Raw genomic sequence first — 72,089 nt, 5'->3', positions numbered from 1 at the left:
TGGGGGGTTTTATATTTCTTGACATTGGAGGTGATCGTCTCTTACTAGGTTGCTAGCTACCGCTGCAACCCGGATTATTATAAAAGAAAAAAATATCCCGTTTGGGGAGAATAACGTGGTTAAAGTCAATTTTCTTGATTTTCAAGCCAATATATTTCCCTTGCTGTTCAAGCCAAGGGACAGAAAGTTTCCTATACAGGGGTTTCGGACAAGGCGGTTCTAATGGTGTACTTTTTGTTTTGATCTGACTCCTTTGTTAGGAACTATGGGTTTTTATATTTCTTAACATTGGACGTGATTGTCTCTTACTAGGTTGCTAGCTACCGCTGCAACCCGGATACATTACTATATCATTAACTATAATTAAGTTGAGTATCTAATCTAGTATAGGCAAGAGTTCATTCTTTATTATAAATAGTTACTATGTGCCGTGGTTTGTTCTTTACTAGGTTTCAGCTATATCCGATGAAATTTATGCTATAAGAGATCATAAAACAATTAATTAGCTTTCTATATACATCTCATATGGTCTAGTGGTTTGGGATAGTTGGCTTTCAATTAATTGGCTTGGGTTCGAATCGCTGTGTGGGAATTATTTTTAAAACAAAATTAGATGAAATTAATTAGCTAATTTGACAACCAGGATGACGTCAGTTACAACTTGGAATTCGTTTTATGCTATATTATTACAAACAGGAAAAAGCCTACGGCTTTTTCTTCTTTGAAATAGTAAGAGACAAACCACAAGTAACTACCCCTGGAACCACCATATATCAGTTACTATGGATGAGCGATCGTTCTTTACTGTAAATTTTGCCAAATATTCAGTAGAACTAAAAGAACTGTTTAAAACACAGTTAGAAATGCTTTTTTCTTGAGTCGGTGTTCCAGGATTTTGTTCTAAATCATTAGTCTTACAAACACATTTACTAATAACCCTAACAGGCTCGTTTTCGCCATAATTGAAAAACATTGCTTTTCCTTCGCTGTTGATAGGTATGCTTGTATATATGTTTTTATTGCTGCTACATAAACTGCAATTGCTCCTTCCAAAATTAATATACGAATTTTCAAAGAAGTACGCCTCCGTATATTCACTGTGTTGTCGAACATTTTCCATTGCATCTGTAAACTGTTCCGCAGTTGCCAATCCATACCTTGGAAGCTTTTCATTAAACTGACAACATTTCTTTTGGATATTACTATGAAGCTTTGCCAAGGAATTTCTAGCCGACTTTTCAACAGCATCCGCTCTTTCAAAGAGAATTTTAATCTGTAATTTTGAATACTTTTCGTGATCCTGGTAAAACATGCGTAAAATGTTTCTCAATTTACGAAGATCAGCCTGCATTTTTGCCATCTTCTTGTATTTCTGAATGTAATTTTTCCCTTTGTCCTTATGCGTTCTTCGGTACAACCTCGCAGAGAATTTAATTTTTTCATTATAGCTTTTGTCACCCCAGTATCTACCCATTATTCTGGCAGCAACTTTTTTCTTATGTTTGTTTCGGTAATCTTTATTATCATACCGTTCCCTGCTCTTTTGTCTAGCCTGCTCAATTCTTGCTTCTCTGTAATGTTCATCATTACCATACCGTTCCTTGATCTTTTGTTTGGCTGTCTCAATTTTTGCATGTCTATAATCTTCATCATTGTGATAACTAAACATGCTCTTATCTATAGCAAGCTCAATTTTTGCTTCTCTATAAAGATTATCATTGTGATAACGCTCCTTGATCTTTTGTTTAGCCTGCTCAATTCTTGCTTCTCTGTAATGTTCATCATTACCATACCGTTCCTTGATCTTTTGTTTGGCTGTCTCAATTTTTGCATGTCTATAATCTTCATCATTGTGATAACACATCTTGCTGTTTTCTTTGCTCTCTCAATTATTACTTCTCGATACGCCTGGTCGGTTGAATACCTTTGTTTTGCTCTCTCAATTATTACTTCTCGATACACCTGGTCGGTTGAATACCTTTGCTTTTTTCTTTTCAAGTTACTATCTCTGTTGTTTGTGTAGTACTCTTTCTTCAACTTGCGTATAGCCTGCTTTGATCTAACCATTATTCTAATCAAGAATGAAAGAATTTTCAGTTTTGACTTTCCTTATATACTAATTATGACGTCACTCTATTCACGTCATAGCTCTAATATAAAACTATGATGACGTTCATTATTTATCTAGTAGGGTTTCAGACAAGGTATTTCTAATGATGTACTTTTGTTTTGATCTGACTCTATTTTTAGGAGTTTTGGGTTTTTATATTTCTTAGCATTGGACTGATCGTCTATTACTAGGTTGCTAGCTACTGCTGCAACCCAAATTCACATATATATTTATTTATGAGAGGCAGCCTGGCCGAGTGGTCCAAGGCACTGGTGTTAGCCACCAGTCTCTTCAGAGGCGTGGGTTCAATTCTTACCGCTGGTATACGATTATGTTTGAAAGACTGCAGTGTGAAAAGACATCAAAATGCAGTTTTTGGTGGAAAAATTTATTCTCTTTTAGAAATAATTTATTTTAGTTACTATAGATTTTTAACCCAATTAATTTCCTTTAAAATGAGCTATTGAACAACCCTCTACGATGTTCCAGTGCCAAGCTATCTCTGGATACAAAAAAGAAAAAAAAAGAAAAAAAGAAAAAAATATCCCGTTTAGGCAGAATATTGTAGTAGCTGCCACTTTTCTTGATTTTCAAGCCAATATATTTCCCTTGCTGTTCAAGCCAAGGGACAGAAATTTTACTATGCAGGGGTTTCGGACAAGGCGGTTCTAATGGTGTACTTTTTGTTTTGATCTGACTCTTTTTTTAAGAACTATGGGTTTTTATATTTCTTAACATTGGACGTGATCGTCTCTTACTAGGTTGCTAGCTACCGCTGCAACCCAGATTATCTAGTAGGGTTTCAGACAAGGTAGTTCTAATGATGTACTTTCGTTTTGATCTTACTCTATTTTTAGGAGTTTTGTTATATTTCTTAGCATGGGACTGATCGTCTCTTACTAGGTTGCTAGCTACTGCTGCAACCCAAATTCACATATATATTTATTTATGAGAGGCAACCTGGCCGAGTGGTCCAAGACACTGGTGTTAGCCACCAGTCTCTTCGGAGGCGTGGGTTCAAATCTTACCGCTGGTATACGATTATGTTTGAAAGACTGCAGTGTGAAAAGACATCAAAAATGCAGTTTTTGGTGGAAAAATTTATTCTCTTTTAGAAATAATTTATTTTAGTTACTATAGATTTTTAACCCAATTAATTTCCTTTAAAATGAGCTATTGAACAACCCTCTACGATGTTCCAGTGCCAAGCTATCTGTGGAAAAGAAAAAAAAAAGAAAAGAGAAATAAATATCCCGTTTGGGGAGAATAACGTGGTTAAAGTCAATTTTCTTGATTTTCACGCCAATATATTTCCCTTGCTGTTCAAGCCAAGGGACAGAAAGTTTCCTATACAGAGGTTTCGGACAAGGCGGTTCTAATGGTGTACTTTTTGTTTTGATCTGACTCCTTTGTTAGGAACTATGGGTTTTTATATTTCTTAACATTGGACGTGATCGTCTCTTACTAGGTTGCTAGCTACTGCTGCAACCTGGATTACCACGAACTGTTTGATCTTTATTATAATTTTTAATATATTGACTTTAAATATAACTGTACTAGCCTATACTATAGTTAACTGGCCTGTAAAATTTAGCATAGGCAAGAGGTCATTCTTTATTATATTTTCATAAAGTGACATTGTTACTCAAACATTTTAAATATTTTTGCAGTTTACAGAGTTTTGCACTTTTTTCTCATACCTTTTCACTGTCATAATATAAATACTGTAATTTTAACTATAGTGAAGTTGCCTATGCAAGTTAGTATAGGGAAGAGTTCGATCTTTATTATACTATTGAACAACCCTCTACGATGTTCCAATGCCAAGCTATCTGTGGAAAAGAAAAAAAAAAGAAAAGAGAAAAAAATATCCCGTTTGGGGAGAATAACGTGGTTAAAGTCAATTTTCTTGATTTTCAAGCCAATATATTTCCCTTGCTGTTCAAGCCAAGGGACAGAAAGTTTTCTATACAGGGGTTTCGGACAAGGCGGTTCTAATGGTGTACTTTTTGTTTTGATCTGACTCCTTTGTTAGGAACAATGGGTTTTTATATTTCTTAACATTGGACGTGATCGTCTCTTACTAGGTTGCTAGCTATCGCTGCAACCTGGAAAATATTTTTGATCAAGATTTTCCTCTTTCTAGGTTGTATTCCTTCTTTTTCTATTATGCGAACTTTCTTTTGTACCAATAGTTTATTATGTTTAGCTTCAAACTGGAAAAAATAGATAGCCTATTTGGAATCTCGATCAGAAGCTGACAATTTTAACTTAATGTTAATAAAACTTAGGTTCTTAAGCTTTCATTATTGATAAGGATCGCTCTTTGATTATAATCGGGTAGTTAGAACCTAGCCAAAAATAAAACTAATTTTAACATTTTAAGGTATTTTTCTGGCTTGAATGGAAATATTCGAACTATTGCTCGGATACCATGGATATTTTTGCAGTTTACACAAGCTGCAAAGAACGCACAGGCTGATCTTTGTAAATTGAGAAAACTTTTACGAATGTTTTACCGGTATTACAAAAAATATTCAAAATTAAAGATTAAAATTATCTCTGAAAGAATAGATTTTGTTGAAAAGTCATCTAGAGATGCTTTCGCAAAACTTCATAGTAATATCCAAAAGAAATGTTGCATGTTTAGTGAAAAGCTTCCATGGTATGGACCGGCAACTGTTGAACAGTTTACAGATGTAATGGGAAATCTTATACATCACTGTGAATATATTGAGGCATAATTGTCCTTTACTTAGTTTCAGCTTAAATTCGATGATCGAGCCTTTATGTAATTATACATAAATCTTATGCATTTACTGTGAATATATGGAGGCATAATTGTCCTTTACTTAGTTTCAGCTTAAATTCGATGATCGAGCCTTTATTTAATTACTGATTAAGCATTGTTTTCTAACACCCCCTTTATATAACCGTTTATTAAACCATAGGCATCTTATCATTCTTTACTATATGATTACAAACAGGAAAAAGCCTACGGCTTTTTCTTCTTTGGAATAGTAAGAGACGACCTGGCTACAAACTATGATTATGGCATCAATGATCAATCTTTAACATGAAATAGGCGGTAAGTTTAGAGCTGCCTTTGTTAACAGAGATGATTTGTTAACAGAGATGATTTATGATGATTTCTTAAGGAATATAATTAAAATTTCTTAATGTAATAAAAATAATTTGTTTAAATTCCAAAAGGTTTTTAACCCCATTAATTTTCTTTAAAATGAACCATTGAACAGCTCTCTACGATGTTCCAGTCCCAAGCTATCTGTTAAATTACTAACCTATACTATAATTAAGTGGTGTATAAAATTTAGTATAGGCAAAAGGTCGTTCTTTATTATATTTTAAGCCTGATGAAGATTTAACTAATGTGTCAAAAGTAAGGTTGCAAGTCGACGATTTTGTTTCGGCCTTATTATAATTGGTATGGTGAAATAATAATACGCATATGGCTCTTAAATCATACATACTTCTTTATGGTTCAATATGGTCTAGTGGCTAGGATAGTTAACTTTCACTTAACAGGCTCGGGTTCGATTCCCGGGGTGGGAAAATTTTTAACTCTATAATCTTCGAACATTTGAACCTTTTATAATTTTTAATGATGCATAATATAAATACTGTAATCTTAACTATAGTGAAGTTGCGTATGCAAGTTAGTATAGGGAAGAGTTCGATCTTTATTATAATAACTGGTATACGATTATGTTTGAAAGACTGCAGTGTGAAAAGACATCAAAAATGCAGTTTTTGGTGTAAAAATTTATTCTCTTTTATAAATAATTTATTTTAGTTACTATAGATTTTTAACCAAATTAATTTCCTTTAAAATGAGCTTTTGAACAACCCTCTACGATTTTCCAGTGCCAAGCTATCTGTGGAAAAAAAAAAAAAAGAAAAAAAATATCCCGTTTGGGGAGAATAACGTGGTTAAAGTCAATTTTCTTGATTTTCAAGCCAATATATTTCCCTTGCTGTTCAAGCCAAGAGACAGAAAGTTTCCTATACAGGGGTTTTGGTCAAGGCGGTTCTAATGGTGTACTTTTTGTTTTGATCTGACTCCTTTGTTAGGAACTATAGGTTTTTATATTTCTTAACATTGGACGTGATTGTCTCTTACTAGGTTGCTAGCTACCGCTGCAACCTGGATTTAGGAGTTAGGGGTTTTTATATTTCTTAGCATTGGACGAGAGCGTCTCTTACTAGGTTGCTAGCTACCGCTGCAACCCAGATAACTCTAATATAAAACTATGATGACTGATATTCATTATTGATCTAGTAGGGTTTCAGACAAGGTAGTTCTAATGATGTACTTTTGTTACTATATACTATATATTACCTATACTATAGTTAAGTGGCCTATAAAATTTAGTATAGGCAAAAGGTCGTTCTTTATTATATAAGGGCAAGAGTTCGTTCTTTACTATATTCCAATGATCGTCTTTTAATGTAACATATCAGTTATTATGGGAGAGAGAACGTTCTTTACTGTAATTATTATATAATTATGACGTCACTCTATTCACGTCATAGCTCTAATATAAAACTATGATGACGTTCATTATTTATCTAGTAGGGTTTCAGACAAGGTATTTCTAATGATGTACTTTTGTTTTGATCTGGCTCTATTTTTAGGAGTTCTGGGTTATGATATTTCTTAGCATTGGACTGATCGTCTATTACTAGGTTGCTAGCTACTGCTGCAACCCAAATTCACATATATATTTATTTATGAGAGGCAGCCTGGCCGAGTGGTCCAAGGCACTGGTGTTAGCCACCAGTCTCTTCAGAGGCGTGGGTTCAATTCTTACCGCTGGTATACGATTATGTTTGAAAGACTGCAGTGTGAAAAGACATCAAAAATGCAGTTTTTGGTGGAAAAATTTATTCTCTTTTAGAAATAATTTATTTTAGTTACTATAGATTTTTAACCCAATTAATTTCCTTGAAAATGCGCTATTGAACAACCCTTTACGATGTTCCAGTGCCAAGCTATCTGTGGAAAAGAAAAAAGAAAAAAAAGAAAAAAAAAAGAAAAAAATATCCCGTTTAGGCAGAATGTTGTAGTAGCTGCCACTTTTCTTGATTTTCAAGCCAATATATTTCCCTTGCTGTTCAAGCCAAGGGACAGAAATTTTACTATGCAGGGGTTTCGGACAAGGCGGTTCTAATGGTGTACTTTTTGTTTTGATCCGACTCTTTTTTTAGCAACTATGGGTTTTTATATTTCTTAACATTGGACGTGATCGTCTCTTACTAAGTTCCTAGCTACCGCTGCAACCCGGATAATATCGTGTTTTTCTATTCACGTCATAGCTCTAATATAAAACTATGACGACATTCATTATTTATCTAGTAAGGTTTCAGACAAGGTAGTTCTATTGATGTACTTTTGTTTTGATCTTACTCTATTTTTAGGAGTTTTGGGTTTTTATATTTCTTAGCATTGGACTGATCGTCTCTTGCTAGGTTGCTAGCTACTGCTGCAACCCAGATTCACATATATATTATTTATGAGAGGCAGCCTGGCCGAGTGGTCCAAGGCACTGATGTTAGCCACCAGTCTCTTCGGAGGCGTGGGTTCAAATCTTACCGCTGGTATAATGTTTGAAATACTGCAGTGTGAAAAGACATCAAAAATGCAGTTTTTGGTGGAAAAATTTATTCTCTTTTAAAAATAATTTATTTTAGTTACTATAGATTTTTAACCCAATTAATTTCCTTTAAAATGAGCCATTGAACAACTCTCTACGATGTTGCAGTGCCAAGCTATCTGTGGAAAAGAAAGAAAAAAGAAAAAAAAATATCCCGTTTAGGCAGAATGTTGTAGTAGCTGCCACTTTTCTTGATTTTCAAGCCAATATATTTCCCTTGCTGTTCAAGCCAAGGGACTGAAAGTTTCCTATACAGGGGTTTCCGACAAGGCGGTTCTAATGGTGTACTTTTTGTTTTGATCTGACTCCTTTTTTAGGAACTATGGTTTTTTATATTTCTTAACATTGGACGTGATCGTCTCTTACTAGGTTGCTAGCTACCGCTGCAACCCGTTTTTATTCCAATGACCGTCTTTTAGTGAAAATTTTAATATATGGACCTTCAATATAACTGAACTAGCCTATACTATAGTTAAAAGGCCTATAAAATTTAGTATAGGCAAGAGGTCGTTCTTTATTATAATTTTGTTTTGATCTGAATCCTTTTTCAGGAGTTATGGGTTACTTTAGTTTTTACTATGGGGAGTGATCGTCTCTTACTAGGTTGCTAGCTACCGCTGCAACCCAGTTCTAGTAAATTTATCATTTACTATAGGCAACAAATTTAATAACCTTGGAAATTATGTACATTACTTTATCATTAACTATATTTAAGTTGAGTATCTAATCTAGTATAGGCAAGAGTTCATTCTTTATTCTTAAAGTTTTAGTTACTATTTGCCGTGGTTTGTTCTTTACTAGGTTTCAGTTATATCCGATGAGATTTATGCTATAAGATATCATAAGACAATTAATTAGCTTTTTACACATATCTCATATGGCCTAGTGATTTAGAATAGTTGGCTTTCAACCAATTGGCTTGGGTTCGAATCCCGGTGTGGAAATTATTTTTAAAACAAAATCAGGTGAAATTAATTAGCTAATTTGACAAGACATAGGTAACTAAGGTCTAGAGGTTGTTCTTTACTATACATTTTTGCCATCTTTCTGTATTTCTGAATGTAATTTTTCCCTTTGTCCTTATGCGTGCTTCGGTACAACCTCGCAGAGAATTTAATTTTTTCATTATAGCTTTTGTCACCCCAGTATCTACCCATTATTCTGGTAGCAACTTTTTTCTTATGTTTGTTTCGGTAATCTTCATCATTATCATACCGTTCCCTGCTCTTTTGTCTAGCCTGCTCAATTGTTGCTTCTCTATAAAGTTTATCATTGTGATAACGCTCCTTGATCTTTTGTCTAGCCTGCTCAATTCTTGCTTCTCTGTAATGTTCATCATTACCATACCGTTCCTTGATCTTTTGTTTGGCTGTCTCAATTTTTGCATGTCTATAATCTTCATCATTGTGATAACGTTCCCTGCTCTTTTGTCTAGCCTGCTCAATTGTTGCTTCTCTATAAAGTTTATCATTGTGATAACGCTCCTTGATCTTTTGTTTGGCCTGCTCAATTCTTGCTTCTCTGTAATGTTCATCATTACCATACCGTTCCTTGATCTTTTGTTTGGCTGTCTCAATTTTTGCATGTCTATAATCTTCATCATTGTGATAACAAATCTTGCTGTTTTCTTTTGCTCTCTCAATTATTACTTCTCTATACACCTGGTCGGTTGAATACCTTTGTTTTGCTCTCTCAATTTTTACTGCTCGATACGCCTGGTCGGTTGAATACCTTTGCTTTTCTCTTTTCAAGATACTAGCTCTGTTGTTTGTGTAGTACTCTTTCTTCAAATTGCGTATAGCTTGCTTCGATCTAACCATTATTCTAATCAAGAATGAGAGAATTTTCAGTTTTGACTTTCCTTATATACTAATTATGACGTCACTCTATTCACGTCATAGCTCTAATATAAAACTATGATGACGTTCATTATTTATCTAGTAGGGTTTCAGACAAGGTATTTCTAATGATGTACTTTTGTTTTGATCTGACTCTATTTTTAGGAGTTTTGGGTTTTTATATTTCTTAGCATTGGACTGATCGTCTATTACTAGGTTGCTAGCTACTGCTGCAACCCAAATTCACATATATATTTATTTATGAGAGGCAGCCTGGCCGAGTGGTCCAAGGCACTGGTGTTAGCCACCAGTCTCTTCAGAGGCGTGGGTTCAATTCTTACCGCTGGTATACGATTATGTTTGAAAGACTGCAGTGTGAAAAGACATCAAAAATGCAGTTTTTGGTGGAAAAATTTATTCTCTTTTAGAAATAATTTACTTTAGTTACTATAGATTTTTAACCCAATTAATTTCCTTGAAAATGCGCTATTGAACAACCCTTTACGATGTTCCAGTGCCAAGCTATCTGTGGAAAAGAAAAAAGAAAAAAAAGAAAAAAAAAGAAAAAAATATCCCGTTTAGGCAGAATGTTGTAGTAGCTGCCACTTTTCTTGATTTTCAAGCCAATATATTTCCCTTGCTGTTCAAGCCAAGGGACAGAAATTTTACTATGCAGGGGTTTCGGACAAGGCGGTTCTAATGGTGTACTTTTTGTTTTGATCTGACTCTTTTTTTAAGAACTATGGGTTTTTATATTTCTTAACATTGGACGTGATCGTCTCTTACTAGGTTGCTAGCTACCGCTGCAACCCGGATTTTAGTACTGATTTTTTAACTTGCGTGTAGCTTGCTTTGATCTAACCATTATGTATTCATGAATGAGACCATTTACAGTTTTGACGTTTCTTATATAGTAATTATGACGTCACTGCATCTAAAATACAGTTTTTATTGGAAAAATTTATTCTCTTTTAGAAATAATTTATTTTAGTTACTATAGATTTTTAACCCAATTAATTTCCTTTAGGATGAGCTATTGAACAACCCTCTACGATGTTCCAGTGCCAAGATATCTCTGGATACAAAAAAAGAAAAGAGAAAAAAATATCCCGTTTGGGGAGAATAACGTGGTAAAAGTCAATTTTCTTGATTTTCAAGCCAATATGTTTCCCTTGCTGTTCAAGCCAAGGGACAGAAAGTTTCCTATAAAGGGGTTTCGGACAAGGCGGTTCTAATGGTGTACTTTTTGTTTTGATCTGACTCCTTTTTTAGGAGCTATGGGTTTTTATATTTCTTAACATTGGACGTGATCGTCTCTTACTAGGTTGCTAGCTACCGCTGCAACCCGGAACTTCAACCCAAGCTATCTGTGGAAAAGAAGAAAAAAAAATATGCCGCTTAGGCAGTCCCTTGCTGTTCAAGCCAAGGGACAGAAAGTTTCTTATACAGGGATCTCGGACCAGGCAGTTCTAATGGTGCTCTTTTTACTTTGATCTGACTATTTTTTAGGAGTTAGTGGTTTTATACATTAGTTTGTACTATGGGGCGTGATCGTCTCTTAAAAGTGTGATAGCGACATCTGCAACCATGATTAAAATGAGAAAATGAACAAATCTCTAAGATTTTCCAGTGCCAAATTATCTGTGGACTTACTAATCTATACTCTAATTAAGCGGGGTATAGAATTTAGAAGAGGCAAGAGGTCGTTCTTTATTATAACCCGGATCAAGCCAAAAAACGGTAAGTTTGCTATATAGAAGTTTTGAACAAGGGAGTTCTAATAGTATACTTTTTGTTTTGATCTGAATCTTTTTTCAGGAGTAATGGGTTACTTTAGTATTTACTATAGGGCGTGATCGTCTCTTACTAGGTTGCTAGCGACCGCTCTAACCCGGATTATTACAAACAGAAAAAGCCTACGGCCTTTTCTTCTTTGAAATAGTAAGAGACTAGCCTCAAATAATCAAGTAGCGAACTAAATCCAATGTATGTAATTGTTTTTTATTCTAATGATCGTCTTTTAATGGAAAATCTTCATATATTGACCTTAAATATAACTGTACTAGACTATACTATACGTAAGTGGCCTATAAAAATTTAGTATAGGCAAGAGGTCGTTTTTTACTGTATCTCTTACTAGGTTGCTAGCTACCGCTGCAACCTGGATTTTAATGAAAATGTCTTGACTTTAAATATAAACGTACAAGCCTATGCTGTAGTTAAGCTGTCTATGCAAGACAGTAAAGGCAAGAGTTCGTTCCTTATTTTAATACTTTTGTTTTGATCTGACTCTATTTTTAGGAGTTATGGGTTTTTATATTTCTTAGCATTGGACTGATCGTCTCTTGCTAGGTTGCTAGCTACTGCTGCAACCCAGATTCACGTATATATTATTTATGAGAGGCAGCCTGGCCGAGTGGTCCAAGGCACTGGTGTTAGCCACCATTTTCTTCGGAGGCGTGGGTTCAAATCTTACCGCTGGTATACGATTATGTTTGAAAGACTGCAGTGTGAAAAGACATAAAAAATGCAGTTTTTGGTGGAAAAATTTATTCTCTTTTAGAAATAATTTATTTTAGTTGCTATAGATTTTTAACCCAATTAATTTCCTTTAAAATGAGCCATCGAACAACTCTCTACGATGTTCCAGTGCCAAGCTATCTCTGGAAACAAAGAAAAAAAGAAAAAAAAAATCTCGTTTAGGCAGAATGTTGTAGTAGCTGCCACTTTTCTTGATTTTCAAGCCAATATATTTACCTTGCTGTTCAAGCCAAGGGACAGAAAGTTTACTATACAGGGATTTCGGACAAGGCGGTTCTAATGGTGTACTTTTGAATTTGATCTGACTCCTTTTTTAGGAACTATGGGTTTTTATATTTCTTAACATTGGACGTGATCGTCTCTTACTAGGTTGCTAGCTACCGCTGCAACCCGGATTGCTAGCTACCGCTGCAACCCGGATCTTCGGTACAACCTCGCAGAGAATTTAATTTTTTCATTATAGCTTTTTGTCACCCCAGTATCTACCCATTATTCTGGTAGCAACTTTTTTCTTATGTTTGTTTCGGTAATCTATATCGTTATCATACCGTTCCTTGCTCTTTTGTTTGGCTGTCTCAATTTTTGCATGTCTATAAACTACATCATTATAATAACGCTGTTTGTCATAATCAATTATTACTTCCCGATACGCCTGGTCGCTTGAATACCTTTGCTTTTTTCTTTTCAAGATGCTATCTCTGTTTTTTTGGTAGTACTGTTTTTTTAACTTGCGTGTAGCTTGCTTGATTGAAGCCATTATGTAACCATTAGTTGAATCTTTAAGTCACGTATAAAGTATCAAGAACCTAACAAAAATTTAAACTAATTTTTAAATTTTCAGGTATTTTTCTAGTCTAAATTAAAAGATTAAAACTATTGTTCAGACACCATAAATATTTTTGCAGTTTATAACTTTAGCGATTCTAAACTAAAAACGAAAATAAAATAAAAATTAATTTTTTCAATTTTTACGTCACGTCGCTCATTAAATTATATATGGTTATTAGTACACAATAGGTTTTAGATATTACGTCATGTCATTTATTCCGTCATATATGGTTATTAGTAGATAATCGGTAAAATATTCGTTCTTTATTATAATTTAAAATGATCCATTGAACAACTCTCTACGATGTTCCAGTGCTAAGTTATCTATGGAATATAAAGTTTAAAATACAACCTTACCACGAACTGTTTGATTGCTTCAAAAATCAAATGTCTTTGAAAAGACAGCAGTATGGAAAGACAAAAATACAGTTTTTAGTGGAAAAATTTATCGTGTATTAAAGTAATTTAGTTACAAAAGGTTTTTAACCCAATTAATTTCCTTTAAAATGACCCATTGAACAACTTTCTACGATGTTCCAGTGCAAAGCTATCTCTGGATAACAATAAAGAAAAAAAAAATCCCGTTTAGGCAGAATGTTGTAGTATCTGCCACTTTTCTTGATTTTCAAGCCAATATATTTCCCTTGCTGTTCAAGCCAAATGACAGAAGGTTTCCTATACAGGGGTTTCGAACAAGGCGGTTCTAATGGTGTACTTTTTGTTTTGATCTGACTTCTTTTTTTAGGAACTATGGGTTTTTACATTTCTTAACATTGGACGTGATCGTCTCTTACTAGGTTGCTAGCTACCGCTGCAACCTGGAAAATCTTACCACTGGTATACGATTATGATTTATATGTAGAAAAATAAAATATCTTAGAAAAAACTGCAGTAAGAAAAGACATCAAAAATGTAGTTTTTGGTGGAAAAATTTATTCTCTCTTGGAAATAATTTATTTTAGTTACTAAAGATTTTTAATCCAATTAATTTCCTTTAAAATGAGCTATTGAACAACTCTCTACGAGGTTCCTGTGCCAAGCTATCTGTGGAAAAGAAAGAAAAGAAAAAAAAATATGCCGTTTAGGCAGAATGTTGTAGTAGCTGCCACTTTTCTTGATTTTTAAGCCAATAGATTTCCCTTGCTGTACAAGCCAATGGACAGAAAGTTTCAATGGACAGAAGTAGGTTTCGGACAAGACGGTTCTAATGGTGGACTTTTTGTTTTGATCTGACTCCTTTTTTAGGAAGTATGGGTTTTTATATTTCTTAACATTGAACATGATCGTCTTATACTAGGTTGCTAGCTAGGTGGATAACACCCCCCAGCCCTAAGATTCAAAGTGACCAAAGGGCATCTAATCCCCCCCCCCAACAAGCGTTGTATCTTCCTTAACGCATGTGATAGAAATTTTGAGATAGCCGTTTGTTTAAAATATAACCAGAAGATCACTTGACGAGACCTGAGGGGTTTGCAAAACCTCCCAGAGTCTTTGGGCAAGGGTAGTAAGTTATGCCCCGGGGGCATATAAAATTATTATGGAAGGTGTGGTCATGTCAACTTTAGAATAGGCTTATTTAATTGGAAATACATTGTTCAGTTCACTTTTAAAAGTCAAAAGTGAGTGAAGTCCACTAGCCCACCCACCCCTCAGTGACAACCTCTTTTCACCTAGCATATTCGATCGAAATTATGAGATAACCATTTTGTTTAAAATAGTCCATAGACCATATAACATTGTCTACAGGGTTACGCACAGCCCAGGGGCAAGGGTAGTAAGTTTTACTCCGGAATATATAAAGATTTTTCGGAACGGGTGGTCATATAAACTTCGGATCTGAGAGAGCTTATTTGATTGGAAGTCAAAAGTTCTAGGAACTACATTCTAGTGCTCTTTTTAAAAGTCAGGGGTAAATAAAAGGCAACCACCCCTCCTCCAAGCTTATCAATCCCCTGAAAACTTCTGATAAAAATTTTAAGACAACTGTTTTGTTCAGAATTGAGAATTGTTGAAAGATCCAGTCATTATGTATTGTGGCAGTGTGGCAATTTTTAACACAGCAACCAATAAAAGAACCCAACTCCTAGAATTGGTCTCAATCAGGAGCCCTTATCGCTGTCTTAAACCTATGACACACGTGTGACTACAGACTGACCCTGTTTCAACTGGACTGCCTGACAATGGTTACAATTCTTTCTGTAATTTTTGATATCTGTAAATAACCCAGGCAAAATGTATTCCGACAAAATACGATCAGCCACCTCCTTGTCGGACCTGTGAAAACCATCTTGTCTGATGTGCCATTAGGCATTCACAGAAAAATCTCAGGGGCACGACGATTTGGGGAAGTTTATCGTTGATAAACCTTCTTAAGATTCCTTGCTCCTCCCATGCGTATTTTGCGTAACTTGGATCCGTCATTTCAAACGCCGCCAATTCTACGTAATACTTTAGTGTGGGATCTGCCACTTGCAACCGGCTTACCTCGCCGTAAGTGAATCCATATAGGTGCTCCGGCAGATCTATTATTCTCCGCGACGATGATTCGTTTTAAATCTTGCAACGAAAAATTTATGTACAGTATTCACAAAACGAGGAGGGTCGCCTATTCCTGATATCTTGACAGGGCGGCAGCATTAGCGTTCGAAACCCCTGGACGGCTACTATTGGGGAAATCGTATGCTTGTAGGGTGAGAATCCACCGAGCTAAGTTCTTGTTCTGATTGGACATCACATGAAGCCACAACGGTTCATGGTCAGTTTCGACGAAGAAATACCGACCTGCCAGGAAGTGGTGGAACTTGGATATTGCCCATTTTATTGCTAGCGCCTCCTTCTCGATCGTGGCGTATTGAATCTCAGCGGGTGTCAGTTTCCTGCTAGTGAAGCCAATAGGATATTCCTCCCCGTCAGTCCACTGGGTCAAGACAGCCCCCAGTCATTTGCCGCTCCAGTCTGTTTGTAGTATAAAGGACTCCTTATAGTTCGGATTTCTCAAAACCAGAGCTGAACACAACACCTCCTTCAGAGACTCAAATGCCAGTTTTGCACTCGACTACTTCAGGGGCCTTTTTGGTGGTCATCTGGCCAAAGCTGCAAAATTCTGGATAAAGCGACCATAGTATCCGACTAGTTCCATAAATGCTCGAACATTCTTTTTCGAAAGGGGCCTTGGATAATTGTCAATCCCCTGGACCTTGTTCGTTGATGGCTTAAGGACTCCACCTCCTACTGTATGCCCCAAAAACTCAGCTTCTGTATCCCCAAACCAGCAATTCCTTGGATTGACTTTAGCCCTGCTGACTGCAATCTCTGTAGCACCACTTTGATATGTCTTAGGTGGTCCTGGAAAGTGTCACTGAAGATCACAATATTGCCGATGTAGCAGCGACAGAATTTCAAATCTCTGACAACACGATCCATGAGCTTTTGGAATCTTCCACTTGCTCCTTGAATCCTGAATGGCGTTACGAGAAACTCATATAGACCATTTGGCGTCACAAATGCTGTCTTGTGTATGCTATTAGGGTGCATTTTTATCTGTCAATGGCCTCGAGTTAAATCTAGATTACTGATGAATTTATCCGTTCCCATTCCCTCAAGGATCTCATCCGTGCGAGGTATTGGGTAAAAATTCTGCCTTGAAATTTTATTTATTTCCCGATAGTCGGCACAAATCTTCACCGTCCCATCTGCCTTTGGTACTAGTATTATCAGTGACGCATAATCACTCTCTGACGGTCTTACAATTCCTTCTTGCAGCATCTTAGCCACTTCGGTTTCTACCAGGTGCCGTCTCGCTGCTGGAACTCGATAGGACTACCTCCGCACCGGTGGGCTACTGCCTGTACTGATCTCGTGCATAACGAGATCGGTTTTCCTAGGTCTGTCCGAAAGTGACGTTCTATACCTTCTCAAGATTTTAGCCAAATCCCTTCTTCGACCATGACTCAAAATTCAATCTATGGATGTCTGGAGGGCTTCTTCGAAGTCTCCGTCGTTTCCTGCACCCTTGTAGTCTGTCATCTCTTCCAGACTTGTGTCCGCATAGTTGTTTGCTTGAATAAGAAGATTTCATTTGGATTTGCAATGTGGTAATTTCTAAGAAGGTTTACGTGGAGAAGCTTTGACTTCTTTTTTCCCTCGGGAAATTCCACTAGGTAATACACACTTCCGTATTTCTTCAGGGTCTTTTATGGGCCTTGCCACTGTACCTCAAGTTTGCTATTTCCACACGGTAAAAGGACCAGCACTTCCTCTCCCGCTTCAAACTCTCAGGGTTTCCGGTTGTGATCATACCAGGTCTTCGTTCTTGACTTTACAATAAGTTTTGATATGCGGTCTTGGTCCATTTGCTAAGTCGTTCCCGCATATTAACCAGGTAACTGACAACCGATTCCGATGCGCCTTTCTTTTTCTCCTCCCACTCCTCTCGTAACACATCTAGGGGTCCTCTGACGTGATGCTAATAGATCAGCTCGAATGGCGAGAAACCTGTCGAAGCCTGTTTAGTTTCCCTGTAGACAAATAAAAGATATAGAAGATACTGATCCCACTTCTTCGGCTCATCTCTGACAAATTTTCTTAGCATCTGCACTGTGGTCCCATTTAACCTCTCAACCAATCCCTCTGTCTCCGGATGGTAAACACTAGTACGAAGGGGTTTAATAGAAAGGGCTAAGTTTCTGCATCGCTTGGGAGATAAGGTTACTTCCATTGTCGGTTAGAATCTCTGAAGGTATCTCCACGCGAGAGAAAAACTTGATCAATTCGTCAGCTATCTTTTGTCAGTGAGTCGAGCGACGCGGTATAGCCTCTGGATATCTGGTTGCATAGTCGCTTATCACTAGGATCTACTCGAAACCAGTTTTACTGCGCTCTAAAGGTCCCACCAGGTCCATTCCTATGTTGTGGAAAGGAGTTTCAATGATCGGGAGGGGTTTTAATATCATTTTCTCCATCTGGCGTTTTCTGGCTGTCATCTGACAATCATGACACTGTTGGCAATGTTTTGCTACGTCCAGATAAACATTCGCGCAAAAGAATCTTTCTAGAATCCTATCGGTAGTTTGTTGCCTGCCCATATGCCCTCCAAGGGGTGAATTATGGGCAAGTTTTAGCATGCAACTGAAGGAACCTGAGCCTCTGTAGGTTCGGCCTTAGCCTGAACCGGCCTTCTTTTCTCTAAGCTTCTGCCTCCGAATCTTCCGTGCTTTTCCGCCTCCAGAAAACATTGAGTCGTCAAATCACCCAGCTTGCTTGCTCGGGCCCTTGTTGTCACAAACACATCAACTTCCGAATCTACCAGCCTCGAGAATTCTGGAAAATTTCTCCCTACCAGGAACTTCTTTTGGGATTCATTCCGGGACTGCAACCTTCGCTGGAAGTTCAACAAGCAAACCATCTGCTTGTTTCACCCGTATATCCACTACCACCGTAGGGTATTTGTGTGTGTCGCCATGTACACATCTCAAGCTTCTAGGCTCCTCCTAGCACCATAACTCTTCCGGTACCAGCTCCGAGTGCAGAAATGCTATGTCCGCTCCACTTTCCACCAGCATATCCAACGTCATTCCATTTTCTTTGCCAGGAAGCACAACTGCTGTCCCTGCCAACTACCGGTGATTGGGCCTTTCCGAGCTATTAGTTAGGAAACCCTGCCGCACATTTTCTGGCCGCTGCTTTTTCCTCGGACATTTCTTTGCAAAATGTGACGTGTCGTCGTACACAAAGCAGGCTCTCCTGTTTCCTGCTCAGCGACTCTCACGTGAGCTTCTTTCCTTGGACTCAACTCCCGCTAGATGACTGCTCACCCCTCCTTTATGGTTGCTGTCAAAACTCCTCTGTTTCCTTCCCTCCTTGCTTGAACGCTGGTCTCTGTTATCGCCACCTGTCTTCAAACAATCTTTCGTTGTTTTATGAGATAGGGCGTTAGCTTCCGCAAAAAAAACACCTTCCTTAAGAGTTCTAAACTGCCTCTCCCTAAGGGCTACCTGCAGTTGGTACGGTACTGACTCCGTCAACTGTTCCACCTGTAAAAGCTTAAAAAATTCTTCTGCATCTTTCAATGGCACAACGACTCTAGCTGACCGGGTGCTTGTTGCCGCCAGGTTTTCTGCCGGTGCTTTCAGCAATGTTAGACTGAGCCATCTATTGAAGTTGGTTGCCAGCTTCCTTCCGAGTTCTCCGTAGGACTTGTTTTCTTCTTTTCTCCCACTTCGGAGGCGTTTGCAATACGTTTCATTTATGACAGAAGAATTCTCAATCATTACTGCCTTAACTGCTTCATTAATCAGCAAATGTATCTGCCGATAAACCTGACATTGTCTCCAGTGCGGGACCGGATAGAACTGAATACAGCTGTGTAGCCCACTGTTCTCTAGGCTAGCCACTTTCCGTCACCATGCTCTCAAACATGCTTAAAAACGAGTCTGTCGTCACTATCAGTCAGCTTCTTTAGCTTGGGCATAATTGTGGCTTTTGCTGCTGTAGGTTGCTGCTGATTTGCCGCAGGTTGATCCGCCAAGCTAGTTGTTAGGGCGTTTAGTGCTGTCAAAAGCGGTTTAAATTGTGGTGCATCCATTGGAATTAGGTTTTTATTACCAAAGATCTGAATACTTGCTGAAACCTCTGGCGATACTTCTACCTCTACCTTTCCTTCCGCTTTCTCTGTCCTTGCCTTACTATCTTCTGTTTCAGAAATAGCCTCAGGCAAAAACTTCACCTCTGTTATTCTCCCTTCTTGTAAAGACAACTGATCCCCTCTGCCGGGCTCTCAGCCCCACCTACAACCTCTGTTATATTTGACTGAAATACCTGTTTCGTCTTAGAGTTAAACTCTTTAAGAGGGTCTACTTTAGTCCTCCTCTTAGGAATCGCTGATGCTCCATCGTTTAGAGTGTCGGGTAATTTAACGTGAAATCGACCCAGTGAATTGGACCTAGTCTGTCTCACAGACTTGGTAGGATTCTTGGGCATACGACTTAACCCACCTTAGGTTACATTTTTTTTTTATTCTAAAATAAAATTTCTAAAATCTCTCTAAGTTTTACGAAAATATTGTCTTTCTTTACCGCCTCAATTACCAGCAAAATGTCACTCCCATTTGTCGACAAAATAGTCGTAACGTGAATTACTTGATCAAGTTTTAAGACTTTTCTTAAAACTTTAAGACTTTAAAGACTAGACTTTTCTTAAAACCCTAGACAGAGAATTGCAGTACTGAAAAACAGCAAAATATCGGTAACGTGAATTAATTAATTAGTTAGGTTTAGACTTTTCTTAAAAGACTAAACAGAAAACTGAAATTGTAAAACAGCAAGATGTCGTTAATGTGAATTAATTTATTAGGTCTTAGAATTTTCCCAAAAGCCGAAACGGAAAACTGAAATTATACAAAACGACAAAATGTCACTAGCGTGATTAAATTAGTTACCATTAACTCAGGAGATCTTCAAACGGGATCACTTGCGTGAATAGTAGACACTTTGTCCCAATTCCAGATCCACCGGTTCAACTTCTCACAAAATTGAAGGATATTATCCCGCCGCCACACACCAAATGTGGTAACTTTCACAAGAGCAACCAATAATTAGAACCCAAGTCCTAGAATTTATCTCAATCAGGAGCGCTTATCGCTGTCCAAATTCACAAAATGTAAAGATTTTCAAACAGAGGTCTTATATTCTACAAAGTTCAGGAAAGGTCTGACCATTTCATACGAACACAAAAATTATTCAAAACGAAACTAGCTTATTAGCTTTTTTCAATTCACACACACTGACGAACTACAATCTCAGAAAATAAATATCACGATGTGAACATAAGAACAGAAAAATGATAAAACATCACAGTCAGCCTCCCCGCAATCCTCTGGGCAATTTGTTCATTGTTCGCATATAGCATATGTTATTGAGAAAGGTATGCATTTTGACCGTTACTTTTCCAAAAGATGGAAAGATTTGAAAAAGATTCAATAGATGGCTCAGTCTAACATCGCTGAGAGCACAGGCAGAGAACCTGGCTCGTAAAACAACGAAAGATTGTTTGAAGACAGGTGGCGATAACAGAGACCAGCGTCCAAGCAAGGAGGGAAGGAAACAGAGGAGTTTTGGCGGCAACCGTAAAGGAGGGGTGAGCAGTCATCAAGCGCGAGCTGAGTCCAAGGAAGGAAGCTCGCGCGAGAGTCGCCGAGAAGGAAACAGGAGAGCCTGCTTTGTGTACGACGACACGTCACACTTTGCGAAGAACTGTCCGAGGAAAAAGCAGCAGCCAGAAAATACGCGACACGATTTCCTGGCTGAGAGCCCGGAAAGGCCCGATCACCAGGAGTCGGCAGGGGCAGCGGTAGTGCTTCATGGCCAGATGACAGCCAGAAAACGCCAAATAGAGAAAATGATTCTAAAACCCATCCCGATCATTGAAACTCCTTTCCACAAAATAGGAATAGACCTTGTGGGACCTTTAGAGCGTAGTAAAACTTGTTTCAAGTGGATCCTAGTGATAAGTGGATCCGCTTCACTCGACTCACTGACAAAAGATAGCTGAAGAATTGATCAAGTTTTTCTCTCGCGTGGAGATACCTTCAGAGATTCTAACCGACAATGGAAGTAACTTTATCTCTCAAACGATGCAGAGACTTCGCCCTTGGTATTAAACCCCTTCGTACCAGTTTTTACCATCAGGAGACGGATGGATTGGTTGAGAGGTTAAATGGGACCACAGTGCAGATGCTAAGAAAATTTGTCAGAGATGAGCCGAAGAAGTGGGATCAGTATCTATGGGCATCACGTCAGAGGACCCCTAGATGTGTCACGAGAGGAGTGGGAGGAGAAAAAGAAAGGTGCGTCAGAATTAGTAGTCAGTTACCTCATCAAAACTTATTGGAAAGTCAAGAACAACAGATGACCTGGTATGATCACAACCGAATACCAGAGAGTTTGAAGCGGGTGAGGAAGTGCTGGTCCTCTTACCGTGTGGAAATAGCAAACTTGAGGTATGGTGGCAAGGCCCATACAAGATCCTGAAGAAATACAGAAGTGTGGATTACCCGGTGGAACCTTTTAAATGAGCCATTATACAGCTCTCTATAATTTTTCAGTTCCCAGATAGCTGGGGAGAAAAAAAATGGAAAAACATACCTGCAGTCAATTTGGAATATCTTGGTTGCAGCCACTTTTCTTGATTTTTGAACGGATATATTTTCCTTGTTTTTCAAGCCATTGGGCAGTTAGTTTTCTATAGAGCGATATTGGAGATTGCGGTTCTAATAGTGTGTACTTCCTTTTTTGATCTGATTGTATTTTTAGGATCTATGGGCTATTTAATTTTTTACTATGGAGCGTAATCATCTCTTATTAGGTTGCTAGCTAAGATATTTTGAAAAAACTGAAAAGCGTGAAAAAAATGTCATTCCTTGCTGATTAAGGAATGGTAACCAATATCTTAGTCAGTCTTAATCCACTCTCTAAGCAAAGTTAAAAATAAGATGATGATGATCACATCTTTCAACGGAATTTCTTTAACAAAAATAACATTTTGTGGCATGTGTACAATTGAGCATAACCAAGTTAAAAGCATTTTCTGTGAACAATGGATGGTCCAAACTCATCGTATTCTTGCTTAGAAATCCACTTGTGTTGGAATTTCGGGAGTGAAGCTAAGATAGATCCACCTCTCCATACGGCGTATTTACGCTCAGGCGTTGCAATAACATTGATCTTCATGGTGGATGGTGCAAGTGCAGTAATTTCCTTTTGTATTCTTTCAGCGATGCTAGGAAACATGGTAGAACCACCAGACAAAACGATGTTGCCATACAAGAGTTTTCTTATTTCGTCATCGCATTCCACGATACTTTTGTGCACTAATTCGTGAATCCCGTAAGATTCTATGCCGAGAATAGATGGATGGAATAAGACTTCTGGGCATCTGAATCTCTCATTACCTATAGTAATGAATTGACCATCAGGCAGCTCATAGTTCTGTTCAAGAGATGCTGAGCTGGCAGCAGTTGCTATCTCCTGTTTGAAGTCTAAAGCAACATAGCAAAGTTTTTCTTTGATATCACGAACGATTTCTCTTTCATCAGTGGGTGGAAAGGAATATCCTCGCTCAGTTAAAATTTTTATCAAATAATCGGTCAAATCTCGACCAGCAAGATCAAATCTCGAAATTGCATGTGGAAGAGCATAACCACATAAGATGGGTACAATTTGTGTAACACCCTCGCCAGAGTCAAGAACAAGACCATTGGTTCTTCCAGATGCGTAGAGAGAAAGGACGGCTTGGAGGGCAACATACATTTTAGGGGTTTGAAAAGTTTCAAACATGACCTGAGTCATTTTTTCTCTGTTGGCTTTCGGGTCAAGAGGAGGCTCTGTGAGTAACACTGGATGCTCTTCTGGGGCAACGTGAAGCTCATTGTAGAAGGTATGATGCCAGATCTTTTCCATATCGTCCCAATCTGAGACAATCTCATGCTCTATAGGATACTTCAGTTCCAAAATTTCCCTTTTTGCTTGAGCGTCATCACCTACATAAGCATCCTGGCTACCTGAATTAATCATCACTCCCGTATGTTTTGGACGTCCAATCACAGCAGGAAACACAGTTTTTGGGGTATCATCTCCTGAAAATCCTGCTTTACAAACACCTGATCCATTATCAATAACAATTGCACGTAAATCTTCTGTCATTTTTTCAAATCTGCTAGTAATTCTTACTATAAAATGTCGTGAAAAACTGAAGGGACGTATCAAGTAGCTAAATCCTAACAAAAAATAAAAATATTTTTAAATTTTTCAGGTCTTTTTATAGTTTGAAATAAAAGACGAAAAAAATTACTCAGACACCATAAATATTTTCTTTGTTTACAAAATAAACTTAGCGACTCTGAACCGAAAATTAAAATAAAAATTGAATTTCCTTTTTACAGAAATATAGCACAAAAGATACGCACTTTAGAAATTGAGCCAAATAAAGTTTGATTTCAGGAGACAATTATAACTTTGACTTGATAGATAGAATAAAACTTTTGTTGATGAAATTGAACAAATGACTATACTAATTTAAAGATGTTCGGGTATTTCTCTAGTTTGAATTAAATAATTAATATTGTTGCTCAGACACCATAAATAATTTTTTAGTTTACATAATAACCTTAGTGATTCTGAATTAAACCCTAAAATAAAAAAAGAAATTGAATTTTATTTCTACGAAATGTAGCGCAAAAGATACGCACTTTAGAAGTTGAGCCAAAAAAAGTTTGGTTCCAGGAGACAATTATAACTTTGAAATAAGAGATGAAATAAAAGATTAGTTTATTAAATTGAACTCAAAAACAAACTAATTTAAACATTTTCAGGTATTTTTCAAGTTTGAAATAAAAGATTAATATTATTGCTCAGACACCATAAATATTTTTCCAGTTTGCATAATAGTACTAGCGATTTTGTACTGACTGAATTACAGATAACATTATAATATCGCATTTACTTTTGCACCATATATTGTTACAGTCTAAGAATATGACGTCATTAATCAATCTTGTACATGATTGGACGCAATGAAATCAAGAAAAGGCTCAAGTTATCTGCGTTTAGAAGACAAGCGACAGTGAGATCTATATATAGAAGCCTGCCGCGTGTCGAGTGCCAGGGCCTGACGGCGTCACACTTACGAGGACAAATTTAAGATTTTCATGTATAGAAAAGTACATTAAATTCCTTAAAGAGCAAAAAATTGTTAAATGCAAAAACACTTGTATATATTATTGCAAGGGATTACAACAATTTTAAAACCCTAAAATAGAAAGCCAAAGGTTTGAAGTTTAGTAGATATCGTTGTTAGAAATCGGACTTGCTGCAATAATCAAATATTTATGAATAGATTCATTATGAAAAGAAATTAAATTGCCTAAGGAACAAAAAACTAGTAATTGCAAAAATATTTGTATATATTTTAACAAGGCATTACAGCAATTCTACAACCTTAGAAAAGAAAACCAAAAGTTTGAAGCTTAGTAGAAATCATTGCAAGCAATCAGATTTGCTTTAATAATCAAATATCTTTGTACAGACCGAAGTATGAAAATATATTGAATTACGAAAAGAAACATATAGAAGCCTGCCGTGTGCCGAATTCTTGGGCCCTGCGGCGACATTCTTATGAGGAAAAATTAAATATTTTCATGCATGGAAAAAAACCTTAAATTGCTTAAAGAGCCAAAAATTGGTAATTGCAAAAATACTTATATATATTTTGCCAAATGATTAAAACAATTTCAAAACTCTAAAATAGAAAACCAAAAGTTTGAATCTTAGTAGAAATCGTGTTTAGAAATCGGACTTTCTGTAATAATCAAATATTTATGAATAGATTCAGTAGGAAGACATTAAATTGCCTAAGAAAACAATAAACTGGTAATTGCGAAAATATTTGTAAATATTTTAACAAGGCATTACAACAATTCTAAAGCCTCAGTAAAGAAAACGAAAAGTTTGAAGCTTAGTAGAAATCTAGTAGAATCTAGTAATTAGTAGAAATCTAGTAGAAGGTTAACGATTCCACTTTATGAAAAGAAACTGCATCTGTTCCTAAAAAATTTTTTAAACGCATAAGGATTATAGCAAAGACTGAACTGTTGCCCACACAATTAATCCGGGTTGCAGCGGTAGCTAGGAACCTAGTAAGAGACGATCACGTCCAATGTTAAGAAATATAAAAACCCATAGTTCCTAACAAAGGAGTCAGATCAAAACAAAAAGTACACCATTAGAGCCGCCTTGTCCGAAACCCCTGTATAGGAAACTTTCTGTCCCTTGGCTTGAACAGCAAGGGAAATATATTGGCTTGAAAATCAAGAAAATTGACTTTAACCACGTTATTCTCCCCAAACGGGATATTTTTTTCTCTTTTCTTTTTTTTTCTTTTCCACAGATAGCTTGGCACTGGAACATCTTAGAGGGTTGTTCAATAGCTCATTTTAAAGGAAATTAATTGGGTTAAAAATCCATAATAACTAAAATAAATTATTTCTAAAAGAGAATAAATTTTTCCACCAAAAACCGCATTTTTGATGTCTTTTCACACTGCATATAATAAAGATCAAACTCTTCCCTATACTAACTTGCATACGCAACTTCACTATAGTTAAGATTACAGTATTTATATGAAACAACAAACCATTCCATACATTACGTTAAGGAACGAACTGTAGCCTTTATTAATAAAAAAGGAATAATTATATACATGGTTATTTTAATTATATTCCTAAAGAAATCATCATACCTATACCGGGAATCGAACTCAAGAAAACTGGGTGAGAGCAAGCTATACCTACCACTAGATAATGTAGGATATATTAAAATATCTGATTAATGAAATTTATGTTAATCCGGGCTGCAGCGGTAGCTAGCAATATAGTTGGAGACGGTCACGCCCCGTAGTAAAAATTTGAGTAACCCATAACTCCTGAAAATAGATTCAGATCAAAACAAGCAGTACAATATTAGAGCCAACTTGTCCAAAATCTCTATATAACAAACTTACCATGCCCAGACTTTAATAACAAGGAAAATATATTGGCCAAAAATCAAGAAAATTGGCTTGAACCACGACATTCTCCACATAAGGCATATTTTTTCTTTCCTTTTGATTTTCCTCCTCAGCTAGCTGTTGAATGGAAATTCATAGAGAGCTGTATAATGGCTCACTTTAAAGGAAATTGTTACATCAAGTGCCTTTTGTAATTGAAAATATTTTTTTTTTAAACAAGATCAATTTTGACAAAAAACTGCATTTTCATTTACAAGCTTGATGAATGACCTTATATTCGTATATAGGTTATAACCATATATGACGTAATAAGTGAATGCAATATTTATACACGTTCATCTCTCGACAATATAATTTTATTTACTTTTAGTTTTAAGTTCAAGATCGCTTAAGTAATAATGTAAACTGCAAAAATATTTATGGTGTTTGAGCAATAATTTTAATTTTTCAATTAAAACCAGAAAAATACCTGAAAATTCTTAAACTAGTTGTCTTTTTTGTTAGTTTTTATAATAAGGAATATTACATTAAAAGACGATCATTAGAAAAACATACCATTGCATATATTGGACTTAGTTATCTTATCGATTCCTTGAAAAAATTATTTGTCAATATATATGTATATATATATATATTTTCGTAAAAAAATTATTTTGTTTGGCAAATTATTTTTATTAATTATGAAAAGTTTTTCAATGCATTAATTGCCTTTAAAATGAGCCACTATAGAGCTTTTTATGATTTTCCAGCGCCCAGTTAGCTGAGGAGAAAAAACGCAAAAAACAAACCTCCTGTCGATGTGGAATGTCATGGTTTCATGCACTTTTTTTATTTTCAAGCCAATATATTTTCCTTGTTTTTCAAGTAAAAACAAGTTTTTGATAAGCGTTGTGTTTTGGTAAGTCTTTAATGTAATGAACTAAGAATTAAAATAAAATAATTATTTTTTTGTACAAAAAATAAAGCACAACGTTATAGAGATAAGCACTGTAGGAGTTGAGCCAAAAACAGTTTGACTCCAGGAGGCAAGCATAAAATTTTCTACTAAAGAGGTATAGAATAATGCAGTTTTTCGTAAAAAAGGATTTTGTTTTGGGAATTATTTTTATGAATTATACTTTCCTTGTTTTTCAAGCCAAGGGACGGTAATTTACCTATATAGGAGTACTGGACAATTTGGTTCTAATAGTGTACTTTAGTTTTTGATCTGATTCTAGTTTTAGAAGTAAAGGACTGTTTAGTTTTTTACTATTGGGCGTGATCATCTCTTACTAGTTGCTAGCAACCGCTACAACCTGGATGCTCGCAACCGCTGCAACCCGGAAATAGTTTTTCCTATAAAATTGGTTCTATTTCAAAAATTATTTTTGGAAATTGTTCAGGTTGCAGCGGTAGCTTGCAACCTAGTAAGACGATGATGCTCTACAGTAAAATACAAAATAGCCTATCATGGGCAGCGCGCTAGCGCTGCCTAAGTAAGGAACGATGTGGACACAAATGTGTTTTTGGTTTTTTTCTCCATACCCGGGCACTTCGTATCGAAGGAGTTGTCGTAAAAACTTCGAAAAGGGCTCATTCGATTGGAAATTAGAGTGGCTAGTGCCCTTTTTAATAGTCGAAAGTGATTGGAGGGTAACTAGCCCCCCCCCCCAACGCCCGCCATTCCCCCAAACACATCCAATCAAAATTTTGATATAGCCATTTAATTCAGCGTAGTTGAATTCAAGATAGAAAATATTTTTTAAGGAGGACATTCCCCCCCAACCCCCGGGGCAAGGGTTTTGAGTTATGCCCTGAGGGCATATAAGATCAATGTTGACACAATGTACAGTTTATTATTTTTTTCCTTTAAAGCACAGCACTTAATATTGAAGGGGTCGTCGTAGAGACTTTAAAAATTCGATTGGAAATCGAGAATTCTAGTGCCCTTTTTAATATTCCAAAGTGATTGGAGGGCAACTAGCCCCCCCTGACACCAATCATTCCCCCAAATACATCCAATCGAAATTTTGAGACAGCCATTTTGTTCATTGCAGTTGATTTCAAGAGAGAAAATTTGTTTTTGAGGAGGACACTCCCCCACAACCCTATGGGCAAGGGTTTCAAGTTAAGCCCTGGGGGGCATATAAGGTTTTATAGAAGGTGTTTTCGTAGAAACTTAAAAAAAGGCACATTCAATAGGAAATTCAAGGGGCTAGTGCCCTTTTTCATAGTCGAAAGTGATAGGAGGGCAACTAGCCCCCCTCCCCCACGCCCATCATTCCCCAAACACATCCAATCAAAATTGTGAGATAGCCATTTTGTTCAGCGTAGTTGATATCCAGATAGAAAATATGTTTTCGAGGAGGAAACTCCCCCACATCCCTCAGGGCAAGGGTTTTAAGCTGTGCCCTGGAGGCGTAAAAGGTTTTTATTGAAGGCGTTGTCATAGAAACTTCGAAACAGGCTCATTTGATTGGAGATTCAAAGGGCTTGTGGCCTTTTTAATAGTCGAAAGTGATTGGCGGGCCACTATCCCCCCTTGCCCATTTTTCCTCCAGAAACCTAGAATCAAAATTTTGAGATAGCCATTTTGTTTTGCGTAGTCAATTTCTAGAGAGAAAATGTGTTTTTGAGGAGGACACTCCCCCACAACCCTATGGGCAAGGGTTTTAAGTGATGCCCTGGGGGGCATATAAGGTTTTCATAGAAGGTGTTGTCGTAGAAACATCAAAACAGGCACCATTCGATTGGAAGTTCAAAGGGACAGTGTGATTTTTAATAGTCGAAAGTGATTGGAGGGCAACTAGCCCCCCCCCCCCTTCGCCCATCATTCCCCCAAACACATCGAATCAAAATTTTGAGATAGGCATTTTGTCATCGTAGCTGATTTCCAGATAGTAAATATCTTTTTGAGGAGGACACTCCCCCACAACCCTCGGGGCAAGGGTTTTAAGTTATGCCCTGGAGGCATATTAGGTTTTTATAGAAGGCGTTGTCGTAGGAACATCAAAAAAGGCTCATTCGATTGGAAATTCAAAGGGCTAGTACTCTTTTTAATAGGTGAAAGTGATTTGAGGGCAACTAGCCCCCTCCCCCACTACCATCACTCTCCCCAACACATCCAATCAAAATTGTGATACATCCATTTTGTTCAGCTTAGTTGATTTCCAGATAGAAAACATGTTTTTGAGGAGGACACTCCCCCGTAGCCCTCAGGGCAAAGGTTTTAAGTTATACCCTGGGGGCATATAAGGATTTTATAGAAGGCGTTGTCGTAGAAATTTCAAAATAGGCTCATTTGATTGGAAATTCAAAGGCCTAGTGCTCTTTTTAAAAGTAGAAAGTGATTGAAGGGTAACTAGCCCCCCCCCTACGTCCATCATTCCTCCAAACACATCCAATCAAAGTTTTGAGATAGCCATTTTGTTCAGCGTAGTTGATTTTCAGATAGAAAATATGTTTTTGAAAAAAGGTGGAAACATCCCCTAAGAAACATAGAACCTTAATGAAATTACACCAACAGATTCATCGTACCAGATAACTTTACTTTTGACGTTTTAAAGCTCCTAAATGCAAAAAAGTGGAATTTGGTATTTTTTCAGAAGAAAGCTAACGAATGAGTGTTTATTTTAGTTTTGTTTTTGTTTATTGTTTTGCAGGGGTGATCGTAAAAAACTGTATTTTCATCTCTTTTCACACGGCAGTCTTTTCAGAGATATTTGATTTTTTGGCAGCCAATTGGCAGCAACAATTTTTCTAACTGTTTTTTCTTCAGGAAGGGAACTGTGTCTTCCCTGAAGGAAAGCTTTACTTAGCGCTTTTTACTAAAAAATCGGTAGCAACAGTTTTTCTAACTGCTGTGTAAGGTTGCCCCTACTAACAGGGCTAATAAATTTGGTAGTGTGATAAAAACTGAAGCGTTAGGTAAGAAATTGGTACTCAGAATTCAGTGACAACTGATTGTACTTATAGAAGAAGATAAAAGGAAAAATATTCCAATTCTATTGATCTTGAATACTTCCACCTCTTCGAGGTCTTTGGTCTATTGATCTACATGTTCAATCCACCAATGTTTACCGAAAAGAAAAGATTAAGTTAATCATAGGCTAACGATTGTTTCTACTTAAAAAGGTTACACTTTAACAGCTAGTCAAGGCTTGAGTTCTGGGTTATTAAAATCCTTTAGTTCAAGGATATTTTTGAGCTAAGCTAAGAATAACCGTACTTGCTTTTAATTCAAATTTTATTAACCGAAACCAAGAGATTATCTTATTATATCCTAAAAGGGCTGTGTATTTTTTGGAACCTTATTATGCTTTAGCTTGACCAGGAAAATATTAATTAAAAATATCGGGACATCAAGTTTTGGAGAGTCTTACGCTGATAATATTGTTCCCTTTTCCCCTAACCTACCTGTATAAACATTAAGGTCACCTTTGTATAAACATGCAGTAGGGGTTAACGAAATGAAAGAATGGTTAAAAAGGGAACGGTGTTTCTCTTTGTATAAACGTCTGAAGATTGCACAAAGGGGGGGGGGGGTTAATTAATGTTATTGTCCGATAATTCCAATTTTTGGTTATACGGTCTCTATAAAGTCAAGCTAAGCATCAAGAGACTCTAGGCTGACAAGGGGAATCACAAATGGCTCTGCTAACTTTCTCTCCTTGGTTAAGGTTTCCTTTCCTCTTTAAACCCTCAGTTATTCAAAGCTTAAATTTCTGGGAAGAAATTTGATTTGGCTTATTCTAACCTTAAAATGCGGTTTTTTCTAAATGGCTCAAGCCTTGTCTAGGTGGAAATACTACTGAAACTATAAGCCCAAAATCATCAACTTAGATTTCAGCACTAGTTGTTATCAATTTCTCTTATATACGTATTAAGGTTATTTCCAAGTGACAGAAAGCTCTTGAGGTTTTATTCTTATTTTAACTTTTATCTTCAAACTTTTATTCCCAAATGGAAATTCAGACAGGCATTGGTAGCTTATCGTAATTACAAAGTAAAACTTACTCTTTGTTAGATCCAAAAAAAGACTACCTTATTTTCGTTCCTGAATCCCTATTTTAAGTTCTCTTTTATTTTGTTCTTCTTGCCTGTCATTGGTCAGAGACCAGTTTGATGTAATTCTAATAATAGTTCTTTGTTCAAAAGATTAGTTTCCGCTTTCTCTATAAAAATCCTGTTTTCGTCATGTGATACAAGTCGCGTAATACTTCTTGCCATTGACCCCTTGAGCTTGAAACGGAGGTATGGTATTTGCATATTATGGCCCTAGATGGATCAATGGTATTCTTGTTCAAATGTAATGTTGTTTTCTTACACCAAGAAAATTAATATTTTGTTACCTTTATAGTTACACAAAACTCATACTTTACAATTTTTACAATTTAGTCAGGTTATGATGGCTTTCCCACATTCTCACCACCTCCCGTACATAAAATTCCTAGTACAACTATTTTGTCTTAATGAAACCATAACTTTGCTAAGAATCAATTTAGTTCAATTTCTTCCTGTTCTACATTTAAGTGAAATCCTTGAGTCTTTTGTTTCCTATTGTGTAACCATAGTTTTCTAAATGTTTTGAATATAGTTCCTATAGAGACTAGTCCTAATAAAGATAGAAATAGATTAAAGGTATTGAAAAAAAATGTCCAATAGCTAGCCGTTTTCCTTCCTTTTTCGTCCTTTAATGAAATGTGCATTTTTCTTAGCTCAGCTATGCCAATCTGCGTCTTGGAGTTGTTTTGGAAATATATAGAGATTAAATCTTTAAATTCTTTGCTCCATTCATTTCTTATACTGGCTATGGAGAGATTTCCTTCTAGGCTAATTATCGATATATTTAAAGGTGCCATTTCCCTTGTAATCTGTCCCCTATACATACTGATTATCTTTAACATTTCTGCAGTTAGAGAACATTCTTCTGGCAATTTCACTATTCAGCTGCCTTTTATATATGTGAATTTACTTTTTTTTTCTGTTTTACATTCGAAATGTATTCTTATTTCTTCTTTGAAAGGAGATGTGATTATATACTTTTCCCTTCCAATTCTATGGATTAAGATTTTATTTTCTTTTATAATTTTGGTTTCACACTCTTTATTAATTAATGCATTATTTTCCATATAGTTTGCTAAATTGCAGGAGCTCATTTGTGTGCTTCTAATAATAAATTGGTGGTTGCACAATAGTGGTATACTCTTTAAATTACATCCTTTTTCTATATTGTCATCTTCTAAAAAATATCTCATTTGATCTTTACTTAACCCAAAAAATTTTAAAGAATGAGATAAAGAATGTATCAATACAGTAGCTAGATGTATTCTAGCTACTGCTAGAATATAGCTACTAGCTAGATGTATAGGAGTCAGGACTAGATGTATTCGCCCATAACATAGAGACGGTAGAAGACCTGACTAGGCTTGTGAGAGATCCCAGGGCAAAATATAGGCAAGTTTTATAATAATTATAATCTTATAATAATTGTTATTGCTCATTAATGACTTATCAAACAGAAGAGTCAAACTTGCTTCTCTCTGTCCAGGAAATAATATTACTTTGGCAGTAGACTGTGAAACCGGTACATCACTCTAATTGTCAAATAGACCTTTTTTTATTCATTTTTTATTCTTCTCTGAATTTTGCTTTTATTGATTGTTTCTCGAATGAAAAAGTGTATAAATTTAAATTTTAGATCACTTGTACTCTATGTCGAAAATTGTTGTCTTGGTTTTTTATTTCTTTTCTCACATTATTCTTTCTTGTATGTTTTTTTCTGTACAGCTATTTTACTTTATGCCATTATTTGAATTTTAGATCACTTGTACTATATGTCGAAAATTTTTATATTGGTTTTTTATTTCTTTTCTCACATTATTCTTTCTTGTATGTTTTTTTCAGTACAGCTATTTTACTTTATGCTATTATTTGAATTTTAGATCACTTGTACTCTATGTCGAAAATTGTTATCTTGGTTTTTTATTTCTTTTCTCACATTATTCTTTCTTTTATGTTTTTTTCTGTAAAGCTATTTTACTTTATGCTATTATTTTAATTTTAGATCGCTTGTACTGTATGTCGAAAATTTTTATCTTGGTTTTTTATTTCTTTTCTCACATTATTCTTTCTTGTATGTTTTTTTCAGTAAAGCTATTTTACTTTATGCTATTATTTGAATTTTAGATCACTTGTACTCTATGTCAAAAATTGTTATCTTGGTTTTTTATTTCTTTTCTCACATTATTCTTTCTTGTATATTTTTTTCTGTACAGCTATTTTACTTTATGCTATTATTTGCATTTTAGATCACTTGTACTGCATGTTGAAAATTTTTATCTTGGTTTTTTATTTCTTTTCTCACATTATTCTTTCTTGTATATTTTTTTCTGCACAGCTATTTTACTTTATGCTATTATTTTAATTTTAGATCACTTGTACTGTATGTCGAAAATTGTTATCTTGGTGTTTTATTTCTTTTCTCACATTATTCTTTCTTGTATATTTTTTTTTGTATGGCTATTTTACTTTCTGTTCAGCTAAGTTTTTGCCCTTTCTGTCTCTCTCTGCTTCTACTACTGTCACTTTCTCTCTATCCCTCTCTCTCTCTTCTCTCTCTCGCTCTTCCTTCTTTTTCTCACTTACTTTCGTCCCTGCCTTTCCCTTAATGTAAAGAGTTGCTTTTGTAGTCAAGTTTACCTTCTATTTTTTCTTTGCGATTTGATAACACTTTTTGTTCTCTATTACAGACAGTCTTTGGAGGTTCTTCGCTTTGCTAAGGAAGCTGAGCCTAATCTAGTCACAAAAACTTCGATTATGCTCGGACTTGGTGAAACCCAAGATCAGGTTAGAAAGACTATGGAAGGTAAGTCAGGGCATACACTGGATAATTCACTTTTTTAGCTACTCTAATGAAAAAAAAACTGTTTTAAGTCCATTCGATACCATAAGGGATAACCCTATCTCATTCTTTATAAAGTTATTTAGTTGGTGTGGCCAAACTATTCAGAATGGTTTTGCCATTCCTAGTAATGCTTTTATAACAGCTCTGAATAACCGACAAAAAACCGAAATCAATAAGACCAAAATCAAAGACAGAAACCTGAATAAACGACAAAAAACTAAAAGCCGAAACTGGTTTTCTGGGAAATTCTTTTAACCTCTCCCCGCTTTTGTGCCAAGAGATAAAGATATTCAGTTTAACGAAACTTGCATCAGTAGAAAGTGTGAATTTTGTCTTTTTTATTAAATGGAGCAGAATTTTCTTTTTAAAGTTCAGGACAGTACATTTCCTAAAAATATTCTAGCATACCAGATTGGAAAACATTAAATATTGGCTCAAAATAAGTACCATTGAATAATTTGACAACTTTGAAAGTTTTCTGTTGTGCTAACCGCCTTGATTGAAGTCTTTGTCGATACAGGATGTATTATTTATGATATATGTGCATTGAATTGACAATGATTTGCTGTTAAGCTAATCGTTAAATTATTTTAACTAATTGTTAAATTAGTAGAGAGTATTTTTTTTCAGTTTTTAATGAGCCTCTCGTTGGCTTTGAATTGTTGGCACATTTAAATATTAATTTTTACCAAAATTGCTTTGGAAGGTCCCTGTGGTGCTGGGAAAATTTAATAATAGGCCCTTTGTCTTTGAGATTGACTTTACTGAGACTCGAAAAATGACATTTGTGGTTTCAAATGCCCTTAAACCTTGAACTGTGAAGTGATTCTAATAATCCTTTATAAATTTTCTCTCACAGATAATGGATAAAACTAAAACTACAGACTTCTGTTTGGTCCACTACTATTCAGAAACGTGCTGCCATCTATCATTCTGATCATCTTCTTGTTTTAGCTTGATTACCCCTTGGGGTCTCTTTTGGTATCTGCTTTTTTGACATTTTGCCTCAGAACAATATTATTTAGTATTCAAATAATTTTACTAGTTTGTCATACACGATCAGTGATTCGTAAAGTTCGAGATACCGTCTTCTGGTGGGCAATAATCGCTGGAGGAAGATACGTCAATATGAAAGCCTCCAGATCAGTCTACCGTGGAGTGTAAATAAATATTATTCACCTCTTCGAGGATACCAGCTGCTTTAATTCAAGAAGCGTTATGTACGACTTTTGTAAATCTTGGTTTAACAAAAAAAGTATAGCTGCTAAATAATTTATTGTTTTTAGCTATAGTAAAAAAAAAATAACACTTAAATTTTGAAATAGCATTAATATTTCTTTTATAAACTCCCTTCTACAAATAATGTGCACAACAAAAGATTACAGACTTTTTACGTCACCAGCTTTTAAAATGCCTGCCACTATTGAATATCTGTTTAAGATAACCTATGATATAATTTTGCAATGACACTCACTTGTGTTTGCTTTGCATTTCACCCTAGAACAGTCCTCTGTTACCAAAAAATTAGTTTGAACAAGACTCCTCCTTCTTTTCGTCATTATCATCAAGAATTGTAAGTACTTGTAATAAAACTTTACATTATATAAAAAATAACGAAATAAAAATAATTCTTCTTTGATTTTTTAAGACATCTTGATTTTCGTCTTTTAGACATAAATCTTGTCCCTAAAGTTCTATGACTAGTTGGGGCAGTTGAGGCTATCAACAAGTGAAAATGACATCATTGTTATACATTCCTGAAAAAGGCTTATGCCAGCTGTGTCTCTCCACTCAGACTATATGTCTTGGGTTTTTTCTCCAATTAGCCATGGATTGATGGCAACTCGATTTTAATTCAAAAAAATTGATCGTGTAAATTGATTAGAAAAGTTGTGTAACTAGTGACGATGGGAAATTTGTACAAATGAGTCCATACTGTTATCTTGAACTAGAATAGGGGCAATTGTGTTACAGCGAGTGTTTTTTATTGATTTGGAATGATGGTTTTATTGTGAAAAGAACTAGGTCGATTGTGTACTTTTTATTTTTTATTTTTTTGCTAGTTTGTATTCTGATGTTGTGATATCGAACAAGGACATGGTCAATCGTGTAGCCTACCGTTGAGGGGTTTTTTTTTAATTTCTAATGGTGGTTATTGGGGTTACATATTGTGATTTTGTGAACTAAAATATGATCGACTGTGCCTTTTTGTGGATTATTGTATCGAATATGTATCGCTGATTTTTATTGTAATATCTGACTGTGAAGTAGAATATGGTTGATTGTCTACCAATGAGTGGATTTTCCTTTCCGAGTTTCAATGTGGACTTTTACTGTGACATTGAAGTATTTCTGTCAGCCTCTTTTTGACTTTTGTCGTAGTCGGATTCTTTGGTCGAGGAAAAGCTTATTGATTAGAAAGCTTTCCTTCTGTAGATCTTTCTGTAAAGCTCAGGAGCGTAATCACATTTTTTCTTGTTACAGCAATTTCGCCGAATAATATTTAGCTTTTTTGTTGTCTGAAATACTAGACAACCATGCATTCGATGATTTGTGATTTCTACTCTTTACAGAGAGAACTTTCATCAGCCCCTGTTTTAATTTTTTTGTTGAATTAAGTTTTTATCTAGACTGTCCATCAAAAACACAACTGATCAGAAGTTAAGAACACAAACCTGAAAGTTGTATTCTTTGAAATGCCATAAATTCTGCCGAACACAACAATTTTATTTTAATTAATCAATTTTAATTAAATAAAAATTAATTAATTTAAATCAATAAAATAATGGTTAATTTTGGGGGAAAAGTTAATTTACTTGTAGTTTGTATTGCCTGAAATACCAGAAATATCACTAAGAATAAATTAGTTTTAAAAAAAGACGGGTTGATTTGGGAGTTTTCAAACTTCAAATTATTATGGTAAATTAAGAATTATTTTCAGTCAATTATTTTTCTTATCATGGACACATTTTTACGGGAAATTCTTTAGGGTCTTATTGTCTGAAACACCGAAGTTCGATCAAATTATTTTATAAAAATAATGTGTCCTACAAAAACCCAATTGCATCTTGAATTTAATTTTTAGAAAGCAGAATTTAATTTTTAGAATTCAATTTGAAGTTTAATTGAATTTTTGATTTTTAGAAAGATAACTTTTTAGAAAGCAGGCGCCTAACTTCCAGGCGATTTAAACATGTTTCTTTGGTGAATTTAATCACTTTAATGAGGCCAAACTTGGACTTGTTATTAAATAAAAAAAAACAAGTTTTTTTAACTGAAAGTAAGGAACGACGTTAAAACTAAAAAAAAACAGAAATTATTCCGTATATGAAAGCGGCTGTCCCCTCCTCAATGGCTCGCTCTTTACGCTAAAGTTTTTTATTGTTTAAAAAAATAGAGTTGTGAGAAAGTCAAACTTTAGCGTAAAGAGCGAGGCGTTGAGGAGGGGACAGCCCCTTTCAGATACGGAACAATTTCTGTTCCTTATAAGTTTTAACGTCGTTCCTTACTTTCAGTTAAAAAATCTTGTTTTTTTGTTTAATTTTTGAACGTTTTTGAATTAATGGAGGTTTTGATTTTAGCTCAGCGTACATGAATAATTAAAACAAAATTTGTATATTAATTTTACCTTTATTTGGTTAAATGGCTTTCTCGAAACTTGTTTAATTTTATTTACGAACGTTTTTATTAGTAATAAATAGCCTACGAATTAACTTACGTAACGAAATTCTATATTCATATATTTTTAATACGTATATTAGGGGGTTCGCCTCCTTGTCAATACCTCGCTCTTTAATCTAAAGTTCGAATTTTGTTCCAATCCTTTAAATATGACCCCTTAATCACAAAGCCCGCTATTTAGAATAAATAGCTCTTATGAAAGTACTAAAAAATCTTTGGCTTAAAGAGCGAGGTATTGACTAAGGGGTGAACCCAATCATATACTTAATACTTTCTGTTTGTTTTAAGTTTTGATGTTGCTCCTTATTTTCAGTTGAAAAACTTGTTTTTTTATATTTAATTTCTGATCTTTTTTTAAATAATGCTGGGAAATCCGGTGCCCCTACATAGCAATGTCCCTTCCCCCGTGAAAACCTCCGTCATAGAAAGATCCTCCCACATAACCACCGACCCGCCCATCCCCCACTACAAGAAGAAATCCCCCCTGAAAATGTCTGTATACTTCCCAATAACCAATACTTTATGTTAACATTGGGTAAAGTTCATATCTTTCAGCCCTCCCCCCGGGGACTTCGGGGGATTAAGTCATCCTAAAAGACATATTTATCATATTTTTGACTATGCTGAACAAAATGGCTATCTCAAAATTTTGATTGCCTGGCTTTGGGAAAAAAATTAGCGTGGGAAGGGGCCTAGTTTCCTTCCATTTTTTGGTCACTTAAAAAGGGCACTAGAACTTTTCATTTCCGTTCCAATGAGCCCTCCCACGAATTTCTAGGACCACTGGGTCGATACAATGATCCCTGGGAAAAACAAAATAAACACGCATCCGTGATCCTTTTTCTGGTAAAAAATTTAAAATTTCACACTTGTCCAGATAGAAGCTTAAAAACTGTATAGGATCGTTCCCTGATACGTCGAATCTGATGGTGTAATTTTCATTAAGGTTCTATAACTTTTAGGGGGTCTTTCCCGCTTTTTTCGAAAATCAGCCAAATTTTTTCAGGTGCCTAACTTTTGATGGGTAGAACTAAACTTGATGAAACTTATATTGTTGAAATCAGTATTAAAATCTGATTCTTTTGATGTATCTATTGGTATCAAAATCTCGTCTTCTAGAGTTTCGGTTACCATTGAGCCGGGTCGCTACTTACTTACAGTTCGTTACCACGAACTGTTTGATATATATTTATCATACTTATATACTTATTATACCTAAATATTTTTTCTTTAGCAATTGGAACCTATAAGCACACCTCCGTTGTGATAAACTATACACTACACTTTTTCCGTTTTATAATTTTTTTGGTTTATATCAATGTTGCACTAAATCATTCATTAAGTGCCGAAATGCTGCAAAAGAATCTTAAAGGAGCTGAGGATTATCCTAGGCCAGACATAATAAGATAAAGAAAAGTTTTAAATAAAAGACTAAGCTAAGAGTGAAAAAACTGAAGTTTTTTCATTTTTGGTCGTAGTGTTTTTTTGGGTGGGGGAGGGTGGTATTACTACAAACTGGTTACCTAAGACAGACAAATTGGCTAGCACACGTTGCCTGAGGAAAATTTAGACCTCTTGAGGCAGATATACCGGAGAATGCTCCTCCTGTATTCCCCCTCATCCCGTGTTTAAATCTCTTATTTTGACCACCGCTCAACATTCCCTGAAGATTCTATATTTCCTTTTCCTTTTCCTTTTCCTATTTTCCTTTTTCGATATGATGTTTGTTTTAAATAATCCGTAAATCCTTTTCATAGATTTTTTGTTGTTGTTATTTGGCATAACTGAGCATTGAATTCTTGTATTGAAATATTTAATATTTATCTTCCATTGGGGAATTATTTATCTTGTATTTACCGCTAGCCAGATTAGACTAGCCAAAAAGAGATTTCAGCCTGTCTTTGTTATACTTGAATGTGTCATGCATTTACTGCTTTCATTAGTTTAGAGTGAAACAATAAATCTAATATTTGTACTTTATGTGATACAAGCTATGCAATAAAAGTAATACTTTGGAATAAATATTTGGAAGGGATAAATGTGCCAAAATAGGATAATTGGTCTTTACAAAAAGATGCTCTTATAGGCAATTCAACAATTAGTACTTTGAAGGGTTGAATACTTTTAATAATAAGCAAATTAATGCCTACCTTAGATTTTAGCTATTTCATGATGCATTCAATTTTTTCCAATTCCTATTTGTTAACAAGGTGTTAGGATTAACCTATGTTTTCTCAACCAATCACTGGATTTTTACCCAGTTTACTGCAAACTAACGGCTGTATTTTACTTCTGCTGCAGCAATTGGCAAAGCTGCACTTTCTACAGCTTTAGGTTGATATAATTTTTTTGCTCATTTTCTGCTGATTTTAACACATTCTTTATTTTTCAAACTGATGGGCGTCTGTAAAGACAGAGCAACATTGGAAATTGAATCTTCATCGTGAAAAATTGAGTCCTGGAGTTTTCCTGGGATTTTTTTTCGCTCATTTTCTGCTGATTTTTAACACACGTTTTTTTTTTAATGATGGGCCTTTGTAAAGATAGAGCTACATTAAAAATTGAAGATCTTTTTCGTGAAAAATTGAGTCCTGGGGTTTCCCTGGGATTTTTTCGCTCATTTTCTGCTGATTTTTAACACACGTTCTTTATTTTTTAAACTGATGGGCGTTTGTAAAGACAGAGCAACATTGAAAATTGAAGATCTTCTTGGTGGATAATTGAGTCCTGGGGTTTCCTAATTGTCGAAGACAATTAGATATCCTTGGATATCCTTGTGTAAGTTTCCTCTTAACCAATTTAAAAGATGTGGTTTCCATTTTTGGTTTCCTCGGTACTTCATCTAAAAAAGAATGCACATAATACTTTTTTCATCGACCTAATTTTTTAGGATGAAAAACCCTGCCTTATTACTTGGCCAAAAATTTTTATAAAGGACGGCCAGTTCTACTTTGAAGTAAAGAAGCCTTTTTTCTATTTACAGATAATGAAAAATTTAAATATGGTGTGTAATATTCTTACTATGTTAGGTCCTCTTTCACCTTGTTATTTAATAGAATTTTTTACAGATTTGCGCGGAAACAATGTGGATTGTTTAACCCTTGGTCAGTATATGCAACCAACAAGACGTCATCTGAAAGTACAAGAATATGTAACCCCTGAACAATTTCTTGAATACGAGATAGAAGGAAAAAATATGGGCTTTCTCTATGTTGCGAGTGGACCTCTGGTTCGTAGTTCTTATAAAGCTGGTGAATTTTTCTTGAAGAACATTGTTGAGAAGAAAAAGAAAATAAGCTTGAATGAGTGAATAGGATTTATTGTTGTAAATTAATTAGCTGCATTGAGTTCCCACTCTACATTGTATTTCTGTTAGAAAATACATATATAAATCGTTGATCCACTGCCAAAACTCAACTTGAGGTAGGCAGGGTTAGTATTACGGCAATAGTAGTACGCGTTTCTTGTAATATGGCACTAGTGTAGTATTGCTAATTATAATGTGCTTATAACTTTCTTACATGCTTACTTCCCAGGATTTTCTAGTGTAATTGGATTGGCTCTATTGATTTTTCACTCTAATTCTTTCTTATGTCAGAAAATCAATGTTAATCACGGTATCTTTGTCAAAACCTGGCCTGAGGCAAGCATGACTAGTGTTGCTAATAAAACTGTTAGTGTCACATTTTGGTGTTAGTGTTTATGTAACAAATTGTCTGTATTAGTACAATGTTATTATAGTATTATTCTGTATGTAATGCAACATATGTTCACCGCGTGTTAGTATAGTATACTAACTGTGTTAGTATAGTATAATGGTTGGTTCATCCTACGTCTGAGTTACCCTCCAATCACTTTCGACTATTAGAAAGGGCACTAGCCCTTTAATTTCCAATCGAAGGAGCCTTTTTTGAAGTTTCTACGACAATGCCTTCTATAAAAACCTTATATGCCCCCAGGGGATAACCTAAAACCCTTGCCCTGAGGGTTGTAGGGGAGTGTCCTCCTCAAAAATATATTTTCTATCTGGAAATCAACTACGCTGAACAAAATGGCTATCTCAAAATTATGATTGGATGTGTTTGGGGAAATTATGGGCTTGGGGGGGGGAGGGTGGCTAGTTACACTCCAATCACTTTCGACTATTAAAAAGGGAGCTAGCCCTTTAATTTCCAATCGATTGAGGCTGTTTTGAAGTTTCTACGACAACGCGTTCTAGTAAAACCTTGTATGCCCCAAGGGTATAACTTAAAACCCTTGCTCTGAGCGTTGTGGGGGAGTGTCCTCCTCCAAAATGTATTTTATATCAGGAAATCAACTAAGCTGAACAAAATGGCTCTCTCAAAATTTTGATTGGATTTGTTTGGGGGAAGTAGGGGCTTGGGGGGGGGAGGGGGGCTAGTTACACTCCAATCACTTTCGACTATTAAAAAGGGAGCTAGCCCTTTAATTTCCAATCGATTGAGGCTGTTTTGAAGTTTCTACGACAACGCGTTCTAGTAAAACCTTATATGCCCCCAGGGTATAACTTAAAACCCTTGCCCTGAGGGTTGTGGGGGAGTGTCCTCCTCAAAAATATATTTTCTATCTGGAAATCAACTATGTTGAACAAAATAGCTATCTGAAAATTTTGATTGGATGTGCTTGGGGAAATGATGGGCGTGGGGGGGGAGGAGGGGGCTAGTTACACTCCAATCACTTTCGACTATTAAAAAGGGCACTAGCCCTTTAATTTTCAATCGATTGAGCCTGTTTTGAAGTTTCTACGACAACGCTTTCTATAAAAACCTTATATGCCCCCAGGGCATAACTTAAAACCATAATGCATAACTTATGGCATAACTGATGTGTTTGGGGGAATGATGGGCGTGGGGGGGCTAGTTGCCCTCCAATCATTTTTGACTATTAAAAATGGCACTAGAACTCTCGACTTCCAATTGAATGAGCCCCCATTGAATTTTCGGCGATTCCCCCGTCCATATCAAGTGCCTCTGGGAAAAAAGAAATAATAATAATAATAAAACATTGGAGCCGTATGGCCTTTACTATAGGCAATGCTACAGCGTTGCCTCTAATTTTTTTTTTCGTTTGAGGTTCCGTTTAACCAATTTCTTTTCTGTTGAACAACTCTCTGCATCAAAGTAACATACCAAAAACTTGCAAATGGACCATGGATCTTAATAACAATATTTTTCTTTCGAAAGCATTAGTGCTAGTCAAACTGTTGCAGTTGTTTTTAGGATATCAAAAATACATTCGTATTATCGAAATTTTTTCAGTCAAATGGTAGTGAGAAGAACTTGGGATTGTGAAAACTTACTGATTTCGAACAAAGTTTTCTTGCACCAGCTGTCGAGGGAGATGCAGGAGAAGGAGAAGAATTTGTTAAAAAACATTAAACATGAAGACTCTGTTGGATCGTAAGTGTTTTTTTCAATTTCCAGCTAATGCCAGCTTAATATGAAATTGACCTTAACATATATGTTAACCATGACCTTAATATATGCCAATAAATAAATTCCATATGAATATAAAATGTTTGCTTCTATTTCAGGGCTTTATTGGTGATATTTGTACACTTTGTTTGGGCCCGTCGCCATTTTTTTTTCATCTTAATGCTCTAAGCCTTACAAGTTGCTGCATCTGAAATGATAGTTTAGTTGTAGTATTAGTAAAAGTAGCTGTGGCAGTAGTGTTAGTAGTGGCATCCTCCCAATTACCTTAAGAGGGAGGTGCTATGGGATTGTTTCTCAATCCCATTAGTTCTGTCTCCAACTCATGTCACCAAGTAAATCTTCCTTCACCTCCATAAAAGAAAAACTTTTCTATATAGTTTCCTATAGCTTCTAATACTACTACTACTAACAACTCACCGCAGCACCAAGCCGCCTGAGGCCAACACAGCTACACACGATCCTCCTCCACCCTAATCTATTCAAAGCCTCCCTTTTTACACCCGCCCAAGAAGTTCCCATTTCCTTTAAATCTTTCTTTATGACGTCCTCCCACCCCAGACGGGGACGACCTGCTTTCCGTTTAGCCCTAGATGGTTGGCCGAAAACAACAACCTTCGGCAATCGGTCATCTTTCATCCGCACAACGTGCCCTAGCCACCTCAACCTTTCTTTCATTATAGTCCTAGAGAGCGGTACTAAACCACATTTTTCGTACAGCCTATTGTTTGAAATACGGTCTGTCAGCCGGGTAACCAGAACAATCCTTAAGCAATTTCCCTAGGAAACATCTAGAAAATATTCATCCGCTTTTCGGAGCATCCATGCTTCTGAGCCATATCTGACCACTGTCATCACTGTCAGCCTTAGCCTTAGTAGCCTTCTAATATTCTAATCTTGGTTTGCAGACTTATCTTCCTATTCTTCCAGATTTTTTTTTAACCGTGAAAAAACACCCTGGGCCTTGGCTATTCTATTTTTAATATCTTCACTGCTCCCACCATCTTTACTAATAATACTACCAAGGTAAGTGAAGCTGCCCGCCTGATCAATCTTTTCATTACCCAACGTCACCTTTTCATCTTCATTTATTCCTAGCCTTAGTGACTTAGTCTTCCTAACGTTAATTTTCAAACCAATTCTAGCACCCTGAACTCGCTTAACCTCTAAAACTTCATTCATTTTGCTCACACTTTCATCTAGGATGCTTAAATCATCAGCATAATCCAAGTCCAGGAGACTTTTTCCTCCCCATTTGATTCCGTGGTCTCCCATTGCCTTTCCTGTGTTTAACTATTTAATTTTCCCTATTTATTTTCACGGTTCAACGTGGCAACATTCACAAAATGTGGTGCAGCCCGCGAAAACTTCTTGATTTGAAAACGAAACGAAAAATTTAAAAAAAAATATCAGTTTTCAAGTGTAAACGGACCTAAGATGGACTTGGAGGCAAATTGGTGCTTAACTGAAAACCAATTATATTACAAATATTTTCTTTTCCAGTTCTTACAGCATTGAAAATGAAAATAAAATTAGGGTGAAAAAAATTCTTGAACTGATGGATCTTTCAATGACTAATATCATTGTATATCAAATGTTCTATTTGATGCTGTTTATACTTTCCAAAACTGTTCAAGACGCATATAGTTTTCAGTAAGGAATATCTGTAAGGAATATCATAGGAATATCGCAAAAACAGCTTACTTTACTAAGTTTGACCTTTAAGGGTAAGTTGTGGTGGATTTTGAACTAACCAGAAGGCATTATGTGTATACTAATTATGCTAGCACTACAGTTACTGTGATGCACGACGCTAAGGGTACTAAGGTATAACTTTCAGGGAATGTTTAGGAGAAATTTCAATTAAACGAAAAAACTATATGCATGCAGGTTTTATTAATGGCATATTAGAAATGTCATAGGCTGTGCCACTATGAAAAAGCTAGAAATATTGTTAAAACTATAAAAGGAGCTAATTCGATGCAAAATTAAAAGTTCTAGTGCGCCATTTAAGAGTAAAAAGAGATTGTAGGCAGAATTCTGAGACAGTTAACAGTCCAGCAACTATGTCTCTAAAGTCATTAGAGATAATGGGTATGTCGATCCCCCACTTAATTACGAAAATGACCCATTAATCTTTAAAAATATATGTTGCTTTATAACTAAATCAAAATGCACTCTTTGAATGGTTGCCAATAAGCCACATCAGTAATATCTACAGAGCGACTGGGGGTGTTGAGTTTATACTTTCGAGGCTACTACTATTACTACTTCTCCTCTTATATCTTAAATAAATCAAAAGACTGTAAGTGTATCAAGGTTGTCAAGGAGAAAAGATAGAATCTTTTGAGAATGATACTAAGTTTTATTTTTACATCAATTTGAGGAGGTATAACATTAAATTAGAAAATACTATGTGTGTCCACATTAAAATTTGTTGAAAAAGTTTCTTCAGTATGCAAAAAGCAAGCTAAACTATGAATTCTTCTTAGAAAAAACGAAAAGATATAAAATATTTCTTTTTCCATGAATAGTACAGTTTTATTATAGATTTGTGGTTGTTTTACGCTTGAAAGATTGTTTGACTTAATTATTGGTTTAATGGAGCTCTTTGGATTATAGTGACTTATAATCCTGTCCTATGTTTATCAATTAATTCGTTGGTGATAGAACTTTAAAACCAGCTGTGAAATTGTATTAATTCAGTGCCTTGAGCTTTAATATAATTCAGTGACCTTGAGGATTACAGAAGTTTGACAATACTCTGCTACGGATTATAATCTAAAGTAGACTTATTGATATGGACTAATTGCTTTGTTTGGATTTAATATTACGGTAGTAATCAACAGATCGTCCTATTATTTTGTGTGGCGTTCGAATTACTTTGGATTAGCTGATTAAGGATGTCAGAGTACGGTGGTGAAGAACAAAGCAGGTTCCACGGACCACCGGGCCAGCCGTCAATTGCTGATTGCCACTGCTGCCGTGGGCCTGCCCACTGAAAGTTAAGTTGATTTTTCTTCTCTTTTTTTTTATTTTTCTCGTAGTAGCGAAGTAATGTCAAAATTCCAACAGTTCCAGCTTGCTTTAGCGAATTTGAAAAAATTCCCGCTGTGGCCCGTAAGAATTATCCAAGTTTCAAAGGATAAAAAAAGAATCTTCAACTACCCAGTTTTTGCGTATAGAGATCACACAGATTCGCGCCTAACGGAGAATAGTCTCATCTCGTTTGAAGGCAATTACTGCGAAGCATCTACAAAAACTGATAAAAATGTTGGAAGTACGTTTAAAGAGGTTAACCAAAACCGGGACATTTATAAGACGGCTTCCAAAACTTTCGTGTCACTGAAAGCAGTTTCTTCTGAACCATCTACCACGGATTTGCTAGCTAAAATAGTCACAACTGAGGAAGAAATCGCTAAGACAAAAGAATCAATGATGAACGTGATTACTAAGCAAGTTCAAGATAAATGCGGAAACGACCGAACTCTGAAAACTTCTGTTGAGACTATCGTGAGTGAAATATACTCGTCAGTGTCGCTTGAGTTTAATCCGAAGCTAGAGCAAATGTTTGTATCAGTAAAGAATATAAAAGGACTGATTTAAAATTTAGATAACCGAATTACAAAATTAGAAGTGAAAATTGATGATTATGAGCAAGAAAAACAGCTTGGAACTGTAATTTTTCACGGTATTACGCAGCAGCCGGGTGTTGACTTGAAGTCGACCATTCTGAATATAGCTTCGCAAAAGCTGGGGCTTTTTGGTATCTTTGATTGTGATTTTGCTATGGTTTACAGGTAGAAACTGAATAATACAGGGTCGGCAAATGATACAGTTGCACCAGTGTTCGTGAGATTTTCTACCTGTGAGACGGCCCGTAAAGTGTTTGCGAGTAAATCCAAATTGGCTGGTTCGAAAATCTTTTTGTCTGAGTCTCTAACCAAGCGCCGTCGTGATATCCTGAGTGCCGCGAGAGACAAGTTTGACGTGAAAAATGTATAGTCAGATCAAGGCCATGTTCTCGCAATGCTTCCGGGTGAGTGAGCTGCTCGTCGAATAAACTCGCTTTCAGATTGCGTTTAGTTTGTTGTTTATGAGTAGTTTGCTAGTGTTTATCTCGTTAAGATGTTCCATATTGCTCTTTATTTATATTTTTATTTTGTTGGTTATTTTTTTATTTCTTATGAGTATAAATATCGTCCCGTTTGAGCGCTGAGAAGGGATGAATTATAGGATTCTTTTTTGTGTAAGATGATATGATTAGTAGTTTACGTGGAAGATTGAGTGATTTGCAAAATAATCCATTTAATGTTGATGATTATTTGTTGACGGATATTGGAAATGATGGGTCGCGAATTAGTTTTCGTCCATCTCTTGAAAGTAAATATCGCCAGTTGTCAGCTTTGGAGGAGTTAGACCGGTCTGAATTTCATGCATGTACATGGAATTGTCATTTAACGTCTTCTTACCATGAGATTTTTGATTTTATTTCCCGATCTAATAATTTACATATAATGGCATTATATGAAACATTTTTGGGTCATAAGACCCTTCTCTCGTCCTTTAACTTTCCAGGTTATGAACTGATTGCTCGAAGTCGATCATCAATGGGACGTGGAGGCCTGGCTTTCATTGTCCGACAGGATTTGAATTGGAAAATTAGAAAGGATTTGGACATTTGGAAAGAGGGTAAGATAGAAACCTTTAGTATAGAAAATCAGTTTGAAAATCGAGCTTGTATTTTTACTGTTGTATATAAGCGACTAATTGCATCATTTGAAGAGTTTGTTGTAGGATTTGAATGTCTTTCTGCAAAGGTAAATAGATATAGTCAAGAGTTTATATGTATGGGAGACTTTAATTTTGATTTGTTAAATATGCGTGGACCAAATTTGGATTTTTTTAGCCTGATGATGTCAAATGATTTATACCCGACCGTGAGCATTCCAACGAGAATCACGGATCATTCGGAAACGCTCATCGATAATGTGTTTGTGTCTTCGGAGATACTAAGTAAAGCGTGCTACTCTATTGTTATAAGTCCAGCCTCTGACCATCTTCCGGTTGTATTGCATTTGAATTCTGAAGTGAAGAAAAATAATAAAAAGAATAAAATACCAATGGGTGAACTGAAGCCAGTTAATCTGAAAAATTTTGAAGAACAAATTAGTGTTATTAACTGGGAAACAGTACTGAATGAAGATCATCCGTCGGAAGCATTTGAAACTTTTAACCAAATAGTGTCGAATATCTAAGATAGCACGTGTCCGCTTAAAGAAACAAACCCCAGAAAGAATAAACCGAGAAAACCATGGTGTGATGATGAGCTGCTTAATCTGTTTAATACGAGAAATCAGGCGTGTGAGGAGTATCTGAATCTCCGCAGAATAATGAGCTCCATGTGATGTATAAAGAGCTAAGGAATAGGGCAAATGCCCTAAGAAGCAAAAAAAGAAGGCATATTTTACAAATGTATTTGAAGAAAGTAAAGGTAGTCCCAAAGCAACATGGTAAGTTGTGAATGATCTTCTAAACGGTCCTATGAAGCCATCGGAGCCAAAAATTGTCCTAAATAATAGGACCTTGGAAGAAACTGAGTAAATCTGCAACGCATTTGGACAATATTTCTCTGAAATTGGCTGCAAGTTTCAAGAAGAAGCAAGGAACTCCCATGTTTTCGAATCAAGCAGTTTTGTGGATGAGCGAGGAAGAGGTTTCGAAAGGAAATTCCAGCCTTGTACTGAAGAGGAGGTACGCAAAATTGTTAGCACGATTAAGTCAAACAGTGCAGGGGTTGATGGAATGAGCCTTAGAACGCTCAAGTCGGTTCTGGTTTATTTGCTTCCGGTCCTCGTATACCTTATCAATATTTCTATGGAAAAGGGGATGTTTCCGAGTGCGCTTAAAATAGCTAAAGTTGTACCGTTGCACAAAGGTGGAGTCAAAACTGACATATCTAATTGGAGACCAATATCAATTCTCCCGATTTATTCAAAAATTTATGATAAGATAAGATAAGATAAGTTTTATTCTTCATTAGATGTACATACAATATTACATGTTAATATTCCCCCAAAGGCTCATTGGCCTGTACAAAGAGGGAAGACATATGAATTGCTTACTCAGAAATAAAAAACAAAAGAAAATTTAAAATGATCACTTACTCACATATGAAGGAGAAGAAAAGAAAATATAGATAAAATGGAAACTATAGAAAAAAATAGAATGAATAAACTAAATTAATTAATTAGATTAAATAGACTAAAAAAAAAATGAATAAAAAAAAATAAATAAATAAAAAAAAAAATATATAATTATTACTATAAGCGATTTCCTATCGTCGAAACAGAATTGTATGTGTATTGTCAGGTAGAACCAACATCATAATAGCTATTACGATGTTGTTCATAGCTCTTATCCAAGATATTAAGAATATCATAACTTAAGCCATGTACAGCCCTTTTAACCATGTATTTAAAACTATATAAATCCCAATTCAATCAGCTCTGCTTACTTCTGAGGCTAGGTAGCAAAATTGACATTTATGGGTTAATTCAGTCATAAGGCTTATAATTATTAGACTGTAATAAAATGGTGCGAAAGCAATAAAATTTAACCCTTCTTCATGGATGCTTCTCCTTAGTGAACTATACAAGTTTCAGTAATAAATATTGATAGTCATACCTGAGGCCTGGGAGTCATAGCGCATAGAAGACCACCATAAAACACAACTAAACATTCAGGGGACATCAACTCCAAAAAAAAAAAAAAAAAAAAAAATTATTATGTTTTATTCTTAACTAAATGGTCCTTAAGAATACTCTTTAAAGTGCCAAACGAGTGGCATTTCTGTACTGAAGAAGGCAGGGAGTTCCAAACCTGATGACAAGCGATGAGGGGATTGGAATCTGACCGCACAGTGGGAGTAGGAGGAATGCAGATATTATTAGACGAACGAAGGTTATATGGAGCTGAATCAGAAATAAACTGAGGAGTTTTTTGAAGAGATTTTGGAAGATTGCCATGAAGCTGATGAAAAACAAAAGAAGCACAAGAAAGAATGTAGATAGACTGTAGATTTAGAAGCGGTCTTGGTGAAGAACAGTTGGTGTCCATAGCCAGACGCCGTGTTTTATCATACAGGACAGAAAGCGACCGCAGTGTAGAAGGAAAAGTAGAAATCCCTACTATGGGGCAATAAGAGACATATGACTGGACAAGACAGAAAAAACAAGCTTCAGAATAGATCCAGGAAAGGTGTGTTTGAGTTTTCGAATGACACCCAAACTCCGTGAGACCTTAACCCTAATCATGGCTATATGGTGTCTAAACGAAAGGTTCTCATCAAGCAGGATACCAAGAAACCAGACAAACCGATTCTTTGGTCTACACAAGGAGCCTTGTGACACCTGAGCTGTGTCAGTTGAGGGAAAGCTACACCATTTCGAGAAAAAATAAGAAAATGTGACTTGGTAACATTCAAGGCCAAGTAATTCGCCTCAAACCATGAAACTACTCTCTCAAATATTGCCACCAGATTAGACCTGACATCACATTCCGTCCTCCCTAGAGTCCCAAAAGTGCTGTCGACAGCAAAAGCAACGAGGCAATCTTCATTAGAAGTAGCATTGGGACACGAAGGAACATCAGGGTGACATAGATTGCAGCATACTAGAGGACTGGTGTTCTTGACTGCTGAAATCAGATCATTGACATAAATCAGAAATAAAACGGGGCCAAGAACAGATCCCTGGGGGACACCATATTCTACTTCAGAAGGGCTCCGGAAAAGCTGATCAATTGAAATAAGTCTACTAGAAAGATATGATTCAAACCAAGAGAAAACATTTGATCTTATACCAATATGCGATACTTTCCAAAGAAGAATCTGATGATTCAAATAATCAAAAGCTTTACGAACATCCAAAAATAAAGCTGCCGGGATAAGACCAAAATCTATTGCCAAATTAATGAAATTCAAGAGAGATGCGCAAGCATGCTCTGTAGAGTGATTCGCTCGGAATCCAAACTGGAAATCATGGAGAAAATTTTTGACATCCAGAAAACTAAGAAGCCTGGATAGCATAGCCTTCTCAAAAATTTTGCTGAAAACAGATAAAAGAGAAATTGGCCTATAATTATCAGGATCACTCCGGGACCCGCCTTTATAAAGCACTATATCCTTAGCTCACTTGAGTGATTCAGGGAAAATTCCTTTCACGAAAGACAGATTGACAAGCTTAGTCAATGGTGACAGAATAGCAGGAAGAACGCCACGGATAATCCTTGTAGGAATTCTGTCTGGCCCTGAAGACGATGAACCTTTAAGTGCATTTACGATCAGAGCTAGCTCAAACTCAGAAACAGGGTTCAAGACCATTGACTTTAAACAAGGGGGTCCAAGATAGGCTCTGGAATCGTAACGAGGAGTTGTAGAGCTCACAGATGAAGCAGTCGTTTTTCCTATATTAGCAAAATAAGACGTAAGCTCTAGCTGAACATTTTCTTCTCCTTGGACAATTATACCGTCAACTATCAGCGTTGTTGGAACTGAAGGCGGAGGGGGAGTAGGTTTAAGTACAGAATTAATAATTTTCCATGTCTTCCCAACATCCTTTCCACACTCAGAAAATTTCCTGTGATAATACTGATACTTGGCCTTCCGACACAGAGAATTAAATATATTCCTATATGCCTTGAACCGCTGATGATGAGAAGCAGATGACGAAGCCTTGTATAGTTTCCACAGATAATTTTTCCTTTTCCAGCTTTTATGGAGACCTGGAGTCATCCACGGATTCAGCAGTACTATCCTTTTAGAGGTATGAGGCTTTGGATTCTGGTGGCAAACTTCTAGGATACCTTCTTTTACTGAATCATAAAAGAAATCAAAAGAGCGGTTAAAATCCGATTCAGAATCCAAACTATCCCAAGGTTGATCAGTCAAACGAGATTTAAGTAGACTGATCTCACTGATACCAAAACGGAAAAATGGGAGATTAGATGGCGAAACTTTAAGCTACGACCGATTAGCAGTCCTCTATCGTGAAATAGCAGGAAAATGATCAGAAATATCACTAATCATCACCGAATTATCTAAGACATCTAGTGACGAAAAAATATTATCAATAAGTGATGCATGCATCTCAGTAACTCGGGTTGGTATACAAACTGAAGGTAGAGTTCCCGCAGAAAGCATCATTGACAAGAAATCTGCAGCCGAAGCAGAATTTTGATCCAGCAGGCTAAGGTTGAAATCCCCCATAAGGATTAGTTCGCAAGGATGCTTTTGGACTAAGTCCAAAACCTCTTCCAGAATTTTCATAAACGAAGGAATAGATCCACTAGGGGATCTGTAAACCAAACCGACAACTAAATTCTTACAACCTGACTTAATCTCAATAAAAAGGGATTCAAAGATTCCTTCCTCATTTCTACTCAAATCACTTCGAAAATTATATACAAGATGATCGGCAATATACAGGGCGAGGCCCCCTTTCGCCATCTGTTTCCGGTTCATGCTCTCCATCCTAAATCTTTGGATATCTAAAAGCATATCCTTTTTTGAATCCAGGAAAGTTTCACATAATCCAATAACATCCGGATTTCCACCACTTACGATCCGTTTCAGCTCATCAAAAGAGGAGCAAAGTCCCTGAATGTTTAGGTGAAGCACAGAGAAAATACCATCTTGTTTAGAAGAGGCAGAACCACTTAATTGCGAAACATATTTACTTTCAATAACCGATTTAGGATCATTATAATTCCTATTTCTACTTCCAACTGAATTATTAATTATACTTTCTATATCTAAAGGATTATTTTGTAACTCAAAAAAACGTTCCCCCAAAGAGTTAACATCACCCTGGTCACTAAAGGAATTAATCATTTTACTTACGGTGGATACATAGCAAGACCTCCTTTAGCCATCTTGCAGCGGTTTATACGTTCCATTTTGTAACCATGGATATCCAATAGCATTTCATTGCCAGAATCCAAAAACGTCTCACATAAACCCACAACATCAGGCATCAGGCTGTCCATCAGAAACAATTTGTCTTAAATTATCTATTGACGAGGAGAGACCCTGAATATTAAGCTGAATTGCTGTCAAAGAATAATTTCCTTTGGTAACCTCCTCTCCCCTCAAATCCGAAACATATTTACTATAACAAATAGGGTATATATTAATCGGACTTTAATTAGCCTGACCCACATAATTATTTACGATACTAATAACATCGAAAGGATTATTTTCAAGCTCGCAAAGCCGACTCTCATGGCTTAAAATATTCACAAAAACAGGTTTTACTTGGAGTCCATTAAAGTCACCAGATAAACCAAAAAGAAATCTTTACTTAAATCAATTGCAAAAGAGAAACCTGTCAAAGGATTACAAACAAACAAATAACTAATTGGACAGCAGGTATTATTGGAATGAACCATTAGCACGGAAAGAGAAACAAAAATGAAAAAATAAATAAAGTAAATAAATGAAAATCAATGAACTGTGGAAGGCATTTACAAATTAAGAAAAATACTAACAAGTCACATACTAATGCATTCATGCAAATAGTTTATTTTACGTATACGAGTTTCACCCGGAACTTTGGCTAGAACTTGTCCATGATCAGACCAAACACTTCTTGGACCAAAGGTGCTGCGAGCCGCGTTTAATAGATCGCGACGCTTTTTAGTTAGGTTTTCAGACACAAATACACCTGACTTAACCAACTTACTTTTTGCTGCAAACACTTTTCGAGCAATATCCAAGTTTGAAAATTTTACCAAGATGGGGGAAATTTTCACATTCTCAGTTTGAGTAGCAGGCATACGGGATCGATTAGACTTTAAGAGGTCCATTTTTTTGAAATCTTGAAAGCCCATGATTTAGGTTATCGCTTCATTAAGATTATCTATCAATTCCACATTGGGGTTTGATGTCCCACCATAAAGAATTTTGGTGTCAAGCAAGGTATCCTGCTGAAGTTGGTCAACCCTGTCTTCCACTTTATAAATCTTATTTTTAAGCAAGTTCACAGCATTATAAAGTCTTTGAAGGGTTGATTCAATTTTTTAACATTTAGCATTATATTCAAGGGGAATAGAATTATAAACTTCGTTCACAATATCTTCACTGATAATTTCGGAAGCTCGGTGATCTTTCATTGTGTCTGATACGACACGAGAAATGTCATACATTAGGTTGGACTTAGTGTTCATTAGTTCCTCTTGAGTTTCATTTATTATTTCCTTTAAAGTTGATGCTGCTGCAGAAGTCGGAGTTGACGGCACTAGGCTGGATTTTGCTTTAGTTTTAGTGGGTACAGACAAGTAGGTTTTACTCTTAGTCTTGAAAATATCAGGGAATAAGCGCTGCTCTTCAAAAGCCTTATTTACATCTTTATCTGTCCTTGTACAAGCTTCTTTAAAGTGCTCATTCCAGTTGCGGATATGAGCTTCAGCTATATTATGCTCAGAGTGGGTAACGTAGCAAAAGATTAGGTATCTAGCTTGATTTTTCTGGTATTTGGTGGTTTTAATAACTACTGATGGCCATAAAGGGTATCCCTGAAATGAAGCTAGGACAAGCTCGAACGGTTTGTGTTTTGCCATTTTACGATCTACAGTCATGAGAGGGGGGGGGAGCACTTCAGGTAACAAACTTCAACAACAAAATGTTCCAATTTTCCACCCCAAAGTACTCACGCTTGTAATATGTGCTTAGTTCCTTACACAAGTTCAGCAAATTTCAGCAAGGACTATATCCGATTCAATTGAAAACTTGTTTAGCTCTTCACTCGTTGAACTCTGACAATGAACTGATGTCAATGAACTTACAGTTCGTTACTACGAACTGTTTGGAAGGAAGATCGAAGTTCGAGTCGATTTTAAAAAATTCAGAAAATCATTCCAAACTGACTGACTTTTTTATCCGGAATTTTTTATTCATCACCGGCTTTACGAGTATCTGATGAAAATTGGTGTTTTACAAGATGGTCAATTTGGCTTCCGGAAAGGACATTCGACGACGCAGGCAGTCCAGCATCTTCTGGAAAATATTAACTCAGCACTTGAGAATGGCGAGCAGTGCATGGGCGTTTTTATTGATTTTATAAAGGCTTTCGACACTGTTGATTTTAAGATTTTATTGGAAAGGCTGTATTATTTATGCATAAAGGGGTAGTGTTTTAAATTGGTTTGAATCGCATTTAAGTGAAAGGAAGCTACGAGTGACATTGAGAGACAAATCTTCTCAGCCGCTTTCCATAAAGTGTGGTATTTCAAAGGAATCAGTTTTTGGTCCTCTCCTGTACCTGATATTCGTAGATCCAATGAGATTCTACATTCCCGGAGCTTCAGTTACTTCGTTTGCTGACGACACGGCTTTAGTGATTGCAGCAAAGTCGCAAAGACACAATGAGATTCTACATTCCCGGAGCCTCAGTTACTTCGTTTGCTGACGACACGGCTTTAGTGACTGCAGCAAAGTCGCTGCAAGAGCTCTTGTTCAAGGCGAATAAGGCGCTTGATGGCCTACATGAATTTGTTTGTGCTAGCCTACTTAGCGTCAATGCATCAAATACTAATTTTATGATGTTTACGAGGACTGGTTCTGCTCCCACTCTCCCTGGTGTCATTATTTACAATGGCCTACCACTCTCACAAGTTGAAGAGATCCGATACCTGGGATTCATCCTGGATCGAAACTTGAGTTGGAGAAAACACTGCGACATCATAGCATGCAAGCTGGCACGAGGCCTTGGAGTTCTGAACCGTTTTCAAAATTTTTTACCTGTGAAAATTCTGCCTTTATTGCATTCTTTATTAATAGCGCCTTATATAAATTATGGTTGTTTGATTTGGGCGAGTAATTTTAGTTGCAATTTCAGAAGAGTTCAAATTCTGCAGAATAAGGCTATAAGGTTGATTGGAAGGTATGATCGTGGTATTGATAGCACTGAATCACTTTATAGAAAGTATAAAATTTTAAAGGTTGGTGAAATAAGGGATTATCAAATTTGAGTATTTGTATTTCAGTGTCTGAATGGTCTTGCACCGGATTTTCTTATGAATATTTTTAAGCCTAATTCGTTTTATCGCGATTATTCGACTAGGAGTGCGGATAGTCTTGCATCTGAGCCATGGAACACAACGAGAGCGAGTCAAGTGACCAGACACATGGGCCCGTCAGTTTGGAATTCGTTCCCAGATTCTGTTCGTCAAGCTGAAAGTGTGCCAAAACTTAAAACGTGTATTAAAAATCATTTCTTTTCAGAAATTTGGTAGTGTTAAAGGTTCAAGAGAAGGGTTTTTTTGTAAAAAGTGATTGGAAGACTTCCATCCTTTCCCCTACAAGCCTATAATTCGCCGAAACACATGATAAAAATTTTAAGAGAGTAATTTTATTCAGTATTGGTTATAGATCCGGCAATTATATCTTTGGGGATGTCAACCTTTCCATTGTCCTCAACGAAATGGCTGTAAGTTAGGCAATTCGTTCATTGTTTACACAAAGTATATGTTTTTGAAAAACCTATGTATGTCTGAAGTTTACTTTCCAAAATGACGAAGGGCATTCACGTGAGCATTTCATAGAACGTTGAGGGGAGTGTTGAACTAAATCAGAATACGTTTTGTGTATACGGAATTTCAAAAGAGCATATGACCACTCTTTCTATAAAAACATAATATGCCCCCAAGGCATAACTCACAACCTTTTTCCTGAGGCCTGAGGCGAACGGGACAGGAGGGCCAGCATCCCTTCTCCTCCCCCGTCTACGATTTTGCAAACACATCCAGTTAACAATTGGCCATGTCACTAGGGATATTGCGTATGTCAACCCCCTATAATAGTGTAACTGGCCTATTATGCTTTAAAAATAAATGTTGCTTTACAACTAAATCAAAAGGCACTGTGTGTATGGTTGTCAATAAGACACCCCAGCAATATATTGAGAACGACTCGAGTTATTATGTTGAAATTTTCGGGACTACTACTATTACTACTTCTGTTCTTATAAAATAAAGAAATCAGAAGAGTGTATGCGTATCCAAATTGTCAAACAGCATAGAAATAATTTTTGGGAATTAAATTAGGTTTTATATTTCAGATCAACTTGAGGCGGTGTAAAATTATATTGCACAACACCATTTTTGTCAGGATTAAACATCGGGGGAAAAGTTTCTCGGATATAGAAATATCAAGCCAAACTATGAATTCTTATACAAAAATCGTAAAGATATAAGAAAAATCCACGAAAAAGGCAATGTCAATAAGAAATGAACAGAAATTAATTTTAAAAACTTCTTCCAAAAAACAAGTTTTCCAAAGAGCTCCTTTAAATCAAAATAAAATCAAATAATCTTCCAAGCATAAAACAACCACAAATCTATATTCAATCTGTACTATTCGTGGAAAAATAAATATTTATATCTTTTTGTGTTTTTCTAAGAAGAATCCATGGTTTGGCTTGCTGTTTCCATACTGAAAAAACTTGTTCAACAAATTTTAATCTGGACACAGACAGTATTGTCTAATTTAAATTTATACTTCCATAAGTTGATGTGAAAGATGAAACTTGATAGCATTCTCAAAAGATTCTATCTTTTCTCTTTGGCAACCTGGATACACTTATACTCTTTTGATTTATTTAAGATGTAAGATTATAAGGAGTAATATTAGTAGCCTTGAATGTATCGACGTAACACCCCCCATTCATTCTATAGATGTTGCTGAGGCGTCTAAACTTTGATTTGATGTGTTTGGAGAAATGGTGGGCGTGGAAAGGGTGTTGGTTGCCTTCCAATCACTTTTGACTATTAAAAAGGGGACTATTCATTTCAATTTCCAATCGAATGAACCCTTTTTGAAGTTTCTATGACAACGCTTTTTATAAAACCTTATATGTTGCCAGGGTATAACTTACAACCCTTGCGTTGAGGGTTGTGGGGGGGGGGTTGTCATCGTCAAACACCTATTTTCCAAAACATTCAACTACGTTAAACAAATTGGCCATCTCAAAATTTTTATTGGATTTAATTGTGGAAAAGATGGGTGTAAGAGGGGGTTAGTTACCCTCTAATCACTTTTCACTATTAAAAAGGGCACTAGCCCTTTTAATTTCCAATCGAAGGAGCCCTTTTTAAAGTCTCTAAGGAAACACTTTCTATCAATTTTGACTATTGAAAAGTGCACTAGCCCTTCAAAGTTTTGAAGTTTCAATGACAACACTCTCTGTAAAAACCTTATAATACCCCCAGGGCATAACTTACATCCATTGCCCTGAGGGGTGTGGGGGGTTTATCATCCTCAAAATCATAATTTTTAGAACTTTCAACTATGTTGAAGAAAATACCTATCTCAAAATTTTGATTGGATGTGTTTGGGGAAATGATGGGCGTGAGAGGGGGGTTAGCTGCCCTCCAATCACTTTCGACTATTAAAAAGGGTACTAGCCCTTTTATTTCCAATTGAAGGAGTCCTTTTTAAAGTCTCTAAGAAAACACTTTCTATCAATTTTTACTATTAAAAAGGGCACTAGCCCTTCAAAGTTTCGAAGTTTTTGAAGTTTCAATGACAACACTTTCTATAAAAACCTTATATGCCCCCAGGGCATAACTTACAATCTTTGCCCTGAGGGGTTTGGTGGGTCTATTATCCTCAAAATCATAATTCTCAGAACTTTCAACTATGTTGAAGAAAATACCTATCTCTAAATTTCAATTGGATGTGGTTGGGAAAGGGTGGGCATGAGAGGGGGGTTCGTGGCTCTCCAATAACTCTTGACTATTAAAAAGGGCACTAGCCCTTTCAATTTCCAATCAAATTACCTTTTTTTGAAGTTTCTACGACATCACTCTCTATTAAAAATCTTTATATACCCCCGGGTATAACTTACAAACCTTACCCTGAGAGGTTAAAGGGGGTTATCCTCCTAAAAGACCTAATTTCCAGATCTTTTATAATTTTTTGTTCTCCATTAGACAAATGTACAAATTTGATTCTAATAGGCTTATTACAAGGTCTATTAATCAACTGATCCCGAAAGAGCAATTGTATCTTAATTTCTACCGGAAAAACACGAGTATAAGCCCTCCAGCTATAAACCAGTATTTCTAGAATGACACCATTCTTTGAATACGCAATATAAGAAATTTTGGTTATTGATCTTAAAAAAATATGTCTGCCAAGTCTTGTACCGTCTGTATCAATTGATGCATGCTAAGGAACAGAAAGTAAGCAAAGTAAAACATAGAGGCGAGGGGCTACTCACTCTCTTTGAAAAGGTTTAGAGCATCAAGCAAATAGCATAGGAAGGAACATAGTGCTTTAGAATATCATGGGAAGGAACTTAGTGCTTTAGAAGTATAAGGTAACATACTACTAACACTATCTTGGTTAAGCAAATTCTCAAATGTTCAGCACATCTCTCTTTAGTTTTTTCCGTATCGCTAATTGCGTTCCATTCCTATCTTTAACTGGGCCTATTCCGGATTTAATACTCCCTTTCAATTGGTTAACTAGCCAGTACAATATTTTACTATTATGCCGTCTAGCTGCATCTTTCAGATCCACGGCAATTTTATCCATGGCCTCCTTTTAACACCTCCTTAGTTCATATTTTAATGTTTTCCACTTTCTTTAAATTTCTTTTATTTTCATATGATCTATCACTGAGATAATTATTGTACAAGTTCTTTTTCCTTTCTATTAAACAAAAAGCTTTTTCACTATTATTCTTAGCTGCGGTTCTAGCTTTCTTCCCTAAGACACCTTCAAACACTTCACAAATTATTTTTCTATAATTATTCCAACCATCTTCCACATTATCGAATTTTAAACTCTCATGTTTAGTATTCAACTGTTCCTGGAAAGTTTTTCTCAAATTCTCATCCTGGAGTTTACCAACATCATAACTTCCCGGGAGGTAGCTATCCTTCCGATATTTCAGCTTTAAATTAACTCATGACACTACATGAGGTTGATCTTTACTTTTAACATCAATAACGGTGCTCCTAAGTACCCTAGTATCTTGTATTGATCCTTCCAGTCTTCGGTTTGCTATAACATAATCAATAATGTTTGCTGTCTTACCATCACGGGAAAATCATGTTAACTTATGAGCCATTTTCTGACCAAACACGGTATTGGTTATAACTATATTGTTATACCTACAAAATTGCAAAAGTCTGTATCCGTTACTGTTTTCTTTTCCTACGCCCAATTTACTTAGGCTAGGATACCATCTATCCCTATTTCTACCGACTTAGGCGTCGAAATCTCCCAGTAATAACATCATATTTCTACCTGGGACCCAGTCTATTGGAATGAATTAATTTAAAATTAGTTTCTTAAAAATTTAGTGTTCCAACGTTGAAGCCAAGTTTCGCGTTCAAGAGAAATCTGACTTGTCTACCCGTGAAAAGATCTAATGTCGCTTATGTTTCTACGTTCTCTGGAGCACTCGCACCTTGGTCCGGGTTTTTATAATGGGTGAGACAGGGAAAAATAATACTGCCTATAATTTATATACTGTGTACAGGGGTGTACACTACTATAACTGATACCCTGAACTCTTAGTCGTAAAATGAGCAATTAGTATTTTATTATTAATACCTTCTCAGCCTAAACAGGACATAGCAGCTTCTTTATTCATCATGAGCCCTACTCCCTGTCTACGTACCCCATCATTCCTGCCTGAGTAAACAAATTCTATATCACCTAATTTCATGCTTCCTACCCCTAGGATATCAGTTTCTGAAACTCCTAATAAATACAGTTCGAATCGTCTGAATTCATCAGTCAAAATGTCGATAGTATAGTTATTTTTTAACTTCGTAACATTCCAAGTTCCAATTTTCATGCTCTTTAAATCATTGAAATTATTTTCACCTCAGGAAAAGCAATTATCCCCAATACCAGTGCAGAACGGGGATCACATATCTTCTCAAGTCTACACCTAAGTGCTTAAGCCGGCTTAGAACCGGACAGCAAGAAGTCCCTGGGACCTTCATGAACCGAGGCTTTGTGCAATTCTGGGCCCATCTTGGTCAAAACATGGTTTTCAGCACTTGGCGATGCTCTTCTATCAACAAGAGACGAAATCCTGCACAGAAAACCTCAAGCCTATTACCTCCGACTCATTATATATTCATGACTACAAATATTATGCTACTAGAGGGAGGCAGACCATAATAGATAAATTAATTAGGAAGAGGTTTTTCAGCCTGAAAACTTACGTAAAAAAGTACCAATCCCAGAAGAATTTCCCATTAATCGTAATCCCATGAGAAAGTTGTGTTGTTTACTAGACTACAATTTCCTCGAGGGGCTTCAGTCCTCAAGTCGGAATAAAGTTAACCGCAGGGTCCCCGGTCTTAGAATGTATTCCGAAAGGATTGAGGCAGCCCTAAACTATTGAAATGGGCAGTAAACCTTTCAACTTTTAATCAACTGAGCCCTTTTTGAAGTTTTTCGAAAGCACTTTCTATATAAACCTTATATGTCCCCAAGACATAACTTACAAACCGTGCCTTGAGGGCTGTAGGGGGAGTTTATCCTCAAGACATAATTTCCAGACCTTCAACTACGTTGAACAAAATATCTATCTCAAAATTTTGATTGGATGTGTTTGAGAAAATGGTGGGTGTGAGAGGAGGGCCCTCCCAATCATTTTCGAATATTAAACAGGCCACTAGCCCTTTGAATTTCCAATCGAGTAAGTCCTTTTTGAAGTTTCTGTGAAAACACTTTCTATAAAATCCTTATATGCCCCAAGGGCATAACTTACATCCCTTGCACTGAGGGGTTTGGGGTGGTTTTCATCCTCAAATACCTAATTACCAGAACTTTCAACTACGTTGAACAAAATGGCTATCTCAAAATTTTGCTTGTATGTGTTAGAGGACATGGTGGGCGTGAGAGAGGGGTTAGTTGCCCTCCAATCACTGTCGACTAATGAAAAGGGCACTAGCCCTTTGAATTTCCAATCGAATGAGCCATTTTTCAAGTTTCTAAGACAAAGCTTTTAATAAAAACCTTATATGCCCACAGGGCAGAACTTATAATCTTTGCCCTGAAGACTGTTGGGGAATTGTTCTACTCAAAGACATAATTTCCAGAACTTTGAACTGGTTTGAAATAAATGGCTATATCAAAATTTTAATTGGATTTGTTTGGGGAAAGGTGGGCTTGAAAGGGGTGTTACTTGCCTACCAATTACTTTCGACTATTAAAAAGGGTACCAGCCATTTCAATTTCCAATTGAATGAGCCCTTTTTGAAGTTTCTGCGACAACACTTTTTATAAAAACTTATATGCCCCCAGGGCATAACTTACAACCCTTGTCTTTAGGGGTGTGGGGATGGAGGGGGTGTTTCTTCCTCAAAGACCTAGCTTTCGGAACTTTCAACTATGTTTGAAAAAGTGTTTATCTCAAAATTTTTATTGTCTTTGTTTGGGAAAATTGTGGGTGTGAGAGGTGGGCTATTTCCCTTCCAATCACTTTCGACTATTAAAAAGGCCAATAGGTCTTTGAATTTTCAATCGAATAAGTCCTTTTTGAAGTTTCTGTGAAAACACTTTCTGTAAAATCCTTATATGCCCCCAGGGTATAACTTACAACCCTTGCACTGAGGGGTATGGGGTGGTTCTCATCCTCAAATACCTAATTACCAGAACTTTCAACTACTTTGAACAAAATGACTATCTCAAAATTTTGATTGTATGTGTAAGGGGAAATGGTGGGAATGAGTAGGCGGTTAGTTGCCCTCCATTTACTTTCGACAATTAAAATGGGTACTAGCCCTTTGAATTTCCAATCCAATGAGCCCTTTTCAAGTTTCTACGACAAATCTTTCAATTAAAAACCTTATATACCCCAGGGCGTAACTTATAACCCTTGCCCTGAAGTTTTTTGGTGGATTGTCCAGCTCAAATATATAATTTTTCAGAACATTGAACTGGTTTGAACAAAATGGCTAAATAAAAATTTTGATTGGATGTGTCTGGGGAAAGGGAGGGCATGGAAGGGGCGTTAGTAGCCTTCCAATCACTTTTGACTAATGAAAAGGGTACTAGCCTTTTCAATTTCCAATCAAATTAGACCTTTTTAAAGTTTCTGTGAAAACCTTTTTTTATAAAAACCTTTTATGCCCCCAGGACATAACATAAAACCCTTGCCCTCTTGGTTGTGGGGGGGGGGGTTCATCCTCAAAGGCCTAGTTTCCAGAAGTTTCAACTGCGTTGAACAAATAATTATCTCAAAATTTTGATTGAATGTAATTGGGGAAAATATGGGCTTGAGCAGAAGGGGATAGTTGCCCCCCAATCACTTTCTACTATTAAAAAGGGCTCTAGCTCTTTGAATTTCCAATCGAATGAGTCCCTATTTAAGTTACGACGACAAAGCTTTCTATAAAAACCTTATATAGCCCCAGGGATTAACTTAAAACCCACCTTGAGGGCTGTGGAGGGAGTATCCTCCTCAAAAACATAATTTCTATCTGGAAATCAACTACGATGAACAAAATGGCTATCTAAATATTTTGATTGGATGCACTTGGGGAAATAGTTATTGTGGAAGGGGTGTTAGTTACTTTCCAACAATTTTTGATAGTTAAAAAGGGCACTAGCCAATCCAATTTTCAATCGAATGAGACCTTCCCGTAGTTTCTACGACAGCTCCTTCGATACGATTTGCCCTTGTCTGAAAAAAAAACAATAAGTAAGTAACTAAGTAAGTAAATTTATTTCCCGAGAATTCATATGCAATTAAAACGGAGCATAAAAAGGAAAACGTAAAGAAAAGAAAAGTCAAAATAGGGAACATCACCAAAGATATTTGATGTACATTAGCAAAACTACTGGCACAGGAGGGCTAGCACTGACTGCACTCTTCCCGTCGGTTGTTTAAAAAAAATCTCTGCAACCCGGTTAACACAGACTGTTGGATCGGATACACAATAATTACGCATGATATATGAGTTACTTGTTAATGGTGGAAGTCACAGAAAAAACTTCGCGAATCAAAAAAACAGAACTCTTACTTTTGCACACTGGGCGGACGACAGGTATTTTCGAAAAGGTGCTATATACAGTACATGTGGAAGGGCAAGTGCATTATAAGGCGACACAAGATATGTATGGCAGAACCGATGTATATTACCAATAATTGACCCGTACACAATCCGGATTTTCCTGTCTACGTGGCGTAGAGGCAGCGTCCCGGTGGAGTGGAAGTTTACACCGATTGGTAAACCAAGGTAAGTAGTACTTTCAGATAGTTTCACTACTGAATCGCCCAAATGGGTTTCTTCTTCGCACTGCTCCACATTCAAAAACAAGATGGCAGATTTTGACACATTAAATGACAAACCTACTTTAATGTATTCCCTATTCAACACATCCATGTTCTTCGATAGTCGATCAGCAGACCTATTCAAATTAAGCAAGTGGCCAGCATGCGTCATCAATGAAACATCTATCCTTTTTGAAACACAAGAAGTAGCTACTTGGGCTTGCGCCGGCAGATCACTATTGTTGTAAAAACTCGGAGATACAATTGAATCTTGTCTGACTCCTTTACGGACTGGTACAACAGCGAATTTGACCATATTTGAGGGTATTTTAATTTGCGGTCTAAGGTTACTGTACATACAATATAATACACTAACAATGCACAAATTTAGCCCTTGTTTATCCGTTTCTAAAAGGATCTGCGCGTGCACCGACGAGTCCAAAGCCCGGCTCACATCAAAAGATCCAATAACTAGTGGATCACCCGTTGCCTCAGAATCAGACATAATAGCATCAAGGGTGGACAGAGAATCAGCACAACCGAGCCCCACCGTAAAACCCAATTGGTGGTTTGGCATTTGGCAACAGTGTTTAACATTTGAGAATACAAGTATTTCCAGAAACTTGCATAAGACTGGCAACACATCAATTCGACGATACGAGGATCATAGATTTGCTGGCTTCCCTTTTTCAGGATGGGCGTAAGTTGCCCAGTACAGTACAGAAAACATCGGGTACAAAACAAATTATTCATATTATCTGGTATAATAATGTTAATATAATAGGCAGCGTGTTAGTGCTGCCTAAATAAAGAATGATGTGGGCACAATGTGTTTTTTTTCTCCCTCTTCTTCAGTCGGGCACTTCGTATCGAAGGAGTTGTCGTAAAAACTTCGAAAAGGGCTCATCCGATTGGAATTTGGAGTGGCTAGTGCCCTTTTCAATAGTTGAAAGTGATTTGAGGGCAACTAGCTCCCCCACGCCCATCATTCCCCCAAACACATCCAATCAAAATTTTGAGATCGCCATTTTGTTCAGCGTAGTTGATTTCCAGATAGAAAATATATTTTTGAGGAGGACACTCCCCCACAACCCTCGGGGCAAGGGTTTTAAGCTATGCCCTGAGGGTATATAAAAACGATGTTGGCACAATGTACTATGAATTATTTTTCCTTTAGAGTAGGGCACTTCATATGGAAGGGGTTGTCGTAGAAACTTCAAAAAGGGCTCTTTTGAGCCTCTATAATACATAGTATATGGCACAATGTACTATGTATTATGTTTTTCCTTTAGAAGCAGGGCACTTCATATGGAAGGGGTCATTGTATAAACTTGAAAAGGGGTTCATTCGATTTGAAATTGAGAGGTCTAGTGCCCTTTTTAATAGTCGAAAGTGATTGGAGGGCAACTAGCCGCCTGCCCCACGCCCATAATTCCCCCAAACACATCCAATCAAAATTATGAGATAGCCATTTTGTTCTGCGTAGTTGATTTCCAGATAGAAAATATATTTTTGATGAGGGCACCCTCGGGGCAAGGGTTTTAAGTTATATCCTGAGGGCATATCTTCCGGGTTGATTTTTGGTTCTTCCGGGAAGATTTTTTGTGGGGGGCCTTCTCATTCTTAAACTACGTCATAAACTAAATAAGCTATAAAAGTAATAAGAAAATTAAAAGGTTCCACCGGGGAATTTTTACGATCACATCATCTGAACCGTTATATCTTATCTCGTGCCGTTGAGGGCTACAACGACTGCTATGGTTCTCTTCCAACTTTATGACCGCGCCAACGCAATGGGGAGTAAAGTAAATTTATGACCTCACCACTCTCAATCTTTGAGAGAAAATAAAATGTGTAACTATATAAAAGTAACCTTTTTTCCTTGAGTTATCTAGAAATCAATTTCCTCTAATGTTATATAGAAATCAGATTCCTGGGAGCGCTACCAGTGGAGGCATACGAACCAGTCACCTGCTATGCGATTAGATATAGACATATAAAATAAAATAAACACAAATAGAAAAGCAATAGTTTTATTGAGACTTACATAAGGTGTACAACAGTGTTTACCTTCAAATGACAACGACAAAGGCAAGGATTATATTCGCTCTCTAAAAATAATGGTGATGGCAATAGAGACAATCCATAATTGAAACGAAAAACTGTTTTTTCACTATATCACATGAATATAACTTCTTCGCTTTACCAGCTTTTTCACGATTGGCCCAAGTCCTGCGAAGGGGGCCGCTATTTTGTAATTATGTTCACAAACTCACTACATTATGGGGACTATCTATCCAATGATTCGTTTTTAATATTTCGATGATTTGAACGTTTACACTTTCTTATAATTTAAACTTCCTGATAAAACATTGTATCTAGCGTCTTTTTATTACCAAATATGTTAGCGAAATTCGAACCCGAATAGCGTCGTTGTTTGTCTGAGGCCTCTTTTTGCTGATTAAGAATTTAGACTCTTGGAAACGGGATTTGAACTCAATTAGGGTGCGTTTAATTTATGTCGGAATCATCTTTAGAAAGAAGGAATTTCATTTTCTTTTGTATTTTGAATATATCAACTACTACTCACGGTACACATATAAGAACGATGTATGCACAATGTATCATTTTTTTCCTTTAGAGCAGGACACTTCATATGGAATATGTCCTCATAGAACCTCATAGAAGGATGATTTTATTTTAAGCGGATATAATCCGTAAAAGACATTACCGAATACTTAACTGGTAACTCTTTAGCTGAAACACTATAGGCAGCTAAGGGAATAGCACAATTAATCATGCGTACTCCACTGAAAATTCCAAACGAGCTCAAACTTGAAATGCTGTTCCTGGACGAAGGAATGAGGACCTTAAGAGAAAGGGACTCAAGGGCATCTTAGCCTTGGATCGTTATTGCACCGAGTCAAAATGGATTTGAGCATCCTTTATCCGCTTAAAATTAATTTCTCCAGATTTAGTTTGCAAAAGATAACAACAAATACTTAGAGGCAACTTGTCAACTGAAAAACTAAAGGTAACTAGGCGAACAACAACAAAAATCCCGTCTACTTCAACATAGGCAGGGTAGATCAAATCACGTCTGCTTTATCTTTTTCATCATAGGCAGCACAATAGTGCTACCTAAGCATGAACGATGTCGGCACAATGTATTGTGCCAACATCACCCAGTCTTTAACTTGCATTCAAAGTGTCAACATCAATATTGGATATTATGCGGACAATAATAATTCAGTAAATTGTAGTGAACAAAATAAAAATTTTGCAATAGGGATTAGTGACGTATAATCCTGACATATTTGTACCCTTCATTAGTGTCTACGGATCTACTGACCTAATTTCTGAACATTTATATATATATATAGTGTGCCAGGCTGTTTTTTATGTAACCCTAATTGACAAGCAGAAGAGGGGCAGTAAATCCGTGGCCAGTGCCGTTGTACCTGCCGGGAGAGTCTCGCTTAAATTGCGGGAATCAGGTTGAACGGGGGTTGGCACTTCCCTTGTTTTTTGGGGTTAAACCGGTTTCAAGCACGGGAGAGAGTATAATGATAAATGCCGTGTTGAACAATATATCTCGATCATTGGCTGTCGGAATAAAAAAGTGTTTTTAAAACGAGCTGTGGAATTTTTTTTATAGAAACTCGATTTTAAAGGCAAAAGAACTGTTAACCAAGGAAGTAGAAATTGGTGATCGATTTACCAAATGCGTGTAAGGTGAGGATAATTTAGTGGATATTGCTAAGCTGCTTGCACGATGCGCTAAAGGCAGAATAGAACACCCCAAGTTCGTTATATTTTATCCCCAAGAAGAACTGGCCAGTTGAGCAGAAGTAGGCGCATCTATTATATCGTCGATGAATGAAATGCGACGGCAGATCTCGGGTTTTCTCGAGAGTTACAATCAAGTTGCACTCCCATGGCCGCCCGGCAATCCTGTAAGTAACGGAAGCCAACTTAATCCCACCCCAGATAGACATTCTCCACTATCTTATTCCGTAGTTCTGAAGAATCTGCCCCCCACTAACAAGCCAGAAGAACGAAAACAATTTCTTACGAAGATGTGCAGAGAAGATTTATCGGTCGTTGAATTGAAAAGAAACCGATCTGACTGGTGGCTTGTTGTTCAAACCAAGGACAAGGCAGACAGCATTGCTTATTCCATCAAACAGAAATCAAAAAGTTTAGAAGCTAAGTTGAAATCCCCAGTTTTTATTGGCGTGATCAAAAACATCCTAACCACATATGATGCTGACACAGTGAAAGCCTTCGTTTCAGGTTGCGAAGGGGCAGAGCGGTGTAAAGCTAGTCAAACCTTTAAGCTGTACTTTTCCTCCCGTTATCAGCTAGATATGGCTATGAAAAGCCCAACAAAAATAGATTTTGAACGTTTTCCGATTGAAGAATTTGTGTACCTCCCAAAATGGTGCTATAATTGCCAAAAATTTGGTCACATTTCAGCGGCATGCTCTGCTCCCCAGATTTGTCCACGTTGCGGTGTTCAAGGCCATACGTCGAATGCTAGTAACCCATGGACGGAACCAATTGGATGTGCAACTTGTAAGTAGACAAAACATAAATGTCAGTCATTCCAATGCCCTGTGATGAAAAAGCAAATTGGAAAACAAAAAAGCTCCGATGATTGAACAGAATATTAGGATTGTGTCTTGGAGTATGAATGTAGGCGTGTCTCACAGAATCCCTGTACTTGAAGAACTATGTCAGCGTAGCGATATTCTGTGCATCCAAGAACGTTTAATGACAAATGATAGCCACAGCCTTCTCAAGTTTTCGGACAATCATGCATTTTATTTTGTATCAGCCAAGTTTCGTCAACGCGGGAGGCCCTCTGGTGGACTAGCGATCGTATGTGGTTCTACCGTTGATTCCGAGAGTCTTTAAACAGCTATGGCTATAAGGGTCGGGAACCTGGTGATTGTCAATGTTTACCGTCCTACAAACTACAGCGATGAATAATCGGATGATCAATTCTCGAAAGCAGTGCGAGCTCTTGCAAAGTGTCTCAAGTCTACTTTGTTGTCTAAAGTGGAATGCGTTTTAATCTGAGACTACAACTGTAATCTAGTCGACGAGTCGACTCCTTGGTCCCAGCTGATCCTAAGTGCACTTGAAAGTCGGTATCATGTCCTCCCAAAAGAAAAAGATTTCACATTTGTGCATACTAGTGCTTCAGTCTCAAATATACACCATGTGGCATGCACACCCCACCAAACGTGAGTGGCACAGTGAGAGTACTAATGGAAAGTAACTCCGCCGACCACATCCCAATTGAAGCATGTGTTAATGTGTGTATTCCAAAGGTCAAAAGTACTGCACAGTGGTATGAAATAAAAGATTGGTCAAAGGACGACTTTCCGCTTTATCATACAGTGCTGGACACGACGCTTCAGAAGATCAGTGTGCCATTTAGTCTACTACAAGCCAACGTGCATAGGAATACCCAGGAAACTATAATACAGGTCAATACTTTCTGTGCTGAAATCACATACGCACTAATAACCGCAGAAAATGCTGCTATTCCCATTAGAAAAACTCATAAAAGAACTGAAATCCCAGGATTCTCAAACAATCAAGAGCTAGTGAAAGCGAGTCAGGATCTGGTTCTCAGCTCTGGTTCTCAGTTTGGAAGGAAAGTGGCCGTTCTAAATGTGGTGTTCCGAATTCTCTTCGTGTACACACATAACGTAAATTCAAGAAAGCCCTCAAACAGCACCGCGTGAATGTGAAAATGATTATGCTGAGAGAGTAATTAATGATCCAAGTCTTTTATGGAAAGACCTCATGAAAGATCACCCCAACACGCCTAAGTCCATGCCTAGTGATCCAAAAGACTGGCAAGCTTACTTCACGAGTGAATTTAGTGCCCCGAATCCCAGTGTAGCTAGACCGTACAACGAAGAACATGAATCTGTGCTATCAAACTCGAGTATTCTGGAAGTTACCGTATCTGTTTCGGATGTGACTGCAAACGCCTATAGGCTGAAAAAGAAAAAATCACATGGAGTTGACGGTTTGTGTGCACTTCACCTTGTGAATGGTACTCTTCTTTTGTATGAAATTAATTAAAAAAAACTTTTTCCACAAAATAAGTTATTCAAAGAAATGTAAAGAACTCCATTAAACAAAATATGAGCAAAAATAAAATCAAATAATGTACCAAACATGAAACTACCACAAATCAGAATCGATAAATAAATGAAACCCAAAACGAACAGAAATTACAATAAATAACTGAGTCAAACTCAAAACGAGCAGAAATTAACATAAGTTGGGCGCAAAACCCCCTATGCCTTCCCTCGGCCAGAATAAAATTTGCACTTTACTGAAAAAAAATATAAATTTGTTTACTTTTATAACTTTAATAAATCAAATAACTTTAACATTTTGATTAATAAATATCAGTATATGTATATAAAACTGACCATGCACATTCATTTGTGATTTTTTAGTTAAGTGTAAATTTTTTTCTGACCTTGGGAAGGCATAGGGGTTAAAGATAATATGTCAATAAAACCTTGTATGCCCCCAGGGCATAACTTAATATCTTCACCCTAAGGGTTGTGGGGGAGTGTCCTCCTCAAAAATATATTTTCTATCTGGAAATCAACTACGTGGAACAAAATAGCTATTTCAAAATTTTTATTCGATGTGTTTGGGGGAATGATGGGCGTGAAGGGTCTAGTTGCCCTCCTATCAATTTTGACTATTAAAAAGGGTAATAACCCTTTGAATTTCCAATCTAATGAGCTTTTTTGAAGTTTCTACGGCAACGCCTTCTTTAGAACCTTATATGCCCTCAGGGCATAACTTAAAACCCTTGCCCTGTGGGCTGTGGGGGAGTGTCCTCCTCAAAAACATTTAATGTCTGGGAATCAGCTACGCTGAACAAAATGGCTATCTCAAAATTTTGATTGGATGTGTTCGGGGAAATGATGGGCGTGGGGGGGGGGGGGCTAGGTGTCCTCAAATCAATTTTGACTATTAAAAAGGGCACTAGCCCTTTGAATTTCCATTTGAATGAGCCTTTTTGAAGTTATTACGACAACGCCTTCATTATAAACCTTATATACCCCCACGACATAACTTAAAACCCTTGCCCCGAGGATTGTGGGGGAATATCCTCCTCAAATACGTATTTTCTATCTGGAAATCAACTACGCTGAAAAAATTGCTATCT

General features: G+C 36.5%; 2 protein-coding genes and 2 pseudogenes across 2 annotated transcripts; 2 read left to right on the top strand and 2 right to left on the bottom strand.

Moving 5' to 3' along the window:
• Window positions 1-22,561: 22,561 nt before the first annotated feature.
• Window positions 22,562-23,689, bottom strand: LOC148945004 (actin, cytoplasmic 1 pseudogene; annotated as a pseudogene).
• Window positions 23,690-32,224: 8,535 nt separating this feature from the next.
• On the top strand, window positions 32,225-41,514 carry LOC148945003 (lipoyl synthase, mitochondrial-like). The gene is made up of 3 exons (XM_089099236.1): window positions 32,225-32,984; window positions 34,280-34,395; window positions 41,184-41,514. The coding sequence occupies exons 2-3, from the start codon at window positions 34,347-34,349 to the stop codon at window positions 41,423-41,425; spliced, it is 291 nt and encodes a 96-aa protein (XP_088955362.1). The 5' UTR covers window positions 32,225-32,984; window positions 34,280-34,346; the 3' UTR covers window positions 41,426-41,514.
• Window positions 41,515-60,538: 19,024 nt separating this feature from the next.
• Window positions 60,539-65,450, bottom strand: LOC148945002 (uncharacterized). Its single transcript, XM_089098922.1, has 2 exons — window positions 64,742-65,450; window positions 60,539-60,636 (listed from the first exon to the last, which is right to left on the bottom strand). The coding sequence occupies exons 1-2, from the start codon at window positions 65,448-65,450 to the stop codon at window positions 60,539-60,541; spliced, it is 807 nt and encodes a 268-aa protein (XP_088955048.1).
• A 4,079-nt stretch (window positions 65,451-69,529) lies between these two features.
• Window positions 69,530-70,595, top strand: LOC148945001 (uncharacterized; annotated as a pseudogene).
• The last annotated feature ends 1,494 nt before the right edge of the window (window positions 70,596-72,089 follow it).

Source organism: Artemia sp. Qi Xiang Cuo, chromosome 13 (assembly GCF_049724085.1).
Source record: "Artemia sp. Qi Xiang Cuo chromosome 13, ASM4972408v1, whole genome shotgun sequence".
NCBI classification, from domain to species: Eukaryota; Metazoa; Arthropoda; class Branchiopoda; order Anostraca; family Artemiidae; genus Artemia; species Artemia sp. Qi Xiang Cuo.
Note: the sequence above shows the minus strand (reverse complement) of the source record. Positions and strands in the feature narration are given on the sequence as shown.

Coding starts and splice junctions, on each gene's coding strand:
- LOC148945003 (XM_089099236.1), top strand. CDS start 34,347: ATGCTCGGACTTGGTGAAACCCAAGATCAGGTTAGAAAGACTATGGAA. Junction 34,396..41,183: donor GGTTAGAAAGACTATGGAAG/GTAAGTCAGGGC, acceptor AATTTTTTACAG/ATTTGCGCGGAAACAATGTG.
- LOC148945002 (XM_089098922.1), bottom strand. CDS start 65,450: ATGCCAAACCACCAATTGGGTTTTACGGTGGGGCTCGGTTGTGCTGAT. Junction 60,637..64,741: donor TGTGTACGGGTCAATTATTG/GTAATATACATC, acceptor ATTATGTTATAG/CAAACCGAAGACTGGAAGGA.